This window comes from Gossypium raimondii, chromosome 12 (genome assembly GCF_025698545.1).
Source record: "Gossypium raimondii isolate GPD5lz chromosome 12, ASM2569854v1, whole genome shotgun sequence".
Classification (NCBI taxonomy): domain Eukaryota; kingdom Viridiplantae; phylum Streptophyta; class Magnoliopsida; order Malvales; family Malvaceae; genus Gossypium; species Gossypium raimondii.
The window spans coordinates 31,344,308-31,416,396 of NC_068576.1; the positions used below are offsets into that span (position 1 = coordinate 31,344,308).

General features: G+C 33.1%; 3 protein-coding genes across 3 annotated transcripts; 2 read left to right on the forward strand and 1 right to left on the reverse strand.

Moving 5' to 3' along the window:
• Positions 1–32,013: 32,013 nt before the first annotated feature.
• On the reverse strand, positions 32,014–32,568 carry LOC105762117 (probable inorganic phosphate transporter 1-4). The gene is made up of 2 exons (XM_012580025.1): positions 32,171–32,568; positions 32,014–32,017 (listed from the first exon to the last, which is right to left on the reverse strand). Exons 1-2 carry the CDS (start codon positions 32,566–32,568, stop codon positions 32,014–32,016), a joined length of 402 nt encoding a protein of 133 aa, XP_012435479.1.
• A 671-nt stretch (positions 32,569–33,239) lies between these two features.
• Positions 33,240–41,540, forward strand: LOC105763683 (MICOS complex subunit MIC60). The gene is made up of 11 exons (XM_012582000.2): positions 33,240–33,635; positions 33,731–34,384; positions 35,929–36,057; positions 36,147–36,299; positions 36,422–36,499; positions 37,686–37,778; positions 37,865–37,984; positions 38,975–39,052; positions 39,211–39,390; positions 40,779–40,880; positions 40,968–41,540. The coding sequence occupies exons 1-11, from the start codon at positions 33,558–33,560 to the stop codon at positions 41,199–41,201; spliced, it is 1,899 nt and encodes a 632-aa protein (XP_012437454.1). The 5' UTR covers positions 33,240–33,557; the 3' UTR covers positions 41,202–41,540.
• A 5,198-nt stretch (positions 41,541–46,738) lies between these two features.
• Positions 46,739–56,682, forward strand: LOC105763684 (protein CELLULOSE SYNTHASE INTERACTIVE 1). The gene is made up of 8 exons (XM_012582001.2): positions 46,739–46,885; positions 47,196–47,356; positions 48,197–48,270; positions 48,779–51,836; positions 52,017–54,561; positions 55,233–55,687; positions 56,137–56,253; positions 56,346–56,682. The coding sequence occupies exons 2-8, from the start codon at positions 47,354–47,356 to the stop codon at positions 56,496–56,498; spliced, it is 6,405 nt and encodes a 2,134-aa protein (XP_012437455.1). The 5' UTR covers positions 46,739–46,885; positions 47,196–47,353; the 3' UTR covers positions 56,499–56,682.
• Positions 56,683–72,089: the final 15,407 nt, after the last annotated feature.

A 72,089-nucleotide genomic window follows, 5' to 3' on the forward strand; every position in this document is an offset into this window, starting at 1 on the left:
ATCAGAAAAGAGACCCAAGTATCCTTATTATTCCAATGTGGCTCAACGGGCTAGTAAACAAATTATGTTCCATGAAAGTTCAAGTAAAAGCATAAATAGCAAATTCAGGTGAGGTATAAGAGTTAAGAACATATTCTGTTATCAATTGAGAACCAACATTTCAGCAAGAGAAGAGTAAGTTATAATCATGAGTTATCTAAGTAAACAAGTAAGTGAACGAGTAAGAGAGTAAGTAAAGAGAAAATTAAAGATCATGACATTTGAGTATAATTATTTGTGTTAAATGTTGTTATTTATTTGCTTGTAAACTTACTAAGTTTATGCTTACTTATTTTATTTTCCTTCTTTTATAGTATTGCAAAGCTAATTCGGGGATCTTAAAGACGTAGAAGAGCGCTCACACTATCAACAACAACAACAACTCGGTATTTTATGATGATCAATGTTTGAGCTATGGCATGTATAGGGACTTAGTCATTTTGAATGTATGTCCTTATGACATTGCTAAAGGATGATGTGTAAATATGTGATAATGTTTAGCTATTAAAATGGCTAAGTAAGAATATCTTCGGTATTATGAATGCCTAGGTGATAGTTTATACCTAGAAATTACGAAAGAGTAAAAATTTGCAATGAAATAGTTTTGGGATAGCAGCAATGACGTGACTTTGAAAAATACCAAGGATAGTATAAAATGAATTAGAAAGTGAATAATATATAGAATTAAATCTTATCGAGTGTATTTTCATATAAAAATAACGGTGTGGGAAAAGGAATTTTATATTCTAAGATATTTGAATTTTGGTTAGATAGGGTCAGAATGGTTTTTGGAGTCCCCTTTTTTAACTTTATAAAATCATTAAAATTGTGAACAAATAATTATGAGTTATAATTTATATTTCTAGATTCCTTAGTGAGTCTATTTTATGTAGAAACAAGTGAGAACACCATATGAAAATCATACGATGAGAAAATTGATTTTTAGTGAATAAAGGTTAGAACCGTCAGGCAGTGAAACAGGGGAGACTTTAATGAATAAAATGTACTAATTGGCTAAACCAAAAATTATGAAAATTTAATGGTAAGATAATATATGAGTCTAGTTTCAGGGAAAATTTACGGATCTAAATTTCGAGTTTGGTAACTCAAGTTATAGTTAAATTAGTGATTACTGTGCAGGTGCACAACATTATGGTGAACAGTGAAATAAATTTTAAAAGCAAATTTTTATGCCCCGAACTAATAAGTTAAGTCAAGTAACGCCCCATGATCAACTCCAGAAACGGTCTTGGGTAAGGGATGTTACATGGCCGACCACAATATGTGGAAATGGTGGTGATTTGGTTGCTTATTTTGAGCACAAAATCATGCTATAATTTGGCATAGAATGGACGATTTCAAAGGCAATCTTCCAAGGCTCTTTTCTAATTAAATTGCAACTACAAAGACCTCCAATAAAATATCCCAAAGCTGATTTTTGGGCAGCCATATGCTTGTTCCGAAATTGAGCTTGACTCCCCCTTGTTGGATGGTTTCATGATCCAAATAAATAACCAGACATGTCCACTTCGTAACAACATTTTTGCTGGGTAAAATTAACATTCTTATGACCTAATTTTGCATGTTTTCCCCATCCTAGTAATGTGGATGTGTTCATGTCCATGCAACATCATGATAATCTCATCTTCCATGGACTCACTGCATAATAAAAATTAACATATTAATAATTATCATGAAAATAATATAATTTATGCACAAAAATCTTGTAATAAAGCATAATTTCCAATAATTTATAAATTCATGTCCAATTTTAACATTTAAACAAAATCCACTTAATTTATTAACAATTAATCAATATTAATATAATTATTAAGTCAAAATGTGGTAAAAAGTGCTAAGAAAATCCTATATAATTTCGAGTTTACAGGTATACGCCATATTTGAATAGTATCATACATGTTTTTGGAATCTTATGGAAACTGAGTCATCGTATTTTCTGAGTATTTGAGGTTCTGTAATAAGGTTGATTGAAATTCATCTGGACGATTTGTATAGTACATTATCAGTGTGAGTTTGTATGATATCGAGCCAGTGTATGATTTGATTAGTAAATTGATGGTATGCAAATCAAAGTGAGTACCTGCCAAATGTGTATGAATCCGCTAGCAATTAGCATCTGTGAACAATTGTTTTGGAATGAATGTATGTGTAAATAGTTGGTCTATATAAAATAGGCTCTGAAGGTATATTCTTTTGAATGGTATATTGATAAGTTAAGAGTATGAAAGTTGGCATGTAAGTGTATGCCGAAACTGTAAAATATCCATCCGCAATGGAAGTAATTGGTTCAGAAGTGTAGTTAGCGCACAAATGTTCTTCAAATAAAATAAAGTATCCACCAAGGAATTTTTTTTTTTGTAATAAAACTCACTAAGTTCTCTTGAACTTACAAGATTTGTTCTTGTTTTCAGGTGTGACAGTTGTTTGAAAGTGCCAGGAGGGATAGGGTAAGACCGCGCCAAGGTAGCAGCGAAGTGGGTTATTATGCATACAGTGGGCTAATGGCTTAGTTTAGGGTTACGCTCTAAGAGTCTATCTTAGCAAACTTTTGTACTGTAATGAGTTGTAACAAGCCTATTGTAATATTTTATTTTATTTTAAATATTTTCCTTTGTTATTAGACATTCAGTCTTTCAATTAAAATAATAAGTAAAATGTTTTTCATTAAAGAGTTTATGTAAACTATTTCGATATTTTGTTAAGTATTTTGTGTTGTAACACCTGAGATCTGAACTCGGTGAATCAGGTCAAGTTGAGGGCGTTACAAATAAAGTATATTTTCTTATAGATTCTTTTACGATAAATTTATCATGATTTTAACAGAACTAGAATAGGGTTGAGAAAATTAATTAATTTAAATTAATTGAGAAAATTATATTTAATTTGAGAAATAAAAAAAAACTATGTACTAAGCTGGAATAAATTATAAAGTGTCGGGTTAAAGTCTAAGAAAAATCTAGGGTTGCTGCCCCTCTCCCTAAATAATAGCGAGTTGGAGATTTTTCTATCAAAATAATATTATTTGTATTCTACCAATTCAACCAGGACTTTACCAACTCTCCCTATAAATAGATAGAACTAGTAGGCTTCAAATCATACCAACTGAATGAGAAAAACACAAGTTTCTTTGAAGTTTTTAATATTGCTATTTTGGCAGAAAATAGTGGAAAATAATTTTTTTAGGAATAAATTTTATTTTATGGGAATTGCAATTCTACTGATTTCTATTTAGAGAGATTTACTTTTCTACTGAAAGTAAAGAAAATATTTTTGGTTCTATATTTGATTCAATTTGTTTGAATCCACACTCGTAGGAGTTCGTGGTACGAGAATAGCGGAGATGATTGTTTGGTTGAAAGCTGGGAATGACAATGATCTGCCTATCTGAAAGCACGTGTACGAATTTGGTCTAGGGTTTTGTGACGCTCGGGTTTGTGTAAGTGTACATAGTCGTTATCAAGTAATAAGTAAGTAAAAAAGTTATCGTCTCCAAAGGGACTGTATATGTTAATCAATGTTTTGAAAAATTAATGTTTTACAATTTGGAGTGAAAACACAATAATTTTGAGTATTGGATGTAAAAATAAATAACTAGATGCAAAATTAACCTAAATGCAAATTAACCTAAGTGTATGAATAATTAAAATGGATGAGATGGATTTAGCAGCAAATTTGCAAGCTTTAACAACAATAACATGAATAGGCTGGAGTAATTACAACAATTGACTTGGTTCATTTTCATCATGTTCACAATGTTCCAGAAAATATTCCATGGCAACTCGATCTTTCATGAACTTTTTCAAACCAGTATTATGTCCTTTCGAAATCTTTTACTTAGAAAAACATGCATACTACCATGATCATATTTAACTAAGGGTTTCCTAGAGTTTATGTGAAGTAACAAGGACGGATTAGGTTTGAAACAATTTAATCACATGAATCTAAAAGTTATGCAAGGTAATAGAGCTCTTTCTCATTATTAAGAACCTTTAATTTAATCGGGCTAGGACCTAAATTAACCATGCGCCTTTCAATTATTGTGTCCACTAATCATCATCTGGCTAGGATTGATCATCTAATTTTTAATGCATTCAATCACATTTTAATGAATGAAATACATGTATGATTTTAATTGAAAGCTTGATTGATTAAGGCACAGAGCATCATGAATACAAATCAAATGAACTTAATCAACTTAATGTAACCATTCTAGCTAAAAAAATTAAGTTATCATTGTTAATGAAAAAATAACAAAGCAAATTGCAAACATGTTGAACAACGATAAAGATTAAGGAAGAAGAACGTCTGAAATAATCTCGACAATCCTCCAGAAATTGATGGCAAGGCTTCATTCAATCTTTGTAATTGCTCCTTCACAAGATGCTCCTCAAGGTGGCTAGCCAAGAGAGAATTTTCTCAAGGAATTTCTAGTTAAATAGGGGGAAATGAATGGTTTATGCGTGAGAGAGAAAGGAAAGATGTGAAGTGAGGGATCATTGAATGATGAGGGATGAATGAATGGGAAGTAAATGTTGGTATTTATATTAGAGGGATGGCTAAGAAGTTCTCTAAAAATAACTTGAATATCCCTTAGGTTTCTCCTTTGCTTGGCCGGCCATGAATTATGGAGAGGGGAGGTTGTTGGTTTCTTGATTCACGATTGATTTCTTGAGTGATTGTTTGAGTTGATTTTTAATTGTTTTACAAGTGTAAGGACCTTTGAATAAATCTTCTAAAAGCTAATTTTGGGCTGCTCGTATGCCCTTACTGAATTGGGCTTCTTTCTCCCTTGCTTGGACTGTTTTGTGACCCAATTTGCTTGCCTTTGTCGTCCAATTAAGGTAGAATAAAACTCATGTACATGTATAATTAAAATAAGCTTCATAAATTATTAACTCCATGGTCCCACTACAACAATTATATAGAAGAAATTATTATGAAACATGGAATAATTAAATTATGCACAAATTTAATATATAAAAGCATAAAATTGCATACTTTACTAAATCATGCTTGTTATCTCAATATAAACAAAATCCACCCAATTAACAATCAAATATTCAGGATTAACATAATTTTTTAAGTAAAAAGGTTTCATAAACAACTATAAAAACTCTATATAATTTAGAGTTTACACACCCCTAAACTTAATCCATTACTCGTCCCGAGAAATGGAAAGTACAAATTTAGATAAGGCAATCTTGAAATAAGTTTAAATAGAATCAACTTTTGCACATAAACATAAATCAATAAAGTCATGCTCACAAACTCTTTTTGTTGATAAGTTGCTAATACGCAAACATTATTTCAACATTTTATACTAAGTGCGGAAAAATGCTACCATAAGTCAGAGTGCATACTTTTCAAGGTCATATATAAAATTCACCATTTAATCAAATTTTCCTTATCAATTAGACAAAACAATCATAAAACTTAATTGGTGGTCCTCATATGTTGAACTTAGCAATTCCTCTCCACTAATGTAGTTGGCATAATTATCAAAATCAGTAGGTCTTTTATATGATTATAATGGGGCTAGGCTCAAGGTAGGGATAAAGAGAAGTGAATTTTTAGGTTCAGTAATCTTAACCCTAACTTTGCCTTGGATCTTTTTGAGGTACATCCTTCCTAATAACGTGTTTTACCACCCCCAAACTTAATTTGAAGCTTATGCCCAACAACACTTCTTAATATTTGAGTATTTATTTTACTTTTTACTTGACATTTGAATAGAGATTTCTCAGTCTCTATTTTTTTTGAACATACGGAGAACATATACATCTTTTTGAATTTTTCCTCGAACTTTGATCACCAAGACAAGTATAGTTAAGATTAGGGCAAGAATAGGATAAAACTTAAAAAGATGACAATATGGCTTATGATGTAGGTGAATGGAAATAAAATAAGCTTGAAGGCTCAAACTAAGGTTTTAAGGGTTAAATTCATATGGTAGCTTGAAAAGCTCAAACGATCCAAAGAAAATGTGCCTATATCATGTTTATATTCTTATGCCTCCTAGGATTTGCCGTAAGAAAGTTATAAGGTCAATTCTAAAGACTTTAACCTTCATGCATGTCTATTTCTAAGGAAATTAAATTTTCATGGCAATGACTACATAAGACCTAAGAACATACAAGCATTCCATAACTTAAGATAACATAAAAAAACTCAGATAAAATCAGAAATCATGCTTGCATTTGAGCTAACTTATGAACAAAAGTTTTCTCTAAACATCATTTTATTTCAACATACTAATGTGTAAACATTGAATCATACTTAAGAAAAATTAAAATTCATGCAAATATTTCCCTACCCCCTCCTTAAAAAGAAGTAATGTCCTTATTGTGTAAAGAAAGTAATGAATGAAAACTGAACACTAGGTAGGATTGAAAGAAAAGAGAGGTGAGTCATGAAGACTGTTTAAGTACCAAGTCTTTCTTAACAATTTAATCCTATACATGCTCATTCACATTTCCACACTACTTTGCTTTTTTATTAGAGAATAGGCATTGACATTAATTTATTCATGTTTGCAATTTCTTACTTATTGTGCGAAAGCAAAATACTAACTACAAAAAAAATATAAATGCTTAAAAATAAATACTAAAGAAAAGAAATTCCCCCTTTTAATTCGTATCATCTTCCATGTCTTTCTCATTTACCTTCTTGGTCTCACTTGATTCCACAAGCTCTTCTTACCATGTTTCAAATATATAATCTGGAAACTCAGGAACAAAACAGTTAGAGATATTCTTAAAAGTACTTCGTTTGTAATCATTTCTAACTTTTACATATCTCCAATAAGCCTATTGTTGGTTATGCATGAATTTCCACATATCCATCATAATTGAAAATTTTGATTTCTTTATAGTGTTTGAAGAAGTGGGCATCGGAATGGTTAACTCAGGATTAACACTTGGCTCCATTGGTTCAACAATATTTGGTTCCACCCTTAGTTTAGGACTGTTTGGTTTTTCTTTAGATTTTGCTTCTTTTGTTTCATTTACCGAGTTAGCTTTTGATTCAGATTTGGTTGATGACTCATCAGATTTTGGTTCATTTGACTCAATCTAGTTCAAAAGTTCAACATTCTCCACTAACCTCTCAAGATCATGTCTTGTTATGCAACCTTAAACATACTGACCCTTCAGGTTTGCTTTTGATTTAACTTGGGCCCTCAAGCAAAGTGAAGTAATCATTGATGGAAAATAAGCACTTCTTGCCTTTTTTTCTAGCGCAATCTTGAATTTCGTTGAGAATAATTTTCTCAACATTTATAGACTTCTCTATTATAATTGTATACAACAAAAGCATTTGTTCCATTGAGGTGGTGGAACCATGTGAGGTAGGCATAAAACTATATCGAACAAAGTAGAATCATACCTTAGCCACTAGGTTTAAATACTCTCTTTGGCAAGAATGACTGCCGTACTTCCTTATAATCCATTGGGATCCCGGATTTGTAACAACATTAAGTACTTGTTGAAGAAAATCCCAATTGATATTTGTCATCATGGTAGAGTACTCATCTTCTTCTACATTAGGTATGTTAAACAAATCATTAATGGACTTAGAAGTAAGGGGTACCATTTTTTTACCAACAAGAACCTCATTAGCATTTGGCGTCGTCAAATTGGCATAGAGCTCTCACACTAATTCCTCTTTAGGAATCGATCGTGCATCACAAAATTGATTCCAATTTAAAGCGTCAATTATTTTTCGAATTGACAAAGGCATAATCATCTTGTCATTGCTTTCCAAATTAAAACCTTTTTCTGGCATCATGGGTTGATTTTTGAAGATAGAATCAAATCTTTCCTTAGCTTCCTCATCTTGAATCACAATTGAATTTTTGGCAGAAGTTTTAGAAGATCTAGTTCTTTTGAGAGACATGATGACTTTTCCCGAAAAAATAAGGAAAATTTTGGTAAGGTGGTTTTATGGTGACTAGGGGTTGCGATGGCAAAACGATGCGGCTGCAAAAGGTTTTCAGCGACAAAAAAAAGGCGAGTTGCGATGGTTGTTGCGGCGGTGGGATTGCTCCGGCGAAAAGTTTGCAGTGGCGAAAGGAGGGTTTTGTGACAAAAAAGGGAAAACTGAGGAGAATCTTTTGGGATTTGAGGCAAACGGCAAAGAGAAAGAAATTAGGTGGCTAGGGTTAAAGCTAATTGCTTGAGTAGTGTGAAAAATATGATTGTAAAGAGGGGTTTATATAGTAGTAGATTACGGTAAATTTGTAGCAAAAAATTTAGCTACAAGGGGATACTTGGGCGGTAATGCATGGAGGGAAATAAAAGTGGCGGAAAATTTAGGGTTTTGGGGGGACCTATGGATGACAATAAGTGGGTAATTTCCTCCTCTTAACTGTTCTGGTCCTCAAGCCCAAATTGTAATTATTTCCTGTTCTTGAAAAATTAAATTGAACTAAAAAATAAACTTACTAGTACTTGGGCCAACTTGACCCTCTTATTGAACACAAAATAATAACATTGAAGTTGAAAATAAAATTAAAAATTAAAAATTTCTTTTAGGCTACTTAAAAAATTTCTTCTTGAGAAATTGCATTAAATTAAATTCCCAAGAAAAGTTGGAGGGGTCACAAATGGTCCCGCTTAAGTACCAACCTCCTTAGACAAAATTAATTTAATATATTAATTCAAGAAAAATAATTTCTAAGCATGTCGTTTATTCAAATGAGAGAAAAAACTGAAAATAAAATAACGACAGAGAAAGTGAAGAGAACTCTCTCAATGTTATTTGTAATTGTCACTAACTAAGGCGATGTCAAACGACCATTTATCATACCAATTATACCCATCTAGAAAGAAAAAATAATCTTGCCCAGCAATTATGTTCAACATTTGCTCATGGAATAGCAACAGGAAATGGTCTTTCTGCTTTGTTTTGCTCGACTTTCTGTCATTCATACAAATATGTCTACTCGTGATTGTTCTTACTGGAGTCAACTCATTATCTGTGATATATTCTTTCTTTGATACATGTCTCACCCACTGAATTTCATAGATGGGATACATGATCCTTACATTTAACTATTGAGACTCGAGTTTCCCAAGATCAAATACTCGAGATTGAATCGAACTCTTTTGTCCCTTGATAGATCCCTTTTCAGTATTTGCAATGGTCCACTTGAAACCTTTCTCGTGCCTTTTCAAAATAGTTAAGTTTAACTCGGGTGGCTCTTCTCTTGACACTTTGGGTTACTTATACTCATATGATGATAGCTTTACTAATTCAAACTGAACTTTTGAATTGAATCCTTTTAAGATAGATTCCAACAAGGCCAAACATGTATCATCCTCATCTTGATGTGGAGAATCAGATGAAATACCTTCTAACAGATCATTTGAAAAATTAAATTCTAATATTGTATGTACCAACAGATTTGCCTTAGAGATAGTGAAACAATCTTTAACCTCATTAGGAGATCTTAGGGCCTTGAGTACATTAAAGGTCACCTTTCATCTTGAACTCGCATGGTGAGTTCACCTTTCTGTACATCGATCATCATCCTGTCGGTTTCTAGGAAAGTCCTTCTTAGGATGATTGATACTTCTTTATTTGCTTCAAGATCTAAGATAATAAAGTCAGTAGGAAATATGAATTTGTCAACATGTACCAATACATCCTCAATTTTTCCTTCCGGATATGCTAAGGATCTATTTGCTAGCTGGAGTGTAACAATAGTCTGTCTGGCCTTACCAATACCTAATCGTCTAAACACAGACGTAGGCATCAAGTTGATACCCGATCCCAAATCGCATAAACCCTTACCATAATAGGATTCTCCAATATTGCAATGTATGGTGAAACTTCCTGAATTCTTCAATTTAGGAGGCAACCTTTCAGAAAAAAAACAAGCTACTTTCTATAGTTAGGGCTACAGTTTCAAATTCCCCAATCCTTTCCTTCTTAGATAGAAAATCCTTTATAGCTTTCGCATAGTTCGGCATTTGCTCCAAAGCTTCCACTAACGGAATGTTAATACGTAGTTGTTCCAACACATCCAACATTCTCTTAAATGAAGTATCCTGTTGTTGCTTATGTTGTTCGAGTCTTTGAAGATATAGAGGTTGTGGAACTTTGGCTTGGACTGGACAACTCTTCCGAGGTAATATATCTACATCTAATGAAGGGGTTAGCTTATCAAAATTCACTAGTTTAAATTTTACCTCATTAGAATTTGCAAAATCTAGCTTCTCTGGTGCAGGAATTGCAATTGTTGGTTGATTTTCCTCTTTCTTGCGAGGTTCATCTTCAACCTCAACTTCCTTGGGTTCAAATTCCTTCCACTTCATAAAGTAACTACTCTGCAATTCTCCTTGCCCGATTTTATTAGATTCTCCATGTCATTAGGCAAAGCTCTTTGTGGTCCATTTCAAATTTCATTGGCTAACTGCCCCATTTGGTTCTCCAAATTTCTCAAATTTGCATCATTCTTCGCCATGTATGCTTTTAAAAAGTTCTCAAGATTATTAGAAGACTCAGCTGGTAGAGGATTGTCTATGTTGCTTGGTACAAGACTGTAACACCCTAAAATAGAGCATAGGAGTTTTAGGGTTATATTAGGAATTTTAGTCTTAGAGTGTTCAAAATTTTGTGACATGGCATACCGATAATGTTTTCAACTATGATTTTAAGAAAATTAAATTAATTTCCGAAAATGAGTTTTAAATACCTTTAATTTTGAAAATAGGACTTATTTGTAAAAGAGTCAAAATTGAGAGTTTTTATGAAGAAATTTGTAACATCCCGAAATAGGGCCTAAATGGAACAGTGGTTGTGAAACCATGAATTTGAGATAGAAAATTTTATTGTGATTAATTTTTATGATTTACTCATTGATTGGATGCATGTGTTAGAATACCGATAAGAAATTTCAGCGATTGCATGTCTGAATTGCATATTAGGGTTTAATTGCAAAAGTGGGTAAATATGAGCTTTAGATGATAAAGGATTTAATAGAAGTGCATAATTGAAGTAGAGGCCCTTAAATGGTAATTAGACCATTACATTTTCATGGAAAAAAATGGGTATGTATAGATAAAAATAACTAAAGTTTTAATGAAGGGCATTTTAGTCATTTGGTAATAAAAAGAATTAAAAGGGAAAAAGATGGCAAAATGTCCTCATCTTCTTCCATAAGGGCTTAAACTTCAAGGGACTCCATAACTAAGTTTTCTTCACTTTCTCAAGCTCATAGTAAGTGCATCCAAGCCCCGTTTTTAATATTTTTTTTTATGTTTTTGGAGTCCTCGTAGCTCGGTTTAGCTTATTCTACCATTAATTCATGTTAGGGTTCATATTTGGAAAAATACCCATAGGTGAAATATGTTTATTTTGATGTTTTATGGTAGAATATGAAGATTGAAATTATGTTAAATAACTTTTCCTAGGCGATTTTAAGTGAAAACGAGTAAAACGACATAATTGGTAAAAATACCTAATGTTCATAAGTAAATGTTAGAGTGGGAATTTGATGTTGCCATAGAAGGGAAAGATGTTCAGCATGTCATAAAACATAAGAATAAGGGATGAAGTTTAATTTCTGAGCTTTGGGAAAAAGTGTAAACATGCAAAAGTTTAGGGGCAAAATAATAATTTTGCCAAAGTTCGAGTCAAGGACTGTTTTGATGAATGTGAGTATTAAATAAGCTAAATTTTCTATTATAGATCAAGAGAAATGAAATTCGGAGTTAGACCGGGAAAGACAAAGGTTGAGGACTAAGTTGCTAGATTTGATCGTATTTTGTACCGAGGTAAGTTTACGATAAATAAATGCAATATTTAAATAATTATTATTAATGTTGTTATTTTCTAGTAATTATGTACTTGTTTTATGAAATTATTTAATGTTGACTCAAGTATGAGATGATAGAGAATTAGTGTTAAAAAGTCCCATTGAAACATTTGGAAAGTATCGGATACAAATGTCATGACATTAGGGCGATGAGATCCTATGTAAGAGCATGACATTAGGGGGATGAGATCCCATGTAAGACCATGTCTGGAACATGGCATGGCCACCGATATGAGAACTCTCATGTAAGACCATATCTAGGATATGACATTTTTAGTACAGGAAACATCCCATGTAAGACCATGTTTGGGACATGGCTTTGGCATGTTATTATCAGATAGGAGACCCGAGTATCCTTAGTATTTCAAGTGATTCAACGGGCTAGTAAATAGACTATGTTACATGAAAGTTCAGGTAAAAGCATAATAAATAGATTCAGGTGAGTTATATGGGTTAAGAATATCTCAGTTACCAGTTGAGAAAAAAAATTTTAGCAAGGGAGGAGTAAGTTATAATCATGAGTTGTTTAAGTAAACAAGTAAGAGAGTAAGTAAAGAAGAAAGTAAAGATCATGATACTTGATGATAATTTATGAGTATAATTATTTATGATAAATGTTGTTATTTATTTGCTTGTAAACTTACTAAGCTAGATTTGAGATCTGTTTTCCAGCCTAGAATTGATGATCTGTTTGACCAATTGAAGGGAGCCACTGTGGTCTCCAAGATAGATTCGAGATCCGGTTACTATCAGTTGAGGGTTAAAAAGTCAGATGTTTCGAAGACTGCTTTCCGGACTAGGTACGGTCACTATGAGTTTCTTGTGATGCCATTTGGCTTGACTAATGCTCTTGCCATATTCATGGATTTAATGAACCGAATCTTTCGACCGTACTTTGACAAGTTTGTAGTTGTGTTTATTGATGATATTCTGATTTATTCTCCTGATGAAATTGAACATGCCGAACATTTGAGAACAATTTTACAGATTTTAAGAGATAATCAGTTGTATGCCAAGTTTAGAAAAAGTGATTTCTGGCTTAGAGAAGTCAGATTCCTTGGACACATTGTCTCAAGTGATGGTATTAAAGTTGATCCGAGTAAAATTTCAGCAATTGTTGAGTGGAAACCACCTAGAAATGTGTCAGAAGTTAGAAGTTTTCTTGGATTAGCTGGTTATTACAGACGATTTGTAGAGGTATTTTCCATGATAGCTACCCCATTGACAAGGTTGTTGCAGAAAGATGTCAAGTTTGAATGGACTGAGATGTGTCAGCAGAGATTTGAAAGTTAAAGGCGTTGTTGACTGAAGCTCCTATTTTAGTATAGCCAGAACCGGGTAAAGAATTTGTGATTTACAGTGATGCATCCTTGAATGGATTGGGTTGTGTACTTATTCAGAAAGGTAAAGTAATAGCTTATGCTTCCAGATAGTTAAAGCCACATGAGAAAAACTACCCGACACACGATTTAGAGCTAGCTGCCATTGTATTTGTGTTGAAGATCTGAAAACATCACTTGTACAGTGAGAAGTGTCAAATATTCACTAACCATAAAAGTTTGAAATACTTGATGACTCAGAAAGATTTTAACTTGTGGCAAAGAAGATGGCTAGAGTTGATTAAAGATTATGAGCTAGTGATCGATTATCACCCAGGTAAGGCAAACGTTATTGCTGATGCCTTAAGTAGAAAGTCTTTATTTACATTGAGAGCTTTGAATACTAGTTTGGCTTTATCATATGACGATTCTATTTTAGCTGAGTTAAGAGCTAAACCGATGTTTCTTGAAGAAATCTGTAAAGCTCAGAAAGATGACAGTAAGTTGCAAGCTAAAAGAGCTCAGTGCGAGTCAGGTGTAGAGTCTGATTTTTAGATCGGTTCTAATGGTTGTTTGATGTTCAGAAATCGGATATGTGTACCGAAGAATGATCATTTGAAAGATCTTATAGGAAGCACATAGCAGTTCTTTGTCTATTCACCCAGGTAGTACAAAGATGTATAATGATTTGAAGAAAACGTATTGGTGGGCAGGAACGAAAAGAGATATTTTAGAATTTGTTTCTAGATGCTTGATTTTTCAGCAAGTAAAGGCCAAACATCAAGTACCTTCAGGTTTATTACAGCCTGTGTTAGTTCCTGAGTGGAAATGGGACCGAGTTACCATGGATTTCGTGACAGGGTTGTCGTTGACACCGAGAAAGAAATATGCAGTATGGGTTGTGATTGATTAGCAAACGAAGTCGGCTCATTTTATCCCAGTTCGCATGGATTATTCACTTGACAAATTGGTTGAGTTGTATATTTCAGAGATAGTCAGACTACATGGAGTACCGTTATCGGTTATCTCAAATAGAGATCCGAGATTTACTTCGCGGTTTTGGAAGAAATTGCAGGAAGCTTTGGGCACAAAGTTGAGTTTTAGTACAACTTTTTATCATCAGACCGATAGTCAGACAGAGAGAGTTATTCAGATACTTGAGGATATGCTCAGATGTTGTGTTTTAGAATTTCAAGGTAGTTGGGAGAAATATTTTTCGTTGGTAGAGTTTGCCTATAATAATAGTTATCAGTCGAGTTTTAAGATGGCACCTTATGAAGCTTTGTATGGACGTAAATTTCGTACGTCTTTGTATTGGACAGAGCTTAAAGAAAATCAAATTTATGGGGTTGATCTAGTCAAAGAAACAGAAGAGAAAGTAAAAGTCATTAGAGATTGCTTAAAAGCAGCTTCAGATAGACAGAAATCCTATGCAAATTTGAAAAGAAAAGAGATTGAGTTTCAGGTTGGTGACAGGGTATTTTTGAAAGTATCCCCATGGAAAAAAGTTCTCAGATTTGGCAAGAAAGGCAAACTAAGTCCACGTTTTATTGGATAGTTCGAGGTGACTGAAAGAATTGGGCACTTAGCATATCGGTTAGCTTTGCCAACTTAGTTAGAGAAGATTCATGATTTGTTCCATGTGTCTATGTTACGCTATTATCGTTCAGATCCGTCACATGTGATTTCTAAGATAGAGGTTGAGATTCAACTAGACATGACCTATGGTGAAGAACCGGTAAAGATTCTAGCTCGAGAGGCCAAGCAACAAAGGAGCAAAAGTATTGCACTTGTGAAAGTATTATGGAATAGGCATGGGGTAGACGAGGCTACATGGGAGTCCAAAGAGGCTACGCGAAAACAATACCCAAATCTCTTCACAGGTAAGATTTTCGGGGAGGAAAATCCCTAAAGGGGGAGAAATGTAACATCCTGAAATAGGGCCTAAACGGAGCAGTGGTTGCGAAACCACAAATTTGAGATAGAAAAGTTTATTGTGATTAATTTTTATGATTTACCGATTGATTGGATGCATGTGGTAGAATACCGATAAGAAATTTCAACGATTGCATGTCTGAATTGCATATTAGGGTTTAATTGCAAAAGTGGGTAAATATGAGCTTTAGATGATAAAGGATTTAATAGAAGTGCATAATTGAAGTAGAGGTCCTTAAATGACAATTAGACCATTAGATTTTCATGGAAAAAAATGGGCATGCATAGATAAAAATAACTAAAGTTTTAATGAAGGGCATTTTAGTCATTTGGAAATAAAAAGAATTAAAAGGGAAAAAGATGGCAAAATGTGCTCATCTTCTTCCATAAGGGCTGAAACTTCAAGGGACTCCGTACCTAGGGTTTCTTCACTTTCTCAAGCTCATAGTAAGTGCATCCAAGCCCCGTTTTTAATGTTTTTTTTACATTTTTGGAGTCCTCGTAGCTCGGTTTAGCTTATTCTACCATTAATTCATGTTAGGGTTCATATTTGGAAATATACCCATAGGTGAAATGTGTTTATTTTGATGTTTTATGGTAGAATATGATGCTTGAAATTATGTTAAACAACTTTTGTTAGGCGATTTTATGTGAAAACGACTAAAACGACATAATCGGTAAAAATACTTAATGTTCATAAGTAAATGTTAGAGTGGTAATTCGATGTTGCCATAGAAGGGAAAGATGTTCAGGGTGTCATAAAACATAAGAATAAAGGATGAAGTTTAATTTCTGAGCTTTGGGGCAAAAGTGTAAATATGCAAAAGTTTAAGAGCAAAATCATAATTTTGCAAAGTTTGAGTCAAGGACTGTTTTGATGAATGTGAGTATTAAATAAGCTAAATTTTCTATTTTAGATCAAGAGGAATGAAATCCAGAGTTAGACCGGGGAAAGAAAAAGGTTGAGGACTAAGTTGCTAGATTTAATCGTATTTTGTACCGAGGTAAGTTTACGGTAAATAAATGAAATATTTCAATAATTATTATTAATGTTGTTATTTTCTAGTAATTATGTACTTGTTTCATGAAATTATTTAATATTGACTCAAGTATGAGATGATAGAGATTTAGTGTTAAAAAGTCCCGTTGAAACATTAGGAATGTATCAGATACAAATGTCATGACATTAGGGGGATGAGATCCCATGTAAGACCATGTCTGGAACATGGCATGGCCACTGATATGAAAACTCTCATGTAAGACCATATCTGGGGTATGACATTTGTAGTACAGGAAACATCCCATGTAAGACCATGTTTGGGACATGGCTTTGGCATGTTATTATCAGATAGGAGACTCAAGTATCCTTAGTATTCCAAGTGATTCAACGAGCTAGTAAATAGACTATGTTATATGAAAGTTCAAGTAAAAGCATAATAAATAGATTCAGGTGAGTTATAAGGGTTAAGAATATCTCAGTTACCAGTTGAGAAAAAATTTTAGCGAGGGAGGAGTAAGTTATAATCATGAGTTGTTTAAACAAGTAAGAGAGTAAGTAAAGAAGAAAGTAAAGATTATGATACTTGATGATAATTTATGAGTATAATTATTTATGATAAATGTTGTTATTTATTTGCTTGTAAACTTACTAAGCTTTATGCTTACCCCCTTTATTTTCCTTCTTTTTATAGTATCGCCAAGCCAATTCGGGGATCGTAAGGATGTCGGAGATCATTTCACACTATCAACAGACCATTTCGGTATTTTGTGATTCGAAACATTTTAACTTATGGCATGTAAAGGGGCTTAGTCATTTTGTGTATGTGTCCTTAGGATATGGCTAATGAATAGCATGTAAATATGCGACAATGATTACCTCTTAAAATGGCTATTTAAGAACATGTTTTGATGTCATGTATGCCTAAATGATAGTTAATACAAAGAAATTATAAAAGAGTAAAAATTTGCAATGGAGTAGTTTTTGGACAGCAGGATTGATGTGATTTTGAAAAATCACCAAGGATAGTAGAAATGGAATTAGAGGGTGAATGAGATATAGAATTAAAGATTATCGAGTCTATTTTCACATGAAAGAAATGGTGTAGGCAAAGAAATTTTATATTTTGTAATATTTTAATTTTAGTGAGACAGGGTCAAAATGGTTTTTGAAGTCCCCTGTTCTTAATTTAGGAAATTATTAAAAATTGTAAAAAAATAATTATGAGTCATAATTTATATGTCTAGATTCCTTAGTGGGTCTTTTTTCAATAGAAATAAGCAGGAGCACCATATGAAGCCCGTACAATGAGATAATTGATTTCTAGTGAATAGGGGTCAGAACCGTCAGACAGTGCAATAGGGGAGAATTTAACGAATAAATTTTACTATTTGGCTAACCCAAAAACTCTTGAAATTTTATGATAAGAAGATATGTGAGTCTAGTTTTAGAGAAAATTTACGGATCTAAATTTTGAGTTTCGTAACTCGAGTTATAATTAAATTAGTGACTGTTACGCGAGTGGATAGTTTTATTGTGAATAGTGAAATAAATTATTTTGATTTGTTTAAGTATTTGGAAAAAATTTTAATGTTCCAGGTTTGGACCTGAACCATTTTTGTTGCATGTTTTAGGGTCTCGAGGGCCCTTTTTAGGGACATATTGATTGAACGTGAGCGAATTAATTTTAAAAGTAAATTTTTATGCTCCGAACTAGTAAGTTAAGTTAGGTAACGCCTCATGCTCGACTCCGGCAACGGTCTCGGGTAAGGGTTGTTACAAAATTAAACCAAATTTTAAATTCCAAGCTAAATGACCTCTCTTCACCAAGTTATTTCACGTAAAAACTACCCAAAATTTGTGTTATAAACCTCTATAAAAACCAAGAAATCACCCAAAAACTTCATCATTTACATCATCTTCTTTACATGTTGGTTTTTCTAGATTTGCATCAAAGCTCATTTTTCTTCCATCGAAGGTAAATATTTGTCTTTCTATGAGTTTTAAATGATATCTAGTCCCTTAAACTGAATTCTTAGCCATTGAAACGCATGTTTTAAATAAAGTAAAAAAATTGGGTCTTTAATGGTGAATTTTGGGTTTGTGGATAAAAGCGTGGTTTCAAAGTGTTTTTTAATTAGTTTTAACATGATTAGAATGTTTACATTCTAATCTTACTTTGAAGTTACGTTAAAGATTTCTTGAGTTTTAATGAATTTTCATAAAATAACTACAAAACATGTAAAAAAAAGTTGATACCATGAATTGAGTATTTTATTGTAGTTTAAAGGTTGAGAATTAGTCGTAGTTGAATTATAAGATGAACGGAATTGGTTTTAGGTGAAAAGATTAAGTATAGGTGGAGATAATCGAATTTAAAGTTTGTTATGTTATAAGTTTCGGTTACATGGGAACATAGCTTAGGCTTATTTTTTGATTGCTTGTGGTGAATTCTTAGCTAATCATTGAATGCATTGTTGTGTAAATTGTTGTGTTTAAGTTCTGGATTCGATAGAACCTTCTACAAGTAGGGATAAAGGTAAGGAAAAGCCAGTTTGAACTTTTGGCTTTTCGGCGAAAGTGTAATTGGTGAGTGTTTGTAATAATTACTTGTGGACATGATTCAATACATTATTTTGGAATTTAGTAGTAGCCTAAACCCCTACTCTAAATTTTGAGTGTAAGCTTTCACATACCTATGCTAGCTTGTGAACAATGTGCTTATGTGAATGTGAATATGTGAATTGAGTTGAGATGCTATAACATGTGATCTGTAGTTATGATAACTGTTATGAAAGTACAAATGTGTACATGTTATGTATATGTTAAATGTTAGTGATAGTGTTTTGTTAAAAATGCAAATATGCAATGATAGTACACGGATAATCGGTAAGTGATATGTGTTTGTTTCAGATATTTTGGCCTTGTGATCTTGAAACCGTTGGATATAGTTGGCATGCCATAGGGTTGTGAGTACTCACCTATATGTACAGTGATTTTGGGCGTTGAAGCCCTGGGGCATGTTGGCAAGATAAGGGAATGGGAGCTAAGCTCCATTCAACGAGACATGTGATGGGAAATAAGGAAAGTGTTAGCTTTATGCTTCACTTTTGGGACATGTTTGACTTTATGAGTCTATGTTTGGTATGTTTGAGATCCACGTATCTGATGAGTGATGATAGAGCTCACTTTTATGTTTCATAGCTCAAGTGCCAAATTTTCTTAAAATGTATATATGTGTAATATGATGTATGCCTAAATGAGTATGTGACCATTGTATAACTAATCTATAAAGATGTTTTGAATATTGTGATATATGCTTGAACGTTAGGTGATTATATGTGTAATAGGATATATTCTTTTAAGTGAATATGTTACCATGTAAAAGAACTAGTAATAAGGCATGAGTAAGTATAATATGACACTAGATTTGGAATTGTTGAGGTTATGCTATATGGTTGTTTCGTTGATACTTGATGAATTGTTTGCATTGTAGTTATTTTGAGCATTCATTGAGCTTGTTAAGCTCACTCACTCCTTTTTAACCATTGCAGATAAGTAGTACCGGTGTGAGAGGTGTGGCCTTCTAGGGAGTGATCCAAGCCAGGAACTTAGTTACTATTAGTAGGTGTTATCTGTTTAATTGGGATTTGGGAATAAAAGTCAATGTGGTAGATGTTATGTGATTTTACTATGAATCCTTAGTTGATTGCATGCCTATTATGATTGGTATTTTGTAGACTCAAAAATATGATGTTTGGGACTACCATTTGAGGTATTGTTATGCGTATTTTATAAGGTATTTGAAGCATGATGTTTAGGGACTAAGTTTGAATGATTTAAATGCTCTTATATGCTGAATTTTTGTAACCTGAAGCAGAGGTATCGATATTAAGGCTTTTAAAACAATACCTCTGTATTTTCAAAAGTACAGGGAGTCAGAATATCAATTTGGTATTGATACCTTGGCCCAAGTATCAATACTCGTGGTGTAATTATTGATACCTTGAAAAAGGAAATACTAAGTGGTCCCAATGCTCGAGATATGAACATTCTATGTTTGTTTGTTGTATGTTAGTATGATTAAAAGCTAAACTAAGCTTGCATAACTTGATATTTTCATAAATGCTAGAATAATTAAAGAAAAATGAAACCGCATGTATTTCAACTCTGATAATTACAATGAAATTGACGTGAGACAGTAGTGTGGCATCTTGATATTCGGCCTGGCGTCCAGGCCGAGTATGGGGTGTTACAAAGACCTTAGGGTTTGCTTCTAAGCTTATTAGCTAGTTGTCCCACTTGATTTTCCAGATTATCCAATGTTGTTGTTTGGCCTTAAATCAAGGCATCATTTTTAGCAATGTATGCCTTCAACAAATTCTCCAAATTATTGGAAGGTTCAACTTGCAGTGGTTTTTTAACTTGTTGATTGAAACCAAGAGGTTGATTTGATCTATTCTTTTTAACACTAATTTTCTATCATCTCGTACTTGAGTCAACATTAAATAATTTCATAAAACAAATACATAATTGCTGGAAAATAGCAGCATTAATAATAATTATTGAAATATTGTATTTATTTACCGTAAACTTACATCAGTACAAAATATGGCCAAATCTATCAACTTAGTCTTCAACATTTTTCTTTCCTCGGTCTAACCCCGGGTTTTGTTCTTTTTGATCAATAATATAAAATTTAGTTTATTTAATACTCAAATTTATCAAAACAGCCCCTGACTCTAACTTTGAAAAAATTACAATTTTGTCCCTAAACTTTTACATATTTATACTTTTGCCCCAAAGCTCGAAAATTAAAATCCATCCCATATTCTTATGTTTTATAACATGATGAACATTTTTTCCTTCTATGGTAACATCAAATTCCCATTCTAACACTTACTTATGAGCATTAGGTATTTTTACCGATTATGTCGTTTTACTCGTTTTCACTTAAAATCGCTTAGCACAAATCGTTTAACATAATTTAAGACTTCATATTCTACCATAAAACATAAAAATAAACACATTTCACCTATGGGTATTTTTCCAAATATGAACCTTAGGTTAAATTATTGCTAGAATAAGCTAAATCAAGTTATCGGGGCTTCAAAAATGTAAAGAACATTAAAAACGGGGCTTGGAATCACTTACTATGGAGCTTGGAAGCTTGAAAACCCTAACTATGGCTCCCCCCCTTGTGAAATTCGGCCAAGGCTTGAAGATGAGCACAATTTGCCATCTTTTTTCCCTTTTAATTCATTTTAATTACCAAATTACCAAAATGCCCCTAACTTAAAAATTTCCTATTTCACTTATCTCATGCCCATTTTTGTCCATAACTTAACCAATGGTCTAATTAACATATAAAGACCTCCAATTTAAAATTTCATAACAATTGGACAGCTCTAACATGTAGAACTCAACTTTTGTACTTTTTACAATTTAGTCCTTTTGACTAAATTGAGTGTCCAAACGTCGAAATTTTTGAACGAAATTTTCAAAAATTCAGTCCGTGAAATTGTAGGCCATAAAAATATAGTAAAAATAAATTTTTCCTCATTGGATTTGTGGTCTCAACACCACTGTTTTGACTAGGCCCAAAATCGGGATGTTACAGGCCAAACAATAGAGAAGATAGAGGGATTTCAATCCCTATTTTTAGTAAACTTCACCCTTAACCTCACCTATAAATACCACACTACTGTCACCTCTCAAATCATCCCTCATCCTTCATTTTCACAAACATCATTCATTCTCTAATTCCCTCTCTTGCTCTCTTCTCCCCGCGCATAGCCGTTCTATTTTCTGTTCCATTTAAGCAAAAAAAAAAGCCTTTAAAATATCACCTCTTGGTCTGCCACCTTGAGGAACCATTATCAAAAGAGTAACAAGCGGATCGGTGGAACACTTTCAATCCAAATTCAAAATGCTGCTGCATTGAAATAGAGTTTACTCTTTCCTTACTAGTTGTTTAATTTAATCATGTTTGCGATGTGTTTTATGGTTTTTTTCATCAACAATGATAGCTTAATTATGTTTAGCTAGGATGATTACGTTAATTCAATAATACTTGTTTGAATCATGCTTAAAGTGTTTGTGTCTCAGTCGATCATGTTTTCAATTAAAATCAAGATGTATTTCATTCATACGTGATTGGATGCATTCAGATTAGCTGAGCGATCCTAACCAGATGACAGCTAGTAGATGCAATAATTGAAAAGTGCATGCTTAATTTAGATCATTAAACCCTACTTTATTGAAAGTTCATAATAACTTTAATTAGCTCTATATCTTGCATAGTTTTTAGGTTTATGTGATTAAACTATTTCAAACTTAATCTGTCCCTTTTACCTCACATAAATAGTAAGAAACCCTTAGTTTAATATGATTAGTAAAATGCATATTTCACTAAGTAAAAGATTCCGAAAGGACTTAATTTGGTTTCCAAACTCATGAAAGATCGAGTTACCATGAAATGTTTTTCGAACACTGTTAAGTATGATGGAAATGAATTGATTTGATTAATGTAATTATCATAGCCTATACATGTTATTGATTGTTGAAGTTGTGTTTTTGTTACTAAAATCCATTCATACATTTATATAATTTTTCATACTTAGTTTAAAATTGTATTAGGGATCAATCTTGCATTTAGTTAAATTAATCCAATTTAATCATCATCACTCAAATTATTGTGTTTTTATCACTAAATTGTTAACTTATAATTTTTCAGATAATTGATTAACATACACAGTCCTTGTAGAGATAATAACTCATTTTACTTGCTTATTACTTGAACGATTGTGTACACTTGCACAAAAATCCCGTTACAATGCCAAATACTCAGATTTCAGCACTATACAACACAGACGAATTCAAATAAATAATTTCTTATGTCTCTCAACTGCGAATACACCTATATTCAACTCTAACAGATTATCATGACGAATACCCTTTTTAGCATACAAGATACACACTTCCCTTCAAGAATTTCATTAAAAACTTATCCAATTACTTTACAGATCTAATTCCATCAAAATAACCTCAGACGTATCATATCCTTATCTGAGCGATACTTATTACAGAACATTCAGGATTTACCCAGACTTACCGTAAAGGCGGATAAGTACATTTTACCAGACATATTTATCAGAATACGCCACAAGGGCCAAATAGAATACGCCATAAGGGCATCATATAGAATCACATGTTTATTGTCCCAACGGACTTTCACACAAGGTGCCATGGATTTCTCTCTCATGGACTTATACATAAGTTCATGTATCATGACTTGCCCATTCGGTTTACACATTATCGAAGGTTACACCATAACATTCATACAAACATATCTTGCCATAGGTCTTAACCACATGGTCTTACACACATTCATGTATCATGACCTGCTAGTCCAGTTTTCATCTTACTGGAGCCTTCACCATGAGTATTTCCAAATCATATTAAGATGCCATGGGTCTCAACCTCATGGTCTTACAATTGTTTTCATATCATGATCTGCCAATCTGGTTAGCAATATAACTACCCCACCAAAGGCTTTACAAAGGGACATTTCTCATCATTTGCTTTCCCAGATTTATTTGCATTCCGGACTGACTCATACTTTTCATATCTTAAACTTTACCTGCATACTTATCAATCAACATTCCTTTCAACAAATATTATTAAATATCACCATAGCACTTACTCTTCTTTAAAATACTCGTACATTTATCGATTATTATATGTAACACCCCTTACCCGAGACCGTTGCCGGAGTCGAGCATGAGGCATTACTTGACTTAACTTAAAAGTTCCGGGCATAAAAATTTACTTTTAAAAGTTATTTCACTATTCATAATAAGGCTGTCCACCTGCGCAGTAGTCACTAAATCAATTATAAATCGAGCTACAAAACTAGAAATTAGATCCGTAAATTTTCCCTGAAACTAGACTCATATATATTTTTACCATAAATTTTTTAGAATTTTTGGTTCAGCCAATTAGTACAGTTTATTAGTTAGAGTCTCCCCTATTTCACTGATTGACTGTCCTGACCTCTCGTCACTAAAATTCAATTATCTCATTGTACAGACTTCATATGGTGTTCTCACTTGTTTCTACAGAAAATAGACTCAATAAGGAATCTATACATATAAATTACAGCCCATAACTCTTTTTGTACAATTTTTAATGATTTTAAAATTTCAAAATAGGAGATCCCGAAAACCACTTTGACCTTGTCTAATTAAAATGTAAATATCTCAAAATACTTAATTCCTTTGTCTACACCGTTATTTTTCTATGAAAATAGACTCAATAATATTTAATTCTATATCTCACCCACCCTCTAATTCATTTTCTACTATCCTTGGTGATTTTTCAAAATCACATCACTACTGCTGTCTCAAAACTGATTCACTACCAATTTGTACTTTTTCATGATTTCTATGCATAATTTATCACCTAGACATTTATAACAACAAACACCTTCATACTTGGCCATTTTAATAACTATTCATCATCAAATATTTACATATCATCTTTTGGTCATATCTTAAGAATATACAATCGAAATGACCAAGTCCCTATACATGCCATAGCTCAAAACATTTATCATCTTAAAATACCGAGTTGTGGTGGTTGATAGTGTGAACGCTCTCCGACGTCTTTAAGATCCCGACTATGCTTGATAATACTATAAGAAAGAAAAATAAATAAAAGAAGTAAGCATAAAGCTTACTAAGTTTACAAGTAAATAAATAACAACATTTATCATAAACAATTATATTCATAAATTTTTATTATGCATTAAGATCTTTACTTTCTTCTTTACTTACTCTCTTACTCGTTTACTTACTTGCTTGCTTAACTTACTCCTTCATTGCTAAAATTTCTTTTCTCAATTGATAACTGAGATACTCTTAATCTTATTAACTCACCTGAACTTGTCTATTAGGCTTTTAACTGAACTTTCATGTAACATCGTCTATTATTAGCCCGTTGAATCACTTGGAATACTAAGGATACTCAGGTCTCCTGTCTGAATATAACATGCCAAAGCTATGTCCTAGACATAGTCTTACATGGGATGTTTCTTGTACTGCCAATGTCATATCCCAGATATGGTCTTACATGGGAGTTCTCATATAGGTTCCCATGCCATTCCCAAACATGGTCTTACAGGGGACCTCTCATCTTAGTGCCAACGCCATGTCCCAGACATGGTCTTACATGGGATCTCTTTACCTAAATGTCATGACATTTGTATCCAATACATCCCTCATGTTTCAACGGGGCCTTTTAACAATGATTCTTTGTCATCTCATACTTGAGTTAACATTAGATATTTTCATGAAATAAATACATAATTGCTGAAAAATAACAGCATTAATAATAATTATTAAAATATTACATTTATTTACCGTAAACTTACCTCGGTACAAAATATGATCAAATCTAGCACTTTAGTCCTCAACCTTTTTCTTTCCCTAGTCTAACTCTGGATTTTGTTCTTCTTGATCTTTAATAGAAAATTTAGCTTATTTAATACTCACATTCATCAAAACAGTCCTTGACTCGAACTTTTACAAAATTACATTTTTGCCCCTAAACTTTTGCATATTTACACTTTTGTCTCAAAGCTCGGAAATTAAACTTCATCCCTTATTCTTATGTTTTATGACACGCTGAACATTTTTCCCTTGTATGGCAACATCAAATTCCCACTCTAACACTTACTTAAGAACATTAGATATTTTTACCGATTATGTCGTTTTACTCGTTTTCACTTAAAATCACTTAGCAAAAGTTGTTTAACATAATTTCAATCATATTCTACCATAAAAAATCAAAATAAACACATTTCACCTATGGGTATTTTTCCAAATATGAATCCTAGGTTAAATTATCGCTAGAATAAGCTAAATCAAGTTACCGGGATTCCAAAAACGTAAAGAACATTAAAAACGGGGCTAGAACAGACTTACAATCGAGCTTGGAAGCTTGAAAAACCCTAGCCATGGTTTCCCTTATGAAATTTGGCCATGGGGTTGAAGATGGACACAAATTGGCTTTTAATTTTGTTTTTAATTCATTTTAATAAATAAATGACCAAAATGCCCTTAATAAAAAACTTTGGAAACATGCCTAACCATGTCCATTTTTTCATACCAACTAAATCAATGGTCTAATTACCATATAAGGACCTCCAATTTAAAATTTCATAACAATTGGACACCTCTAACATGTAGAACTCAACTTTTGCACTTTTTACAATTTAGTCCTTTTGACTAAATTGAGTGCCTAAATGTCAAAATTTTCGAATGAAATTTTCACGAAATCATTTTGTGAAATCATAGACCATAAATATATAATAAAATAAATTTTTTTTCCTCATCGGATTTGTGGTCCCGAAACCACTGTTCTGACTAGGCCCAAAATCAGGATGTTACATTATAGATATCATCATCTTCTATAAATAATTTCTTCTACTTGAAAATTTTACATAAGAGAGAGAGTCAGGGTAAAGACTCACCTTAAACTCATCTAGTACAGTTTTAAGCTCCAAACTCAGACATCCTTCTTGAACCAGCAGCAACAATTTCTTACAGAACATAGGATCACCATTAAAACTCATTTACATACAATTTACTATCATCTCAAACTCTAGTAACCTTCATGCAAAGCCTTACACTTACAACTTACTATTCATATACCACATACAAACTCACTCTTTCAAAACATCTAACATGCATAGTTGTAATACTTACCTAGAGATGGAATGATCACTGTTTAAACTAAGAATCCTTAACTTCTAGCTTAATGAGGAAAAGATACCATTGGACTAAAGAAGAAATATTAGAAAGTAGAATTGAAGGAAGAAGAAGAACCTTCTTCAAAACCTTTCTCACACATATATATGTCCATTCTACTTAATGGAACTTAACAAGTGTCACAACTTTAGAATTTGTCCTTCTTAATGGCCTAAATTTTTTGAAAGAAACATAAATGAGAATCTTGCATTATAAATATCAAACTAGTCTATCCAGTTGGCTCCTAACCATGTTCTTTACAACCTAACTAGCACAGTACTTTAGACAAACAAGGCGTACTATACCTTTGGTGTTAACTCATACCATAATTACCTTTTCACTTAACTAATTATTTTCTTTAACTAGTAGAATAATCTGAAATCTTCATTTACTTACACAGTGGATACTATACGCCCATACATATGCGCCAAAAGAAACATATAGGCAGATTACATTTCGCCAAACAAATTATTTTGCCACTAAATGCCAAAATCTTAGATCCGCCTAACTTGGGGTGTGACATGATTTGCTTATACATTGTTTCAAATTATGTTAGCACCACTAAACTGATTTGCAGGTGCGGATTTGTTTATTTCTACGTATAGGTGACAATTAGGTCTCGTAGAATCGAGTAGATTGGAATCATTCGAGTCTAACTTCTTAGCTCAACATGTTTGTATTGTTCTTTCAATGCTAAGTTTGAGTTGGCATGTACCTAGTATAAATAATATTAGTTAAGGTCCAATTTGATGATTTTGAACTTATAATGCAATGAATTGCAATTGGATTGAATGTATGCATATGCTTTAAATTTCATATTGTTTTGGCTTGAATCATTGAAATACCACTGAGCGTATTTTCTTAGTGTACGATTTGTTTTCTCCGTAAGCAGGTATGACAGATTCCCAGTAGAACGAGAAGTTGAATTGGCATCTTTGAAGTAATCTCTGACTCAATAGAGTTTGTATAGGTTTTATTTTGATGTCAAGTATGGCATGTACCTAGGTTGAAGCAAATTTTGGTATAATACTATAACTATATACAACCTTGAATTATACCTTGATGTATGGAATTGGTCAATTGGAAGAAATTGTGTAAATAGATTCCAAATATGTTTTGAAGTGGTATGAAAAGCTGCAATGGCTTGGTGAATAGGCATGTATGTTTAATGTTTGAATGAAATATAATAGTTAGTTAACCTAAAGATGAAATGGCATTGGTACATAGTTGAAACAAGTGTTTTGGTTATGTTTGTGACATAGATATTACATGTTTTGGCTAGGAATGTGGTTTGAATATGCATATTCATTTGATTGTAAGGTATAGGATGGAAACTCATTTGGAAATTGCAGAAACAGGTTGTCACATCGCGACGTCGAGTGTATGTTGTTGCGACGAGATTAGGCCACCGTGTCACGATGCGATGAGATGAGGAACCCCCTAATGTCGCAACGTCAAATTAAAATTTTGAAATATTACTGTTTAGTCCTAATTTGACCTCTAGTTAGCATCAGAGCTTCTATAAGCTCGTATAAGATCCGAAAATGAATAAGAATCATTTTATATACTCGTTTAACTTACATTGGGATGTTGATGTTATAAATTGAATGGTGAATAGATTGTAGTTGCTCCGACAACAAATGTGACACCTTGTAACTCGGACTCAGCGATTGGGTCGAGTATGGGGTGTTACAGAGTTAGTAAGAGAAAACTTTAGTATGGTAAGAAATGGTGATTTACACCTCTCCTAGCTTAATATTTGATCTTAGATATTACAAGAAAGCTTGGCAAGCTTGTAAGCTAATAAACGATCATATTTTTGTTTATGAAAAAATGAGGAAATGTGGAGAAATAAAATCTTTAGCTAGGATGAAGATAAATTCGAGTAAGAGAAGGCTTGATTTTGAGTTAATGCGCATCCAAAAGGTAAGTACCGTTGGATATCCTTACTTCTCCTAAACTAATATGTTTAGGTAAATGGTGGAAATTGTGTAATAATTATGAAAATGATTATGAAATAAGAATGTGTATATTTCATGGTTTTGATGTGTTGGTAATATGTGGTTTGTAATATTTTCTCCAAATATGAATTGGTTATAAAGTTAAAGTATTAACTACAAATGTGTTATTAAATTGTGATTGCTATGGAATGGTTAACATAAATATCATTTACTACGTAAAACTAGAATAGTGTTAACAACACTAAAAACGGCATAAAAACACAACTAAAGCTAAATGCAACATATCTAACTACTAATAAACTAGAAGACTCAATTTCACTAAAACAAACTAAAATAAGCATGAAATGTACCTAATTGCATATTTCAAATTTTAGCACATCAATATACTATTACATGATATAATAATATATTATATAACTATGACTAAAACTACTAACACATATATAACTATTATTATATTATATATTATAATAAAAGATATAATATTACATAATATTGTAACGTTTAATCATTAATGCATATATATAAACTATTAATATATTATATATTATATGATATGAGATAACATTACATAATATAGTAAGAGGGCAAGCTTTCAAATGTAAGAATAGTATAAGGACTTAAAGCATATTTCAACCAATATAATAGTAAACAATAATATTTAATATTTAATATTTAATATAGTATGTATTACTATCACTGTATGTGATATAGTATTACATAATATAATAATATATTTTTGAAACTATTAATACATATATAAAATTATTAATTGGTCCAAAGTAAAACTGAATTTACCAACCGATTTGCTTGAATTAACTCAATTTTGTCAATTAAGTTGATTTAATAGCTAACTATAATAAATGATATATTATTACATAATATAATAATATAGTATATAACTATGACTAAAACTATTAATACATATTGTTAATTTGGTGTACAACAAGATGTGGTGGTGCTAAGAAGGTCAGTTTTCCTTAAGAGGCAAAGAGCCAGAAAAGACAAGAGGATAAAGAGAAAGTTGAGGAGGATAAATGCTCAAAGATTGCTTAAGGACTCCAAAAGATCCTTTTTCTTATTGTTTAAAATGATATTTTATAAGGGAAGTCTTCTTGTTTGTTAGTGTAATGTGGTAGGTCGTTGTAGAGGAGTTGCCATCGGGGAGTATATGTAGGACATACACCGTGAGACTGATTTTGTTATGCTAGTACAAGGTTGTTATGCTCAACTAGGGTTCCATGATCTTCAGGGGTGTGTTCACACTTAAGGAGTGTTCACACTTAAAAAGTGGTAAGGATTCTTGTCAAAATGGGTGGATTATTCCTAGAAGCGGGTGGTCCAGATCCCTGTTGATACTGAGGGCCAAACGGAGAGTAGGGATCCAGGAGGGCTAGTCATTGAGGCATTCGAGTAGAGTCAAAGAACTAGCTATGGGCGTTTCTTAGGTAGCCTATTATGCTGACACGTGCTCAAGTTTAAAGGAGGTATAACACACATATATATAACTTTTATTTTATTATAGATTATTATAAATGATATAGTATCAATAGTTATGTGTAATTTAGTATATTTCACTACATGTTTACAAAAAAGTATTATTAAAAACTTAATGTTTTAATAAAATAATATTTTATTAAATTAGATTTTGAATTAGCTTTTAACTTTTACAAATTGTATTTAGGTTTAATTTATTTTTATTTTAGACTTGAAATTTGAGCTATAATTAATTTATTTTGAGTTTGGGTAATCATGGGTGTATTATTTGAGTTTAAGTTTAATGTAATATATTTTGGTTTTGAGATTAATATTTTAGAATACTGAGTATTATGTTTTAAATTTAGTAATAAAGATAAAAGTTATAATATTGTGAATATAATATAAGGGTAAACTACCAAAATAGTCACTTTTGTTTGGCACAGGTTACATTTTAGTCACTTATGTTTGAAATGTTACGTTTTAGTCACGTATGTTATCACGTTGTAACATTTTAGTCACTGAGCCATTAGTTTCTATTAACGATTGTGTGATGGCGATGTGTACGTTAAATCATCATTTCAAACAAAATTCCAAGTTAATTTATACAATCGGTCCCCATATTTTTCGTTTGGAGCAATTTAATTTTTCTTTTATGTTTTTTTAACTTTCTTTCTTTTCCATTCTCTTATGTTTCTCCCTTTGTTTTCCTCCCTTCTCCATTTCTTTCAACGTAGTTATTCTATGTTTTATTTTTTTTGAACAATTTAATTTTTTCGAGTGAGGCAAGCTTGTGGACTAGTTACAAATGGAAAGCATAGAAAAACTATGTTAAAAGAAATGAAGAAGGGAGGAAAATAGAGGAAGAAGTATAAGAGAATGGAAAAAAAAGTTAGAAGAACATAAAAGAAAATTTTTAAATTGTTGAAAATGAAAAAATATAGGGATCAATTGTAGAATTTAACCTAAAAATTTCATTTGAAATGATGATTTAACGTGCCACATCAACTTACCATTACACCATTGTTGACAATTAACGACTCAGTGACTAAAATGTTACAACACGATAACGTAAGTGACTAAAACGTAACATTTCAAACATAAGTGACTAAAATGTAACCTAAGGCAAACAAAAGTGACTATTTTGGTAGTTTACCCAATAATTTTTGAATTATAGTAACACAGTAAAATTTGAACAAGTACGACTAGCATCAACTTAAACTTAGACTATACTTAGGATGGTGAACAATTTTGACCATTATAATTGAACTAAAATAATTTTAAATTTTTTAAAGGGTAACTATAAAAATAGTCACTTTTGTTTGTCTCAGGTTAAATTTTAGTCACTTATGTTTGAAATGTTACATTTTAGTCACTTATGTTATTATTTTGTTTGAAGTGATCACTCTTCGTTAAGTTAGTTATCTCCTAATGGTAATCCTCGTGGCGGTCCAACTAGATTTTAAGTGCCAACTTGGATTTCCTAATGGGATGAGAATAGATTTTTCATTAAATAAATTTAATTAATTAAAAATTTTAAACCCTAAATCTTAGTTAAAAAACTATTCATCTTCCCCCTTTTTTTAGTTATCTTTTTCAGTTGACTAAAAAAGCTATTATCATCAGAATTTTTCATTCACCTACAAAAACAAAAGAAGATTCAATGGAGGGTCCAGGTATGTCTTCTTCACCGACAAATTTATGTTCTAAGACTTAAAATCAAGTGGTTGTCAACAAATTTATGTAATAAGATGAACGACAATGATTGCAGCATGTGAAAACCAAGCCAAAACCTGAAGAAGCAAAGGGTTGCCATTACACCATCTGGAGACTTTCCGAAGGAAAGTCCAGAGGCAATGGAAAAGATCACCATTAGCATCAAGGTGAGTCCATAAACTCGTTTTCGGCCTAATTTATCACCAAGCCAACCAAAGAAAAGCTGTCCAGCTAAAGTTCGGCAAAAGGCCACTCCATTAACAGCAGTTACAATATAAGGAGGCAAAGTTCCAGGCTTTTCAGTAAGTGCATCGGAGTAGTAAATACGACTGAGCAATTTTGTGATAAGAGAGATGCTAAAAAGGTCATAAGCATCAGTGAAGAAACCCATTCCAGCAATCACAATTGTAGTGAAATGATACCATTGTGTCTTTGCTGCAGCCAACGCATTAAGAACTCCAAGTTGGTTTGCCATTTCTGTCTTTTTTTACTTGAAACCAGATCAAATAGGAAACTAACAAAACATAGGAATTTTGGGTTTTCTCTGAATAAACAATCCCATGTCAAATAAAAATGGAAAAAGCCCCAAGTTGAACAAAAGCTGGTACAGTCATTGTAGTTCATCTTATTACATAAATTTATCGACAACCACTTGATTTTAAGTCTTAGAATATTAATTTGTCGGTGAAGAAGACGTACCTAGACCCTCCATTGAATCCTCTTTTGTTTTTGTAGGTGAATAAAAAATTCTTATGATAATAGCTTTCTTAGTCAACTGAAAAAGAAAATTAAAAAAAAGGGGAGATGAAAGGTTTTTTAACTAAGATTTAGGGTTTAAAATTTTTAATTAATTAAATTTATTTAATTAAAAATCTATTCTCATCCCATTAAGAAATCCAAGTTGGCACTTAAAATCTAGTTGGATTGCCACGTAGGATTACCGTTAAGGAGATAACGGAACTTAACGGAAGAGTGATCACTTCGTAACAAAATAATAACATAAGTGACTAAAACGTAACATTTCAAACATAAGTGACTAAAATGTAACCTGAGGCAAACAAAAGTGGCTATTTTTGTAGTTTACCCAAAATTATTTTAGCTTGATTCAAATCCGAATTCAAAAACATGGAGCTCCAAAATATTCAAACCCGAAAATGTGAGCTGAAAAAATCCGAAAAAAACAGATGCTGTCAGTTGTACGCTGATACAACTTTCAATTTCATCTCCAACGGCGATTCCTATCTAGCGCTCGCCTGGGCTCCCCGGGAAAGCGATCGTGGTTCCTCGCTGGCTCGCTCAACCCTGTAAAAGACTTAAACGAAAGACAATTGATTTGAATGCTAAAAGCGTAACCCGAAAGCGACTCCTTCCTTAAGAATCCTCACTTCCTCTGCCAATCATTTTCACAAACACCTTTGCTGCAATATAATTTCAAAATCCCTGAAGTAGTGAAAATCCGACAGTATGCTTGGAAGGTCAATTTTGGAATTACCACGTTGCCGAGGGGCTCCTTGGAGAATACCCAGGCAGATTATGCCCCAGGTAAATTCAACTGTTTTCACTTTCAGTATCAATTTTGGAGTTCCTATGTTCTGTTTTTATAATTGATCCTCTTACGATGCATGGTGAAAATGTAGTGTTCATCACCTTTTATTTATTCAAGAAAGCAATTTTCGACTTCTTCTGGAGAAAATGGTACTCCGAAACCTGAATCGAAGAGTGGGCTTTCAAAATTTGTCCTTGGAACTTCTCTTATTGGTGGTGCTATTTTGGTTGCTTACCAAACTGGATATTTAGAGCAATATGGCGCACGCCCCAAGGTTTCTATTGATTCAACGAAAACTGGTTTTGATGAGAAAGATGAAAAGGATATCCAAGTTGTTTCTTCTCGTGATGAAGAAATAAACAAATTGACTCCTCATGTGGACTTGCCTGAGCAAAAAGCTGCAACTAATATCGATCTTCCTCCTGAGCCTGAAATTTCAAGTGAAACCCAAGGTGAGAACCATTCGAATGTTGAAGATAAGTTGAACGAGATAATTGAAGAAAGCACAACATCTGTACCAGAAAAGGCATTACCTGAATATTCTCAGAACAACTTGTCATCTGCTGATCACAGTGCAGATACCGATGCATCAGCTGAGGGGAATCTTAGAAAGGTTGAGTCTGAAACTGTAACGGCACCGGAGAAGGAAATTCAAGATATTCCATTGGATACCCGATCAAGTGCATCCCTTGGAGAAGAGGAGACAAAAACTGTACCATCTCCTACTACCGGAGTTAAGCTGCAGGTACTCTTTTTTATGCACCCTGTATTGGTACTGATACTGATCGATTCGAGTTATAGATTTTATGAAATTTATGAAATTTTGAAGAATGACTTAAGCATCTATATGCGGATTCCATCTTTATGGTGTAATGCCTATGCTAGTCAATATTATAATATTAAAGAGTGATCAGATGCACTTCAATATGAACTAAACAATATAGGTTACTTTGTTATTCTTATTAAAGTTGTGCTAATCTATTTCTATTGCTCCGCAACTCAATTATGGCAGAAATGCACCTTAGCCAATTGTCATTTGTTTGCCAACAAACACCATTGGCACTTTACGTGTATCTATGCACATTCATATTTCTTTCAATATAATTTACCTGCCATGGAATCTGGCAATATTTTATAATTTTGTGAATGGGTGCATAAAGAAATGTCCCTGGATGCCAAAGAAGCATGGTGCCTTTTCTTGTTTCCTGGGTAGGGCACTGGTTTATATGGAAGTTTCAGTAACAAAGGGACTGAGGCTTAACTGTTGTAACTTGCTAAGCATTGAATCTCTTTGTATAACTTTGCATTTTTTAAACCACAAGTATCAAGTTAAGTGGCAACAATGCTACCAGACTGTTTCTAGGCTTACTGTACATTCCAAAAATTTAATACTGGAAAAATATCATCTTTTTCGCATATACATATACTGCACAGGCTCAATATAACTTGTGGTGTTCCACCGTTGCAGGATGAACCAAGTAAAGGTGCAGAAGTGCTTAGTTTAGGCCCTGAAGAAAGTCAAATAAATTCTGTTTCATCTCTGCATCCCACTATAGAAATATCCTTTGTTCCCCTCATCAGTTTCTCTTCTTAACACCCTACATTTCATGTTGTTTCTGGTTTGTAACTTTTTGGAATAACATCACGTACCATTGTTATTCTTTGTAGGTTGGTCCATGAAACTTCTTAAAAAATTTTCATGTTTTCATTGTCTGAATATTATATACTTTGGAATATACCTTTTATTTATTATGTTCTTCAGCACATTGTTCGTTTAAGGGGGGATAAAAAGTCTGGTTGGAAGGCTTTCTCCACTTTCTGTGGGAATAAATATGCTTATGATTCAGAGGCTGTCCACTGCTTGTGGATACCTAGCTAATGCTTTAGGATGACAAAGAATCACCGCATTTCTTTGTTTAGTTCCTTGGCAAGGGAAGGCTTTATACCAAGGTTTGATCCCCAAAAGCGTAGCTTAGGATTGCAACATTTGAGCAATAAAAAGATTCTTTTATGTGTGTGTTTAAATGGGGAAAAGACTGTCATTTGATGTGGCAAAGAACTTGCATTTCCCTTTTTATGTTCTGGGAAAGAAAAAGCTTAGGGAGGTTTGATCCCCTAAAAAGCGGGCTTAGGATTGCAACATCTGAGGGATTAAAGTTTCTTTTATGCCTGAGCAGCTCCTGTATTCACTTCAAATATAGATATTCATATAGGTATATATGTACATGTACTTATCCATTATTCTATCAGAGTTGATACAAAACAACATTTGGTTTTACTTTGCTGCAGGATAAACCCAGTAAAGATATAGAAGCTCCGAGTTCTCTTCTTGATGCCTATCACCTTGGGGAAAAGGCAGCTGAAGGCTACTTGGCTTCTCTAAACAGCAAATATGAGCAGCTTTCTAAAGAAAAAGAGGTTACTTACATCTCCTACTTTTTGTTTAATACATATGATAAGCAAGAGTGTCAACTAACACTAGGTTTTCATTATTTTTAACACGCTAGGCTTTTGGTACAGCAGTTGAGGAACTTAATGAGGGATATTTATCAAAGGATGGAAAATTAGTTCTTGATTTCCTGCAAGCCATTCATGCTGCTGAAAAGCAGCAAGCTGAGCTGGATGCACGTGCTTTTGCTGAGGAAAAACGAGAATTGAAGGTCTGAAGTTTGAGCACTAGGCTCTGCTACACATCATCTGCCTTCTTAATTTCTGCAGCTTCATTTTGGCCATCGCATACTGTTTGCTAATGTTTTTTTTTTTCTTTCCACTCTCTCTTCAGGAGAAATATGAAAAGGAATTAAGGGATTCAGGAGCCAGGGAACTAATGCGTACAGAAGAGGCAGCTATGTTGGATAAGGTTACAGCTCTTTTCATATTTTCATTGTTTTTACTATGTTATATTTCGTGTGATTGATAGCGAAGCTTTTTGTCATTGCTTTCAGCTCTATGCTTATTGGGTAATTCTAATTTTCTTACATCGCATTGACTAATGCATTCATACTCTGACTTCCTCTTTTCTCTTGCTCTTGCTGTGCAAATCATACAGTAATTTCTTTCATGTTTCATGGTGAAAGAGGGAAAAAATATAAATTTTTCCATCTCTTTTGTGGTACTTGTGTCTTCTGTTTATATAGATATATATTTATATATACTTTGTAAGGGTTTGAAAACATTGATTTTTTTTCTTCATTTTTGAACTATACACATATAATGAATTATTGTCTGTCAAATGAAATCAGCCAGAAGAGGACTTATTTTTCTTGCTGTCCACTTTATGAGTGACACATTTTTGATAACCTGCTTTCTTCTTACCCGCGTGTATCTTTTTCTTTAACCTTGCAACAAAGCCACAATGACTCCCATCTGCACTTTATGCTTAATTCTCCCGGTGAATCCACTTTCTTTTTGTATCCCTAGGACCTGTATGTCAGGACTGAACATGAGGCAGAATGGGTGGGTTGGCACCCTAACACAAACAATTTGATTAAAAGTTGATGGTTCTGTAGTGCTTTATCGCCCATCACATGACAGAAATGGATATGCTAGGTAGTGATTGATAGTTAAAGCTCTATCATTTCACCACTGTAAAGAAAATTTTATCCCATGATATGGAGTTTTATGCAATTTTATCAACCTTATATACTTTGGTTTTCCTGTTTTGTGTGTGACAATGACAAAACGCAATCGTTATTTTATCAGTTTGGAACAACTTGATCTGTTTGTAAGGAATAACAGAAGCCGAAAACTTTGAATTATAGGAAGACCAGTCCCAATCAGTTTCTCTAATTTTTATGCTAGTTAGCAAAATTACATTAGTATTTTTATTAATCAACTTAAGCTATTCTATGATTTTGCAATATGGATTTTGATGAGCATGCTTATTTTGCTGTATTTACCTTGGAAAGTCAATTTCGCTTCGAGATAGAGTATACTCTGGCATCCATATGCCCTTCTGAAGGGTTAAAAGATTAAGTAAAAGAAAAGAGGTAATTATATTATTTTGTGAATTCAATCTTCTATGAATTCGACTTTACCACTTTCAGGAATTGAAGAGAGAAAGAACAAAAGCAGCAGTTGCTATAAAATCCCTACAAGAGAGAATGGAAGAGAAACTCAGGATGGAACTTGAAGAAAAGGTACATAGTTTTATGCTAACAAAGAAGTTCTATAGCATTTTTCCATAACTAATGAACTCAAGCTGTTAAATCTTTGGTTATTGCAGGAAAGAGAAGCTGGAATGAATTTGAAAAATGCACAGGAGCAAGGAAAAGTAGAACTGGTATCTGCAATTGCAAATGAGAAAGCAGCACAGATTGAAAAAATGGCAGAAGCAAATTTTCATGTAAGCTATCTCCTGGTGGAATTCTTTTAATGAAAATATGAACAAAATTAACTTTTCTAGTTTTGAGGAAGAAAACATGAATTGGAAAGTTCCTTTCAGTGTTTTTTGATAGAATATGGAATAAATAAATTTAAAAGTTATGATGCAAGATTTTTCTCATATGATATGTTGGAATATAGAATGTCATGGCTCTACTTTGAGGCATATAGCTTTCAGGGGAAAAAGACAAGCTAAATGTCATGTCATGCATCAATATTTTAGCTTTCAGTTTAACGCAGTATCAACTTTCATGCTTTCTGTTTTCTGCATGGTGATGCTCCATTTGTTTGATAGACATTGTGCATCAGTATATATTATATTTATGTGTGAAAAATGAAACTGTATTTTGTTGAAGATCAAACTCATTAAGTGATCAATGATCACAAGCAAATTAGCTAACCTCTTGTGCAACTTCTTGCTAAAATCAAAGGTTTTGCCATTAAATTTTTCTGAATATTAGCATTTGCTGGAATGTATTGATTTACAATCTAAACAGTTAATAGATTTCCAACGTCACAGAAACCTCAATAAAGTTTAACTAGTACCACCTATTTTGTAGAAGGAAATGAAAGCAAGAATAGTTTCTGATATATGCTTCAAATATTAAAGTACTGTATTAATATATATATATATATTAAAGTACTAAATCAAACATGAAAATTATTTCAGGATCAATGTGCATGTCTAAAGTTAAAAAGAGTAGCCTTCTGAATTGGAAGCTTCTAGTTTATCAGTTACAAACATTAATTTTAAATGTGTTTCTCATTTTCTCATTTTTGTATTTTATTGTTTACTGTTCAGATGAATCTGAATTTGAGAAATACACATGTTATTAACTTCATGCTCAAGTATTCTTTCATACATAGTCTAAAATATTGGTTTATTATTAGCCATTCAACACCATGGATGTGATTAGAGGATCTAAACATGGCCTGAACTATTCTGTTGTAGATAAATGCCTTATGTATGGCATTTTATGCACAATCTGAAGAGGCGCACAAGATTCATTCTATTCACAAGCTTGCTTTGGTACCTTCTCCACCTTAATTCGTTGTTCTTAGTCTCTTTTTTTTTTTTTTTTCTTTTGGAATCTGAGTTATGTTGTATAATGATTGATAGATCTAGTAATAATTCATCTGAACTTGTAAATCATTGTCACATAACTTGAATGTTCTTGGGTCCTACAGGGAGCGCTTGCTCTAGAAGATGCACTTTCCAAAGGATTACCAATCCAAAAAGAAATAGATACTCTATACACCTATCTTGAAGGCTTTGAGAAGGATTCAGTATTAGGTTTGGTCCTTTCATCCCTTCCAGAAGAAACTCGGTACTGTGGAACAGACACTCTACTAGAGTTGAATCAAAAGGCAAGTTGTTTTGTACTTTAAGAAATATATGCCTACTTATTTCTGAATCATTTCAAATGATAAGATCCTTTGGTTACATGGTTGATAGTTTGCCCTTCATAGAATTCTATGCAAGAATTGTATGCGTTACATAGAATCTTAGTTTGTCATGATATTTTTCAAAGAATGGAACAATTTTAAATGCTTTATGGTGACCGGCTAAGAGTATATAGAATCTTAGTTTTTTCCAAAGCCTAAAAGCCGGGAGGATGGCATCATTCACTTGATCCCTTTTAGCTATTTATAAATTTGTGCACTCTTTTCTTCCTCTTATAGCAGCAGCCACAAAGCCCTTGTGTGCGCTGAAAATGGACTGCTTTTATGATTGTTTCATTGTCAATAGCATTTTTCTTTGGCTATGCTAAATAAATTGAACTAAACATGCCCTCACCCTCCTCTTTGTTGTTATCGAATATGCTTCCTATTTGATTAGGATTGGCTTTGCAGTCATTTTTCGATGAGAAGCAAAGAATATGTAGGTTCTTTAGCAGTCAAATTTCCCAAGGTCTGGCTTTTTCAATAATAAATTTCTTCAATATTGAAGGGCGCTTAAGCACTTAGATTCTGGATTGTCAAGGTGAGAGGTTTCTAGCTGAAGCCCCTTCATTGGGAATCTTTACGCTGTAACTGCATTAACAATCGTTGGTTTGCTGAAGTTGGTAAGCTCGGTGCTGTGAAGGGAAGCTGCTAGGAACTGGATTAGTTATCCAGTGGATAAAATATTAAACGAGAAAAAGGGAGAGCAACAATGCTATATGCATCATTTAAAATCAACCCAAAGGAGGTTTGCTTCTCTGTTTCAGAGTTAAGGGTCCATTTGTATTCTAACCCTTATCAACCTGATACCAAAATCCATTAAGGATTTTATGATGGATAGGAATGGAGACTAATCGTCTAAAGATGGACTATAGAGTGGTTTGGTTCAATGGGTCGAACCTGATGAGGATAAGATTGTTAAGAGAAAGAAATGCTTTTGTTTTTGTTTCTTCTTTTACATGCTTGGTCTAATTTTGTGCAAGGAAAGAAAGTATTACTCCTTTTATGTACCACTGCCCACTGGTGCATCTAAGAGGCATTCGCAAATCAGTTACTGGCAGAAATTCCTAAATTGTATTCTGTTTAGCACCTTAGCTATTCCCATGGATACAGGGCCAAATTACAAGCTACGTCTAAGCAGTTTTATGAGTTCATTTCAAAGGTGGACAGGAATACTGCTAGAGCTGCTGAGATTTAGCAATAGATTGATGGTTAATAGTTGTTTTGATCCTTAAGCAATTCTAACAGATGCTGATTCATGACATTCGAAGTAAATTCCGTAGATTACTGTTTGACATATGTTCTTCTTGCAGTTTAATGGCTTGAAAGGAAACCTAAGGCATTTCAGCCTGATTCCACCAGGTGGTGGTGGTATCCTGACGCATTCTTTGGCACATATTGCATCCTGGTTAAAGGTGACAAAAAATGGGATTGACTTTTCACATAATAATAGATCCAAGTCCCTGAAAGAATCTCATGCTTGCCTTTTGACTATCTAATAGGTAAAAGAAGTTGACGAATCTAGTGAAGGGATCGAGAGTATAATCAGTAGAGTTGAAAATTACTTGGCTGAAGGAAAGCTTGTTGAAGCAGCTTCCACTCTTGAGCAAGGTGTCAAAGGTAGCCAAGCGGAGGAGATTATTGGTGATTGGGTGAAACGAGCGAGGAATAGGGCCATCACGGAGCAAGCATTAACAGTACTTCAATCTTATGCTACTTGCATCAGTCTTACCTAATCTCCCAGTCCTGAATATTTGGTTCCCCTCTGGTATGGAACTTTAAAACCTCATTGAATTAGCGGTTAAAGGTAAAGAAATTTTCTGGCTTTCCTTGTCAACATAACGGCAACCATATTGGTCTTTTTGCTTTTGGGAAACCTATATCACGATTTTTTTTTCTTTAAACTGTGTAGATCGTCCCCACGATCCTCCAAATAAAATTTTGGTTTCCATATTTTTTAGAGGCCTTCATTTTGCAAGTAAACTTATGATTATTGTAAACAACAGGCGTTCTATAGAGCCAATTTCTTGTTCTCTTATGAAGATTGTAATAACGATGCATCATTTTCTTGAACATATGTTAGGTGAGAGTTCAGTTTAGTTGATTCATGCAGCTACACTAGGACCAATCCTAGGGATGTGTTGTCTTGGGCAAGGAGGTTTTTCAAATTCGGACCAACTTGGCTCGAATTATTGTTTAATAATAACTATTTTTAGTTTAATCTAAAATATGAATTTCAGAGTTATTAGTTGGATATATACATATACTGATGAGAGAGGGTATTGTAAGCAAACAGATTAGCTAAACAAGACACATGGCATGTTGGTTGCGTTGTTGTATGGTTCTGTGTTTTTAAATGAACGGGTTGGTATATATATATATCGTCTCCTCCACTGTCATTAATTTTGATTTAAGGTGAAATTGTTGAACATGTCCTAATTTTAATTTTAATTTTAATTTTAATAACTACAATATTTTTCGTTGAAACAAAATTTTAAGTTTAATTTATAGCTGGATAACCTTTTCTTTTCTAGAAGTTGACACCACTCTCCGTAAATTGCTTCTTTCTTTTCTCTTAATTTCTGTCAAAAGAAATATTGCTTTAAAAAGTAAGAAAATATATTTTTTTAAAAGTGTAAATGCCAAAAACCTCGTAAAATAATTAAAAATTGACTAAATCTTTCATTAAAAACCACACCTAATTGAACCTTTAAAATAATGAAATACATTAACTTCAAAATAAAATTATGAAACACTTAATCAAGTCTTTGAAATATTGTTTATCATCAAAGCTTTTTGATGGATTGATATGAAAAAATGATAATATGGTAGTAAGTTAGAAATTAAAAGAGAATATTGAAATATTATAAAATTATTAAAGATTACAAAATAATTTATAAAATTTATAAAAAAATATTAAAGAGTTACTAAAATTATTGAAATATTATAGAACTTCTAGAAAATCATATAAAATATAGAAAATTATTAAAAATAGTTATAAAATTATAGAAAAATTATAAAATGAGAAATTATAGAAATTATGAAAATTCTACAAAAAAATTACTACTTTTTGTTTTCCTTATACTATGCTTAGGTCACAAATATATTTTCTTGACGGTTTGCTAAACGAATGAAAAATAAAATTAAAAAAATTAAAAAAAAAAATTCTTTTGGCTAGTCTAAGATGCTGAACAACAAAGTTTGATTTTTGAAAAACACCATCATTTTGGGAATATACACGCGGTAGAAAATTTACGCCAATCAATTGAGATATGGTATGCTACAAGTGAATATTTACGACAATAAATGAATTCTAATTTTAGAATGACTGACCCGTTTAACCTAGTCCATATAATATCTTTTGCAAGAGCTAGAGGAAATGCATTTAAGTAAACGTTTAATGGTATTAATTTATTCAAGGCTTTAATTAATTTCTTTAACTGAGTAATGGTGTACTTAAAAATAAAAAATTATATTTAGTGGGAATAAACAAACATGGCATCACATTGAAGTCCCCAGCCAATGATTGAAAATTGATATATGAAAATGATGGGATTAGTGTGTTAATCAAATGTCACAGCATGGGCCTTTGCCTGGGTTCATTTATGAGTTGAGTCTCAATCATAAATCAAGTTCCATGAAAGAATCTATACCAATAAACAACATTAGGGAGATCATAATATATATTTTGTACCACATCAATGATTTATTGATAATTTCGACATTTGTAACATGCTATTTTTAGCTTAGGAATCTTAATTTACGTGATTTTGAGTTGGAATCAATTTTGATTTTAAAAATGGAGTCCTTTAGTTTGAGTTTAAATTAGGTTAGTTATTTAAGCTTTCAATTGAGCTTTTAAATTATATAATCTCAAATTGATATAATTTAGATTCAACTCATTTATATTTAGATCATTTTAGATTAAAATCATTTTGGTTTTATTTTAAATTTAAATTACTTTGAATTAAAATTATTTTAAACTTACATGGGTTTCAAGTTTGAATTGTTAGTTTTATGATTTAATTAAATTTGACCAGATTCAGTTTTAAGTTGATTAAGTCATATTTTCAAATTCAAGTTAAATTTGATAGCTTAATTGTATCATATTTTAAGTTCTCCTTTAATATTATTGTTTAGGCAACCAAAAATTAAGATGTCTACTGATTTTTTTTAATTTTAAAATTTTAGATTAATAAATTTAATAAATAATTTTCTCTATGTTAATAATCAGATTTAAATTTTATTATTTAAAAATAAAGGAGTAAATTATTAAAATAAAATTAAATTACAAATTTATAAAGAATACATATACTTGTATTATATTTTAATCAAGTAAAAATGTTAATCGAGGACATTTTTATTTTTAGGGTTAAATATAAAATTGGTACAAAAATTGTCCACTTCTCTCAAATTGATACTTATAATTTTTATGTCCCAGATTGGTACCCGAACTTTTTTTCCATCCATGAAATTAGATTGACATCAACAAAAACATGTTTGCTTAGGATTGTAGAGTCAACAACATAAAGTGGACGGAAAAAAGTTGAACAACCAATATGAGAGAAGTGAATGAGTTTAAGTCTCAATTTTATATTTAACCCTATTTTTATGTTTTTAATAAAATATGTAAAGTTTTTAAACTTTTATTTAAACAGTTCAACTAACACTCATTTAATTTTAATATAAATTTTTATAAAAATATTTTTACATAAAATTTTGACAATAATCTCGGAAGTTTTAAAAATTCTTACAATATGACAGCATATGAATGGTGAGTGAAATTAAATTAGGCAAGGGCAACTTGGTCCGTGAAATAAGTTTAGAGACAAAAAGTAATGCATTATTAGAAGGAACTAATTAATGATTAAATTAAAAGAATTGTACTTATTAGGTGTATCTTACTGTCTAGGAGAAGCCTAATTTTGCCTTGACACAATCACAGTATCTATTATTGTTACCACAAAAACAGAATATCCAGTCAATTAAGAGAGAGGACCATTACCCAGGGTTTCTTTTTTGGCTTGCCTAATTTTAAACCTCTTTTCTTTTTTTTGCTTAATCAATATTTATATTTTTATTAATTTGATTAACTTAAATTTCACCAAGAAGAGTTAAATAATTATTTTTTAAACAAGAATATTTATTAAAATATTAATTTTTAATAATATTACTGTAGCAACTCACGAGACAGTCCATGTATATTTCATGCTAACATAAAACTATTTATAAAATATTAAAACAGCAAAAATTCAGAATTTAAATAAAAATTTATAAAAATTCATAATTTTTTAAAAAAAATGGAGTATCGTAGATTGTCATGCTGTAATGTTTAAAAACTAACATTTTACTTCTAAAAAACTAACATTTTAATAAATATTTACGTACAAAAAAATTTGGCTCTTTTGAATGGTTAATGATCAATTCGACTATTTTTAAAAGATTGAAAGTAAAATTTAACTAAAAACCTAATTAGCAAAAATTAAATTTACCATTATATATTTTTAATTACTTTCTTTTCTTTTTCATATTTATTGGTTAGTGGATCATGGTACACAATATTGTAAGATTGGAATGGAATTGTTAAAAATAAAATTAGAAAATTTAAATTTAAATTATTTTCATCGAATGAACCTAAAATTCTCAATTTAACCAAATAATTTTAATGACCGAAATTCAATTTAATTTACACGCAATTTATCATTAATTAAAGTTGTTTGCATTTACATTACACATTCTAAATATTAGAGGGCAAATTATACAAATGATCATTTAATTATATTCATCATCTAATTTTAAAAATTTTAATTTTAACACCAATGTATGAATTCGTTCTGTTTTGATCACCGCCATTAAATTGATTACGTAACATCTTTTTCTAACTAATATAATAACACATTTAGTCATCAATACTTTCATATTCTATCGATTTGATCTTAACTCTAAATAATTCAATAAATTTAATCCTTCACATTTACAAATTTTATCAATTTGATTCTCAAACTTCCTAACCAAAGTTTTCAACTTTTAAAATAGAGGTATTCCACATCTATTAATTGTTTTATTTATGGTTGAAATTATCTAATTCGATACATAACCCTTTTATTTTATATTTTAAGAAGTTAGTGTTAGAAATTAACTAAACACCATTAAAAATAATAGAAAATATAAATTTTAGAATTATAATATATAATAATAATATATAAATAATTTAATATTTTTAAAAGTAATTCTTCACCCGACTAGCATAATTTTAGTTTTTAATTAATTTGGTAAATAATTTGACACTAAATTAGATTAATAGTTATACACATTGCTTATTGTGGATTTAAAATTAAAAGCAAATAATTAACAATAAATAGAACAAATAGTAATCTCTTAATTAGTTTATAAAATAAAAAATCATTATCAATGTAACAAACGGACATTCAATTAATTCTTTTACATTTTTTCTTGTGAAAATTAAATGTTCATAATTTTTCTTATATAATTATTGATTGAACAACTGGATTTTTCCATGACATATTTTTAAGCCTCAATTTCCAATTTGAAGAACCAACTTGAGGGCTATTTCTAAGTATCTTGATGGGAATATCATATTGTTATCAATAGTAAATCTAAATTATTTTTAAAAGGTTTTCCATTTGCTTTTGTCAAAATTTTGTGAATCAAAGTGTTATAAAATATTATATTTAGAAGAAGACTAATGAGAAAAAGAAAAGCCAATAAAGTTTCAAGATAAACTCATTGGTATCAAGAATTGACTTGGCAAATGGCTCGTTAGTTTCTTTTCTTTTTTTGCGTTTTATAAATTTACAGATGTGAAATGTCTCTATTTTAAAACCTGAAAGCTTTGAGTAGAAAGTCTGAGGATTAAATTATAGAATTTGTAAATGTGAAGGGTTAAATTTATTGAATTATTTGGAAGTAGTATCTAATTGATAGAATATGTAAGTATTGAAAACTAAATGTGTTATTCTACTAGTTAGAAAAAAGCTTTCAATTAACTGCGAGCGACTAAAACAGAAATAAATTCAAATATTAGTATCTAAATTGAAAAGATTTAAGATTAGATGGGGACACAAACATAATTGGGATGCGTGGATAATTTTAATTCATGTTAGAAAATTATTCGAATTATGAACGTTACAAAAGCCGAGCTCAGAATACAAGAAGCCAAGCTGAGCCGAGCCGAGCCGAAAAGTAGACCCTTCAAGTTGTCGGTGGTTCACTGAAAGCGTCGGCTGTAACTGTAAGTGAGCTGATTTAAAAAGGAAAAGGAAAAATTAGAACAGAGAGAAAAAGTAGAAGAACAAATATAAAATATGTATATATAGGAGTATTTATCTTTTCATCATTTCTCTAGTTATTGTTTTTCTCATATCAAATCAAGAATTGATTAATTGTTCTCTCTTTAAAGGTTTGCTTCTCTACATTTCTTTTTTTAATTCTTTGCATCGAGTTTTGATTCTTTAATTCTTTCTTTAATTCTTTAATTTAGTGGAAAACGATTCATTTCAGTTTTCTGTTTTCTCTCCTAATGAAAAGAAAAAAAATCAGAGTCTTGGAAATGTGATTCATTTCTCGATTCGTTTTCTTTCGTTTTAGTTTACTAGTATTAGCTGCATTGGATTTTTGCTCTTTCGAGATACACTTATTGTTGAATTATGATGATTTATGCTTGATCTGGATTTGATTGATAAATTTCTATTTCGGTTACTGTTTGGCAGGAGATTTTAATGTTTTGACGACGCGTAGTGGCTGAATCTGGAGAGGGGCTAAGTTTTTTCTTAGATTCAGCGAATCTTGCACTAAAGAAGCAAAGCTGGCAGCGACACTCGCTTGGCGGTTTGCTGCTAACAATAGCAGCGGCCTTCCTGTTAATGATATGGTATGTTTCTAGTTTTTAGACTTCAGTCTTTGGATAATTTAGCATTAAGGGTATGGATTGTGAATTTATGATATTTTCCAATTATGAAGTTTAGGTGGTCTTTTTTCTACTGTATTTAGATCTCATTTTGCAGTCATTGGTAATAAATAAATGCATCCTTTTAGTAGATAATTTGTTTCTTTAAGCTGGGAAAACAGTGTATCTGGCGGCGATCATTTGGAAATGCAATTCAATAGTGATAAAATCTGAAAAAAATTTGAATGATGAGACCCCAAAATTTTATTGTAATGTGTTGGTTGAATGCCTTTTTCTCTTTTTGGAAATATATTTATACTGATATTTAAGATCTGATGTTCTAACATGCTAGCTTGGATTAATGCTGTCAGTTGGCTCCATTTCTTTTAAAGTTTCCCTTTTCCATAGAGATCAGTCTAGAGATATATGCTTAGTGATGCTTCTGTCGCTGTATTCTCTGATTTTCTCCAACTACCATATGGTAGGTAATTGGTATTATTGGAGTCTCCAAGACCACAAACTCCCCCCTCCCCCTTCTCTTTGACCCACTCATCTCTGAAAAAGAAAAAAAATGGGGAAATGAAATACTAAATGTATATGTCAACTTCATCTAACCCCTGAAATTATCATCAGGGATGTGAGTTACCTAAATACCCTTGGATCTGATTTCTCTAATGCTTGTCTTGTATATGTTCTCTATATCTTGTTGTAGCTTCTTATGGTCATCGTATATTATGTTTTTTTCTTTCACATGGCTAGTTCAATGTGGAGAATGTCTAGTTGTAAGCATTTTACATCATTACATTCCTATGTCTATGGTTGCAGGAAAAAAATGGGGATGGCAAACTTCAAGATTCGGAGCTCCCAACTCCACATTCAGTTATGAAAATGGGTTTGAGGTTGGTTTATGCTTTATTATTTGTAAATATTGTGCAAGGATAGGAGGAACATTGCAGCATGAAGAACCGAGCATATGTGATTAAGTAATTCTTTGCTTGGAGTCGTTTACTAAATTTGGAACAGACTAAATTTTCTGTACAAAAACAGCATAAAGTTTCTCCTTTTTGGCAATGATAGCATACTGTTTAGCTAACTACTTATGTTGTCATTCTAGCTTCCGCACAGAATATATATGTTGCCTTCCTTTGGTATTTTCAGTGAATTTGACTAGGGTTTTATGGTCATAGCCTCATAGGTCTCATTATTCCACTATTTGGCTGCTTTCATTGTGCTTCCATAAGCCTCTTTTTTTTTTTGCTGCTCCTCATGGGTTGTAACTGATAGTATCTGCTTTGGTATCAATCCCCTGGTGTCCATGATAATATCTATATTCTCCCATTCTCTGGTGATCTCTATGATTATTAGCTGTTATAATTCTATCTTGACCATCTCATGGCCTAAAACTAGGGATCGTACAAGTAGCATGGAGGATCCAGATGGGACATTGGCAAGTGTTGCAAAATGCATCGAACAGTTGCGGCAGAGTTCCTCATCTTTACAAGAGAAAGAGCATTCCTTAAGGCAATTGCTAGAACTCATTGACACACGTGAAAATGCCTTCAGTGCTGTTGGTTCTCACTCTCAGGCAGTTCCAGTTCTTGTCTCTCTTCTCCGATCAGGATCACTTGGAGTGAAGATTCAAGCTGCAACTGTTTTAGACTCACTCTGTAAGGAGAATGAACTAAGGGTTAAAGTCTTGCTTGGGGGCTGCATACCACCATTGCTCGGTCTCCTCAAGTCCAGCTCTGCAGAAGGACAAATTGCAGCAGCTAAGACCATCTATGCTGTTTCACAAGGGGGTACAAAGGATCATGTTGGATCAAAGATTTTTTCAACTGAAGGAGTTGTGACAGTGCTTTGGAAGCAGCTACAGAATGGGCTCAAGACAGGAGACTTGGTTGATAACTTATTGACTGGAGCCTTAAAAAACCTTGCAAGCAGCACAGAGGGATTTTGGTCGGCGACAGTACAGGCTGGAGGAATTGATATACTTGTAAAGTTGCTCACAACCAGACGGTCAAGCACTCAAGCTAATGTCTGCTTTCTTCTTGGGTATATGATAATGGAGGATGCATCTGTTTGTTCTAAGGTATTGGCTGCTGAAGCTACAAAAGAATTGCTTAAAATATTAGGACCTGATAATGAAGCCTCCGTTAGAGCTGAGGCTGCAGGCGCCGTTAAGTCTCTCTCTGCTCAGTGCAAAGAAGCTAGACGGGAAATAGCTAGTCTCAATGGTATTCCTGCTTTAATAAACGCTACTATAGCTCCTTCAAAAGAATTCATGCAAGGTGAGTATGCCCAAGCATTACAGGAGAATGCTATGTGTGCTTTGGCCAACATTTCTGGTGGTTTATCATATGTCATCTCTAGCCTCGGTCAAAGCCTTGAGTCATGTTCTTCACCTGCTCAGACTGCTGACACACTTGGGGCTTTAGCTTCAGCTTTAATGATTTATGACAGGAAAGCAGAATCCACTAGAGCATCAGATCCTCTGGGTATTGAGCAGACTTTAGTTAATCAGTTCCAACCTGGCTTACCATACCTTGTGCCAGAACGTACAATAGAAGCCCTAGCCAGTTTGTATGGGAATACCATCCTCTCAATTAAACTTGTGAATTCTGATGCAAAAAGGTTACTTGTTGGATTGATCACCATGGCAACCAACGAAGTCCAGGAAGAGCTTATAAGAGCTCTCCTTGCTCTTTGCAACAATGAAGTCAGTCTATGGCGTGCACTTCAAGGCCGTGAAGGTGTTCAGCTGTTGATATCACTTCTTGGCCTTTCATCAGAACAACAGCAAGAATGTTCAGTTGCACTGCTTTGCCTTCTATCTGATGAAAATGATGAAAGTAAGTGGGCCATTACTGCTGCTGGTGGCATTCCTCCACTCGTTCAAATTCTGGAAACTGGTTCTATGAAGGCTAAGGAAGACTCGGCATTGATCCTGAAGAATCTTTGCAATCACAGTGAAGATATACGTGCATGTGTTGAAAGTGCTGATGCTGTTCCTGCACTATTATGGCTGCTCAAGAATGGAAGCCCAAATGGGAAAGAAATTGCAGCAAAGACTTTGAACCATTTAATTCATAAATCTGATACAGCTACTATCAGCCAGCTGAGTGCATTATTAACCAGTGACCTACCGGAATCTAAAGTATATGTTTTGGATGCTTTGAGAAGTATGCTTTCAGTTGTCCCCTTCCATGATATGTTGCGTGAAGGTAGTGCTGCAAGTGATGCCATGGAGACCATGATTAAAATATTGAGCTCAACTAAGGAAGAAACTCAGGCGAAGTCTGCATCAGCTTTAGCTGGGATATTTGAATCCAGGAAGGACTTTCGTGAAAGTAAAATTGCTGTAAAAACTCTTTGGTCAGTGATGAAGCTGCTAAATGTTGAATCTGGAAACATCTTAGTAGAGTCCTGTCACTGCCTTGCTACAATATTTCTTTCAATTAAGGAGAACCGGGGTGTTGCTGCCGTTGCTCGAGATGCAATGGCTCCCTTAGTTGCACTTGCTGACTCTTCAGTTCTTGAAGTTGCGGAGCAGGCTGTTTGTGCCCTATCAAATCTTATGTTGGATACAGAAATATCAGATACGGCAATTGCTGAACAAATTATTCTGCCTTCTACTCGGATTTTACGTGAAGGAACTCTTTCTGGGAAGACTCATGCAGCAGCAGCAATAGCACGCCTGCTCCATTCAAGACGAGTTGATTATGCCATAACTGATTGTGTGAACCGTGTTGGATCTGTTCTTGCTCTAGTTTATTTTCTAGAATCTGCCAGAGTTGGATCTGTTGCCATAGGAGAGGCACTAGATGCACTTGCTATTCTGTCTAGATCAGAAGTGGTTGGTAGTCAAATAAAACCCACATGGGCAGTTTTAGCTGACTTTCCAAAAAGCATAACTCCAATAGTTTTGACTATTTCTGATGCAACACCCTTGTTACAGGATAAAGCTATTGAGATACTGTCACGACTTTGCTGTGATCAACCAGTTGTTCTAGGAGATGCTGTTGCTAGTGCTTCTGATTGCATATCATCAATTGCTAGAAGGGTGATTAGTTCCCCTAACTTAAAGGTCAAAATCGGGGGCACTGCACTTCTGATATGTGCAGTAAAAGTTAATCACCAAAGAGTGGTGGAAGATCTCAATCAATCAAATTCTTCTAACTATCTAATTCAATCACTTGTTGCAATGCTGGTATCTGGAGAGTCGTCCTTGGCAAATTTGCATAGTGGTGATCAGGATGCCATTAGCATCTGTAGGCATGCTAAAGAAGAAGCCAGGAATGGGGAATCAGATGCAGGCACAGCAGTTATTTCTGGTACCAATTTGGCTATATGGCTACTTTCTGTTATTGCTTGTCATAATGAAAAGAGTAAAACTGCAATAATGGAGGCTGGAGCAGTTGAAGTTGTCACCGAGAGAATCTCTAAACGATCTTCCCAATATGCTCAGGTATTTAGTCTTTTTGTTTTTAATTATTCATTTAAAATAGTGTTGATAAGAATAAAATATATGGTGCATATAGTGATATATAAAATTTATTGATATTTTTCCTTGTCCGTCTGTCCAATTGTGGTTATGCTCCTTCTGTCCTCATTTTAGTAAAACTGTTTCCATCATCTGGCATTGCAGATTGATTTTAAGGAAGATAACAGCATATGGATTTGTGCATTATTGCTAGCAATCTTATTTCAAGATAGAGATATCATTCGCGCGCATCCAACAATGAAATCTATACCAGTTCTGGCAAATTTAGTGAAGTCAGAGCTATCGGCGAACAGATATTTTGCTGCACAAGCATTATCCAGTTTAGTCTGTAATGGTAGCAGAGGGACTCTTCTATCTGTTGCAAATTCAGGGGCTGCTGGTGGGCTTATCTCCTTGCTTGGCTGTGATGATGTTGATATACAAGAACTTCTGGACTTGTCTGAAGAGTTTGCTTTGGTACGCTACCCAGATCAAGTTGGTCTTGAGAGGTTATTTAGAGTTGAAGACATTAGGGTTGGTGCTGCTTCTCGAAAAGCAATACCTGCCCTTGTTGATCTCCTTAAGCCAATTCCTGATCGTCCTGGTGCACCTTTTCTGGCACTCGGGCTTCTGACTCAGCTTGGAAAAGACTGTCCATCAAATAAGATTGTCATGGTGGAGTCAGGGGCTTTAGAAGCACTGACTAAGTATCTTTCTTTGGGTCCTCAAGATGCAACCGAGGAAGCTGCTACAGATCTATTAGGTATTTTATTTACCAGTGCTGAAATTCGAAGACATGAGGCTGCATTTGGAGCTGTTAGCCAACTTTTAGCAGTTTTACGTCTTGGAGGAAGAGCTGCTAGATATAGTGCTGCTAAAGCCCTTGAAAGCCTATTCTCTGCGAACCATATCAGAAATGCTGAGAGTGCCCGACAAGCTGTTCAACCCTTGGTCGAGATTCTTAATACTGGAATGGAGAGAGAGCAGCATGCTGCTATTGCAGCATTAGTTAGGTTGTTGAGTGAAAATCCTTCTAAAGCCCTTGCGGTTGGAGATGTTGAAATGAATGCAGTGGATGTTCTTTGCAGAATCCTTTCATCAAATTGTTCAATGGAACTGAAGGGAGATGCTGCTGAGCTATGTTGTGTTCTTTTTGGAAATATAAGAATCAGGTCCACTATGGCTGCAGCTCGTTGTGTTGAGCCTCTAGTGTCTCTCCTTGTATCTGAGTTCAGTCCTGCTCAGCATTCAGTTGTCCGTGCATTAGATAAACTTGTAGATGATGAGCAACTGGCAGAACTAGTTGCCGCACATGGTGCTGTAGTACCACTTGTTGGCCTTTTATATGGTAACAACTACATGCTTCATGAAGCTATCTCAAGAACTCTTGTAAAGTTAGGGAAAGACAGGCCTGCTTGTAAGATGGAAATGGTCAAACTTGGAGTAATTGACAGCATACTTGATATCTTTCATGAAGCACCAGATTTCCTGTGTGCTGCTTTTGCAGAATTGCTACGAATACTGACAAATAATGCTACCATCACTAAAGGACCATCTGCTGCGAAGCTAGTTGAACCCCTTTTTCAATTGCTGTCTGTACCCGAATTTGGACCTGATGGACAGCATAGCGCTTTACAAGTCCTTGTAAATGTTCTGGAGCATCCACAGTGTCGTGCTGGTTATACACTGACCTCTCACCAAGCTATAGAGCCACTTATCCCACTTCTTGATTCTCCAGCTCCAGCAGTTCAGCAGTTGGCAGCGGAGCTTCTATCACATCTGCTCTTGGAAGAACATCTTCAGAAGGATGCAGTGACACAGCAAGTAATCGGTCCCCTTATAAGAATTCTTGGTTCTGGTATACATACCTTGCAACAGAGAGCTGTGAAGGCACTTGTTAGCATTGCACTAATATGGCCAAATGAAATTGCAAAAGAGGGTGGTGTCTGCGAGCTGTCGAAGGTGATATTGCAAGCTGATCCTCTGCTCCCACATGCTTTATGGGAATCAGCTGCTTCTGTTTTAGCTAGCATCCTTCAATTCAGTTCTGAATTTTATTTGGAAGTTCCTGTTGCTGTTTTGGTAAGGTTGCTCCGTTCTGGCTCCGAGGGCACTGTGATTGGTGCACTGAATGCTCTTCTGGTATTAGAAAGTGATGACGGAACCAGTGCTGAAGCAATGGCTGAAAGTGGTGCCATAGAGGCTCTCTTAGAGCTTCTCAGATCTCATCAGTGTGAGGAAACAGCTGCAAGACTGTTGGAAGTATTACTCAATAATGTAAAGATTAGAGAAACAACGGCAATTAAAACTGCAATTGTACCATTATCCCAGTATCTCTTGGATCCACAAACCCAAGCTCAGCAGGCAAGGTTACTGGCAACATTGGCTCTTGGTGACCTTTTCCAGAAAGAGACACTCGCTCGAAGTGCTGATGCAGTTTCAGCTTGCCGTGCTCTTGTTAATGTGCTTGAAGACCAACCAACAGAAGAAATGAAAGTGGTAGCTCTATGTGCTTTGCAAAATCTTGTAATGCACAGCCGATCAAATAAGAGAGCAGTGGCTGAGGCTGGTGGCGTTCAGGTTGTATTGGATCTAATAGGTTCAAGTGATCCAGAGACATCCGTTCAAGCTGCAATGTTTGTGAAACTTCTATTTTCTAACCATACCATTCAAGAGTATGCTTCTAGTGAAACGGTCAGGGCCATAACTGGTAAGCTCCACAACTCTGTTGGACTTTAGTTTATGTGGATGGCTAATATGAGAAATCACTTAAAAGCATGTCTGGTTTACGAAAGTTTCTGTTCTCATGCCTACTGTAACATTTTAAAAGAACCTCTTTCATAATGGTTACCCTTGTTAATGTCAGTGTCTTGGCTCATTTTATGCTTCCATTTTGCTGGTAATTCTGAGGGCTCCATCATTGATTGAGGGTACTTCTGGTTGTGGACATACCTCCTTAAAGGGTTTCTGTTATCCCCATTCCATATCGCTTATATTGAACAGAGTTGCAGAACACAAAAGTGATTTACTGATGAAATACTTGCAACTCAATTCTTTCTGTTCTTTCATAGTCCATGAATGTTGCCCTGCAGCTGAACTGAATTAGCTGGATGGTAAATTGTCTGCTTTTAGACCCATTTATTGCCTGTGTGAACAATATTGACTGTGCTTGTGTGTTTATATGCACCTAGTTTTCAAAATCATGTGCTAGGAAGAAGTGACAAACAACATACATTGTTCAAAGACCCACTTATTGAATTAATTTGTTTTTCTTTTCTCAATTTGGTTTATGATGGTATTGCTAATCCATTTTTCTTTATATAACCTTTCCATGCAAGCTTTTGATTCTCTCCTTCAGTAACATCTATCAATATCTTGCAGCTGCTATTGAGAAGGACTTATGGGCCACTGGAGCTGTGAATGAGGAGTATCTAAAAGCTCTGAACTCTTTATTTAGCAACTTTCCACGTTTGAGAGCAACTGAGCCTGCTACACTCAGCATTCCCCATTTGGTTACATCACTCAAAACAGGTTCTGAGGCAACTCAAGAAGCTGCTTTGGATGCTCTGTTTCTACTCAGGCAAGCTTGGTCGGCTTGCCCAGCTGAAGTTTCTAGAGCTCAGTCAGTTGCTGCTGCAGATGCAATCCCATTGCTGCAGTACTTGATCCAATCTGGCCCACCTAGATTTCAGGAGAAGGCAGAATTTCTGTTGCAATGCTTGCCCGGGACATTGGTGGTGATAATCAAGCGTGGCAACAATATGAAGCAATCAGTAGGGAACCCTAGTGTTTTCTGCAAACTTACACTTGGCAACACTTCTCCTCGGCAAACCAAAGTAAGATGCTTTATCCTTCTCCATCCTGTGTGTCCAACTGTGATTTGATATGAGGAACTTTTCTTTCTGAATTTTTGGTTATCACCTAATTATTTGGTAGAACTAAAAGATTAGTCATGTATGGTAACATGAGATTTTGGTAGCCTGTATATTCCCACACTTTTTCAGCTGCGCAGCTCCTTTAGTCCTCATAACTAGTTTCCTCAAAAGGATACACAAATTTGCTGATGTTTGGTTTCGAATCTCTTAACCAACTCGTGAAGAGTTATGATCAAAATGAAAGGGGATGTTTCTAGTTATAATATCTTCAAGCTTTCTTGGTTGTGAATCACTCGAACAAATTTTAGTCTATTTGTGCTGGTCTGAAAATTACTTGAAAACATTCTCCGCTTTGATCTCTCTCCACCTTCTGTTATTTGTGGCATCCTATCTTATCTTTTGGTTGTTAGGTTGTATCGACTGGCCCTAATCCTGAGTGGGACGAAAGTTTTGCATGGACTTTTGAGAGTCCTCCAAAAGGCCAGAAGTTGCACATATCTTGCAAGAATAAGAGCAAAATGGGGAAGGTAAGCATATCACTTGTTTGTTTGTGTTTTTTTTTTCAAGAGAATGTTGTATTCATTTTAGTTTCCCTCATTTTCTTTTTTCACGTCAACAGAGTTCCTTCGGAAAAGTTACTATCCAGATTGATCGGGTTGTAATGCTCGGAGCTGTTTCAGGTGAGTATACCTTATTGCCGGAAAGTAAAACTGGGCCCTCACGGAATTTGGAAATAGAATTCCAGTGGTCTAACAAAGAATGTCAAAGTTGATTATTTTTTTATGCAAATAGAAAATTTTGAGGGTGGGGGAGATGATTATAATGATCAATTTGGACACCTCCTTTTTCTTTCTGTCTTTTCTTTTTCCCCTTTTCAGTGTAAATATTCTACAGAGATTTTAAGTCTTTAAAATAGTCATCTGTGAAATGTATTCTTTTTTAATCTGATTTTCTTACATATGGATGCAAAGCTGTTTTGCTTTGTACTTCTTTGTATTCAATTTGGTGTGCTTGTCAATTTGAAAGAAGATAAAAAAGTTTTGTTTGTCCTTTTGGAACTGAACGTCTTTTGATTGTATCGAACTCTTTTCTTGCATGAAAGTTGATCAAGTCGACGCTGAAATGGTTAATAATTTTTGTGCTTTTTCACCCTTTACATCATGCATGGTTTATTATCAATTTATTTTTACAAATTTTTTTCTTAGTACAATAAAGTATGTATTTAATTGTTTTCTTAAGAAAATATATAACAGAAACTCTACATTTTAAACTTTAAACCTTAATAAAATAAAATAAAAATGTAAATCCGGTTTTCCGTGATTTTTATTGGAATCTTTGAACTCTGCTTCTCTTTGCCAATATTTGAATTGGACTGGACCAGTTCTGAAATGTTTCGGATTAGTTGAGTTAAGAACCATTATATATCGATTCAATTAGGTTAAAAAACCGACGAACTAGTGGCTTGATTGGTTCTAGCACTAGTTCGATTTTGAAAAACTTGCTCTTTGCTCAAACTTTAATGGTATGATTGAACATTTAACTTTTGAATTAATATGTAGTTTGTCCCCTAAACTTGTCCAAAAATACTTGGTACTTGGAACTTTTTTTTTTTTGTACTTGGTTGGTACTTTCGCACTAACACCATTAGTTTGTATTAACATAGCACTGATGACCAATATAGTGATACATGACAATCTCTCAGTATGTCAAGTAGCGACATGTGACAATCTCTTAGTATGTTACGTGGTGAATATAAATTAAAAAATATTAAAAATCTTCTAAAGAATATAGATTAAGTTAAAAAAAATGATATTTCATTAGATAAATTCAGGTACCAACTAAGTACTTTTGGACAAATTGAAGGGGCAAATTATATGTTAATCGTTAAAAAACTAACGATGTTAACAAATTGGGGGCAATGTGTGTGAGAAAATACTAGTAAAGGTACCAACTAGGTACACAAAAGAGTTCAAGTACCAACTAGATACTTTTCGACAAGTTCAATGGGTAAATGCATATAAACCCTTAAGTTTTTATTTGTTTATACTTGTTTCTCAAGTTAAATAAAACAAATATGAATAAGATTTTAAAACTCATTTATTAAATGAATTGAATATAAACAAAACTTGTTCGATCTATATATGTTATTGTTTATATTTGTTTAAAACTCGTTTAATAAATCAGTTACAACTAGATTTTTGTTCGATAAATATATAAATAATAATATTATTAAGACTTAAATGACCAATTGGTCTTAATTGATTGAGTCCTAACTCGGTTTGTATTGTTATCTCAACAACCTTGAAGATATGGGTTTGAACACATTAAGTGCCTAATATCCTCTACTTCAAGGATTGGTAGGTTAGGGTATTTTAGGTATTGTATCAACAACGACAAAATGGTACCTAAATTAAATCGTTTTCTCATCTTGATACCTAGTTTTTTTTTCCAGAAGTGGTACTTAAATTATATCTTCGTTACCTAAATCATCCCAACCATTACCTCTACTAAAAACAAAACAACCAATTAAAAGTTGTCTCGTGGCACAAAAATCACACCAAAATCACATAAGATGACCATGTATTTATTTGGTAAAAACTCCTTTTCGATCCCTCTTAATTTTAATATCAAGCAAATTGGTCACTTTCAAAAAATTGAAACAATTTAATCCCTATCAATTTTGAAAGTGAGCAAGTAAGGAGAATTAATTATGACATTATATTTTATGTTAATTGTACACTATTTTTATTGGTATAATAACAAATTTATCTCTCAATGTTTATATATTCTATGTAAATGTTGATGAATGTATAAATGTTGTGGGTTAAATTTGGACCAAATTGGAATAATGTGTAAATGTTACGAGCTAAATTTGTTAAATCAAGACCAAATTGATAGGATATACAAACTTTGAGGACCAAATTATATTATTATACTAATAAAAAATATGTAAAGTTGACAAAACAAATTAATATTGTGATAAATTGTACTTAGTGCTCACTTTGAAATTGATAAAAATTAAATTGTTCTGAACTTTTTAGAGGGATCAATTTGCTCTATTGAAATTGAGAGGACCAGAGCAGATCTTTTTATCTATTTATTTATATCAAATGGTTCTAATAAAAGTATAAAGAAAAACTTGCAAAATTTAAAACAATTTTTAAATATATAAAATAAAAATATATATTTATTAAAAAATATTTTTATAATATATTAATTATATAAAATTAAGAAAATATATCAAAAGTTAAAAGATATATTTAAAATTTTAAAAATAAAATAAAAAATATTGAAAATAAAAGTTTAAAAATTATATAAAATTCATTTTTTAAATATATGAAATTTCATTTTACATTATATAAATTATATAAAATCATATAAAATATAAATAATTAACAATATGTACAAATTAAAAAAAAAATCCAAATTTAAAGTTGAGGTTGGCTAGTCAATGTTGGTCACGCCTGGTCAACAATACCCAATCAGTGTGTAATGCTTATGTGGCTTTTTATGCAACATGCCACTATGTGTTTAAGTTGTGCCATTGTTAACTAATGACCGTTGAAGATACCAAAGTGGGAAAAGCGTATTTTAGGTACGAAGATGAAAAAAAAAGGTACAGTTTAAGTGCCAATTTGCAACATTCCTTGGCTCGAGGGCTGACACGGATAAGTGATGTCACATAACCCTTCCTTTACTTTTGCAAAATTTTTAAACAAAAACATCATTTACACAAATTAGTAGCATCCTTTAAAACAATTTACAAGATTTAGAAAGCTTTAGATACATTTTGAAATTATTTTGATTAGTTTCGAAAGTGTTTGGACAAGTCTAATACATAAATGAGGTACTAAGGGCTTATAAAGACCAAAATACATATTGCACAAGTGTTTTGGAGTAAGTCTCATGACTTGAATGTCAAGTCTTGAAACTTGACCTATAAGTTTTAATACTTAACCTATAAGTCTTGAGACTTGGCTTGTTTATTGTAACATTTTAGCTATTGGCTTGAAAGTCTTGATACCAAAAGGGTCTAGTCTCAAGACTTGATGTAGAGGACCTCAAAACACCACGATACTTGCCATTAAGTTTCAAAATCATTTTAAGGCCTCGTCAAAGCTTAATTAAACACAAATTCAATTCATACTCATGTTTAAATCAAAGTTTAAATCAATTGAGGAACCAAAGGCCAATTTAAAGTATCAATATAATATCAAATAACACATGGCAATACAAGCCTACGTAATTATAAACACTTAAGCTAGCCTAAGTCTTTATGTACATGCCATTATACTATCACAAACTAATACAACATCAACTACTTTACACTTTTCAAACCTCGTATAGTGATGCGATCCACCTAAGAAACGATCTCAAGCTTATCACAAAGTCTCCCACCTACACGTTAAGCTTGAAGAGATTAGTAAGTACATTAAGATTTTCTACTTTACCTTTTCTCATATTAGTGTCGAGTATTTTATAAGTATAGAGTCTAAATTCAATTATAACGCTTACTAATAAAGATTTATTTTCATTCCGAAATAACTCTCATCTGTCCTAACGTACAGTATGAATTAGAGGTGCCTTCAGAGCACATATTTATTAGAAATAAAAAAAATTATTATAAATTACAAACCTTAAATAATCTTTATAAAATCATAAAGTTAAGTTTGAGATTATTTTGGGACTTAATATTAATCGATTTAAAATCATTTAGAAAAGGTTCAAAAGCGATCAGGGTTATCTAAAACCCAAAATAAACCCCCAAGAGCCAAAATTGTGTGGTGGCCCAAGTTTATGGTAGTTGTATTAGTAGCTCTAGGGAGATGTATCGATTCAACTCGCACAGAATACCCATTTCAAACCTTTGCCTCAGTTTTTCCAAAAAAATTAAGCAAGGTATTGATACTTAGATCCCTAGAGGTGAAAACCAATTCGAAAACACTTTATAACATCCCCTTTCCAAATGTTTTCCACTTCTCCATTTCCACCATTTTTATTCATTTATGTTTATTTGATTCAACATTCAATTCATTTATGGTTTCAACGAGCTAGTGGAAGGGCTGATTGGACATATGCGATTGAGGCTCAAATGATTTATAATTAAGTTCTAGCTTTTCGCCTATTAATTATAAACTCATTAGTCATGAACTCGTTCCACTATAGTATCGTGACTAAGCTCTCCCCAATGGCATATCATTACGAAAGCAACTCGATCAATGCTCGTCCAATGACATTGTCATACGTGTTGCTACTCTCATAGGATATCCTTAATCTCTCTAGGATAATATTCGTTCTCCCAATGTGATCTAATTTTATCTCATGGTAACCATTACATCTTCATGAAAATTCAATTTCAATCAAATAGTAATCAAGTCATTCATCAAAAAGATGAACGACCTATGGCCATGTTTACTTTTCATCAACCATGTAATGCCAATGAAAGAATATCATTTATCCATGTCTCGGGTTATGAATTCCACTATTGTGAATGACACTACATACTGCAGAAGTCGTATACCTAACACACCAACTTTCGGGTCCTTTTCTATTTGAATTCAGGCTTTTATTTACATCAAAGTATACGAGTCGGAAATACATAGTCCGTCATCCATTCAGGATTTAGGTATGTCACACTATGAACGTCACAAGTGAATAAATCCATAAATGGATTCAGGATCTACTCTTCTTGGGTCCAGTCTGATGTACTATTAGTCTAGTCAGTCACATCTATGCCTCTATCTTCTGGGAGTCATCTGCTCTGATGCCCAAGACAAGACATATCCCCAATTGGACTTGATAGATGTCATATTAGTGTAACAACCCGTTTTTAATGGTGTTAGGAATAGTGGTTTCAAGACCATGATTCTGACAAACGAGTCAGTATTTTATTATTTATTTAGTGTTTCTAGAGTTGATATAGGGTCCTATTAAAATTTTTTTAAGAAATTTAAATGTTTAATAAGTTAATTTAGTAAAAGGACTAAATTGTAAAAATTGCAAAAGTTAGCTTTTATTAGTTGAATTTGTTAAATGGCTATGGCTAGATAAATAGGTGGACTTAAATGATAATTATACCATATGAATTGTTAGTGGATGGTTAAGTGATATGATTCATGTAATTAAAGTTAATTTTAAAGGTTAAAAAGGTAATTTAATAATTTAAAACATAAACAAAAGATGAATGGCTATCATCTTCTTCTTCATTTGGTCAAAACCAGTTCTACCATGGATGCTTAAGCTAGGTTTCAGTCAAGCTTCATTTCAATTTGCATGATCAAGAAACAAACCAAACGAACTTGAATAGTGGGAAAGTTAAAGTAACATAATAGTTGTCGGTCTTGTTCCTGCAATCGTTTTTGTTTACGTAAATTTGTAATTTAATTAAAGTAATTTATTTGGTTGCTAGTTATAATTTGATATACATTTAGAAATTTGGTGATCGAATTCGTTGACTTGAGAAAACGAGAAATACAATGGTTGAAAGATATCATGGCATTATACTGAAATGAGAAAGACCATAGTTGAAAGATACTATGGCATTAAACCGAAATGGGTAAGACCTTAGTTAAAAGATACTACGACACTATACCGAAAAATGAACAAGACCATAGTTGAAAAGATACTATGACATTAAATATGATTGAATCAAAACCATAGATGAAAGATACTATGACACCACTTCGGGATTGTGTAAGACCTTAGTTGAAAGATACCATGACATCCTCTGAACAATGAAATAATTGAAAAGGATCACAAATTGAATGGTTGTTATATTAATGATCTAAGGTTTTCCATGTGAATAGGAATTAATGAGTACGTAAGTGATATTTTTGATAATGTATGTTTTATGTAAAGTAATTTTACTCGGAAAGTTATGTTTACATTTGTTCGAACTTACTAAGCATTATGTGCTTATGTTGTTTGTGTTTTTCCTTGTAGATCACGAAAAGCCTAGTTGATCAAGAGTTCAAGTTGAAGCGTACACACTATCCATCTCTCATCTTGGTAGATGTTTTGGGTCATTTTAATGTTGGTTATAAATGACATGTATTAGGATCTTTTGGTTAACTTGTTTATGTTGTTGTTGGAACTTGACTTGGTGATACCTTGTAGTTATGTACTTATGTTTTATACTTTGGTTAATGTTGTGATTGTAAATGTTTTTGATCTTTTGGTTGATTCCTTATGATAATAAATATAAATGTTGTTTAAAGGATTTGATGAAATGAAATATTTGAATAGTGTTAATTACATATTTTAGGTGTTGCCCTGAGATGAAATTGTGTGATTGTTGGAAGTAGACATGGATGGTATGAATGAATGGTAAGTTAGGTATATGACTATATTTGTACAATGTGATTTTAAATGCAAGTTAGCTTGGTGTGTGATAGGTGTTTGATTTGGCTTAATTTAGTAAATGAATTGTGGTGTGAATGAGGACACATTGGTTAGACACTTAGGTTGAATGTTTTGGCAGGTGTATGACTTGTTTGAATGGGTTTTGAAGGCTTGAAAATGGGTGATTTTGATTTGGCTTGGCGTCTAAGAAAAGGGCTTTGTTTTAGCTTGTTTTAAAAGGCATTTTTGATGCACGGCCTGAGACATGAGCTATCACATGGTCGTGTGCCACACATGGTCACACTACATGACTGCGTGTCATTTTAAATTTTAGGTGTAGATTGGTACACACGATCACAGGGAGTTACACGGTCTGTCAGCACGGCCGTGTAACCTTACTTCGAACATACACACGGTCTGGCACATGGGCTGGGACACGGTCGTGTGTCCCATGCTTCAATTTGTACAAGGTTAGCCACACGACCATGTTTTTGAGTCACATGACCTAGGCTTATTCACACGGCCTGACTATACGGCCGTGTGACCCTTGTTTTCAAAATTTACAAATTTTCTTAAAATTTCCTATTTTGTTTCAAATTAGTCATTGATTGTTCCCAAACTATTTTTAAGGCCCCCTAGGATCGATTTAAGGCCGATAAATGTAATTGTGCTATGAATGAATATTGGAAATGAATTTTAATATTTTAAATTGATTAATTATTCTATAAGATGTTAAGTGTTCCAAATTGTACTGTAATACTCTGTAACTCTAATTCGGTGACTGAGATGGGTTAGGGGTGTTACATTTAGTGGTACCAGAGCTATGGTTTAGTCGATTCTCGGACTGAGCGTTGCATGCATGGAGTCTAGGAATACATGTCATTTTATAACCTATGATAGTGTGATGCCTGCTGACTTAAATTGATTTTGTTATTTATATAGATAATAGATGACATCTGAATGAACCTGAGAGTAATATTCTAGCCTCGATACAGGGGACAGTTCATAGTGAGCCCATTTATGGAGGCCATGGAAGTGAGGCACGTGAAGCTTTCTTCCATATAATGTCAGAGTGGTTTACTGACTTTATGCAAACCAATCTGACGGCTCAACGACCTCTGTCCACTCTTGTACCACAGTCGAATGCTTCTATTCCTCAAGGTTGGAACAGGTACGTGTAAAAATGCCTCTTATTGATAGAATTCACAAGTTAGGGGCTGAAGAATTCCACAATAAAGTCGAGGATGATATGGAAAAAGCTAAATTCTGGTTAGAAAACACTGTGAGAGTGTTTGATGAATTGTCATATTATTCCAATGAATGTTTAAAGTGTGAAATTTCATTATTGAAAGGCGAAGCATACCAATGGTGGAATAAATTGACAGCGGTTGTACCGAAAGATCGTTTGAGTTTGGAATTTTTCCAAACTGAGTTCAGAAAAAAAATATTTTAGTCAGCGATATCTCGATAAAAAGCGAAAAGATTTCCTTAAACTGAAGCAAGGTCATAGAACTGTAGCTGAATATGAGAGAGAGAGAGTTCAGCTTAGCAAGTATTTAGGGAATGCATCCCATCAGAAGTGGTTATGTGTACTCGATTCAAAGAGGCCTTGAATGAAAAATCTAAAACCTTGTCAAGATATTGGAGTTGAAAGAATTTATTGTGTTAATGGATACATCACAGAAAGGGGAAGATCTTAGCAAATCAAAGAAAAACGAAGATTTGGAAGTTCAGGGTTTGAGCAAAAGAAAACAGGGAAAATCGTTCTGCTCTCTTTCAAAGAAGATAAAAGAATTTTACAGTCGTACATTTGTTTCATCTGAAATTTTCGGGAGAGATCGAGGGAAGCAAGCTAGCTCGAGACCTCAGGCTACCCTAACAACTAGTGTTGCAGTGCCTGTAATGTGAAAAAAGCCAGATTGCCAACATTTGGGTAAGAAACATTTCAAAGAGTGCCGGGTGAAGGAAGGATTATGCTTTAAATGTGGTTCATTTGATTAGTTTCTCTAACACTGCCTCAATAGATCTGATAGTGATAAAGCTTAAACTGTTCGATCAGGGAATGCACCTTCTAAAGGCAGGCCACCGAAGAATAGTGGAAATGTAGGAGTTTGTCAAAGTGGTACGAAGGACACCGCAGTTCGTTCTGAGGCACAAGCCCCAACTAGGGCTTATGCGGTTCGAGCTTAGGAAGATTCTTTAGCACCTGATGTGATTGCTGATACATTTTCTCTTTTTGATGTTACTATTTATACTTTGATTGACCCAGGTTCAACACACTTGTATATATGCACTGCATTAGTAACGGGTAAGAAAAATACCTATAGAGTCAACTAAATTGTCGATCAAAGTATCTAATTCGATAGGTTAGTTTGTGTTAGTTGATAAAGTTTGTAAAAGTTGTCCACTCAAAATTCAGGATTGCAAATTTTTGATTGATTTGATTCTATTGTCGTTCGATGAATTTGATGTATTTCTTGGCATGGATTGGTTGACTATGCATGATGCAATTGTGACTTGTAGACAAAAGCAGAATATTTGAGTAGTGTTAAGTACATATTTTAGGTGTTGCCTTGAGATGAAATTGTGTGATTGTTGGAAGTACACATGGATGGTATGAATGAATGGTAAGTTAGGTATATGACTATATTTGTACAATGTGAGTTTAAATGCAAGTTAGCTTGGTGTTTGATAGGTGTTTGATTTGGCTTAATTTGGTAAATGAATTGTGGTGTCAATGAGGACACATTGGTTAGGCACTTAGGTTGAATGTTTTGGCAAGTGTATGACTTGTTTGAATGGGTTTTGAAGGCTTTAAAATGGGTGATTTTGATTTGGCTTGGAGTCTAAGAAAAGGGCTTTGTTTTAGCTTGTTTCAAAAGGCATTTTTGATGCACGGCCTGAGACATGAGCTGTCACACATAGGGGTGTGCATTCGGTTAACCGACCCGAAATAGCTATAACCGAATTAATCGACCTTCTAAAATTTTGAACCGTTAACCGAACCGAAATTCTTTCGGTTAATTAGGTTGGTTAACCAAATTAACCGAAAATTGTATGGTTTTTATTTTTGGTTAAAAATTAATTGAATTAACCGAATTACCCGAATTGAATCACTACATATTTAAAAATATTACATAAGTCTTTGAATTACTACATAATTAAAAACATTACATAATTCTTGAAATTAACACATAGTTGAAATGTTAGTCTTTAATATTCTCCATTTATATCCATTTCTTCTCTCCAAAAAATCTCCATTTGCATTAAACCTAAAAAAAAAAACATGTGTAATTTGGTAGATACTTAAGAGTTAGACTTTAGTTTTATTTTTATTGGGTTGGTAATTGGGTAGACTTTAGTTTTAGTTTTATTGGGTTGGGTAATTAGGTTAGGTTGGTAATTGGGTTGGGTCATTGGGTTGGGTTGGATAATTTTATTTATTAATTTTTTCGGTTAACCGAAAAAATTCGGTTAACAGACCGGTTTCGACCCGAATTAACCGTTAACCGAAAAATCATAAAAAAATTAACCGACCCCTGACCGAAAAAATTCGGTTAATCGATCGATTAACTGAATTTGGTCGGTTAACCGAATTTTTTCAGTTTTACCCGAATTTATGCACACCCCTAGTCACACAATAGTGTGCCACACATGGTCACACCATACAACCATGTGTCATTTTAAATTTTAGGTGTAGGTTGGTACACACAGTCATAGAGAGTTATGTAGGCTGTCATGTGACAGCCCATTTTCAGTGAAATCAGAACAGTGGCTTCGGGACTACAAATTTGAAGTCAGAAAATTTATTTTATGATTATTTTATGGTCTGTAGTATGATAGAAATACCGTATAAAAATTTTTTTAAGAAATTTTACCGTTTACATGCTCAATTTGATAAAAATGACTAAATCGCGTAAAGTGCAAAAGTTGAGTTCTAATAGCTAAATGTATTAAATAGCTATGAAACTTTAAAGTAGAGGTCATTATATGATAAAAAGCCCATTAATGAGTTAGTGGAAGATGTTGGTTTGACATTATTGAAATTTGGTTGAATTTAAAAGGTTAATTTTGGACATTAGTAATTAAATGATATAATAAATAAAACAAACTAAAAGTCATCAGCTTTTAAGTTTCTTCAATCGAATTTAGAAGTTTATAAGCTATTGTTGAAGCTTAAAAATTCGACAACCCTAGTTCCTCCAATTAAGTATGTGTTTTTGTCTCCTTTTTGATAATTTCTATGTTTCCGGGATTGTTGTAGCTTAATCTAGCTAGCCTGAGAACTAATTTGCAAAATTGTACTATTAGGGTTTTCCCATTGATGAGGATTCTTGAGTTTTGATGTTTGATGATAGAAAATGAATGGTTGTTGTTAGATAAACAACTTTTGTAAAGGAAATTTTGATGAAATTATCAATTAGGGATTAAATTGAAAAATAGAAAATTTTACATGGTGAATTAATGAAAAAAATGAAATATAGGGCTTGCTAAGGACTAGATTGATAGTCGACTATGATGGGTTGTGATGGAATTTCGTAAATTTCCATTTGTATGAGATAAGGACTAAATTGTAAAGAATTAAAAGTATAGGGAAAAGTGGTCATTTTGCTAAAATTACATGTTGGACTAAATTGAATGTGAAATTTATTGAATTGGGTTAAATTTATCCATATAGATCCTGTCGGACCTCATACGCAGTTGGATCGAGGCAAAGAGAAAATCTCGAATTAGTTGCCTCTGTATCTACGTACCCTCATCGAGGTAAGTTCGTGTAATTAAATTGTACATTTATATGTTTTAAATTGAATTATATGTTTGTGAATTGTGTAATTGGCATGAATGAATAGCGATCGCATATCCGGCGACGTATGATGACTATTGAGCCCGTTTGAAGCTTAGGAATTCGTAGGATACAAAAGACATGTCATTAGGGTTACTGATTTTAGCTCGTATGAGCTTACCGATACTCAGCTCGCATGAGCTTACCGTTATTCAGCTCAAAGGAGCATACCGATTCAAAGCTCGTGTAAGCATACATGTATAGGAATTGACAGATTACAGTTCAGCACACCTCGTGTGTACTACTCGAGTATCCAACGATATTCTAAATGGTTCAACGGGCACAATTCTGTTATGAGGTTATATGATTTTGATACAAACTATTATAGGTATTTACCTGAGATATATGAAATGATATTTCGTGATTTATTGATATATGAAATGATCGATACATGTATATGAAAATTGAATACTTGTTGAATTCATCCATGTGTATTGGATTTTATATGTGATTTACATGGCTAATATATTGGTGAACATGTGTTTAGGCTTTTGGAAAATTTGGTTGGGATATGCTATGTTTACTTACTTAAATTGTGATGAAATGTCAAGTTAAATTCTGTGTTATACGAACTTACTAAGCTGAAATGCTTACTCTGTGTTATTTTTTTTGTATTTTATAGCGATTCGAAATCTCGTTTGGGTTGGAAGCTTATCGGAGTTATATCACACTATCCATCAGCTCTTTTGGTACTTTTAGTTGTTTAATTTTGGTTATAATGACATGTATAGGTTATTTCGGCTAATGTTGGCCTATGTGTGATATTGTGGTTGTGACCATATGCTTTGGCTTGTGTTTTGGTATATTTTGCTATGTATATGTAAATGGCCTTATCATGTTTGATGTGTGGTTTCGTATGGTTAGTATGTGAATTGATTTATGTTTGATGGATGAAAATTAAATGGTAGTTGAATATCCGTATGGATATGTATTATAATTTGGAGTGATTTAGCGCTTGTTGTGGAAAGCACATATGTATAATGATGTTAGTTTTGAATGGTTTGTATTGGTATTTTTAGTGCACAAGTTACAAGTGACTTATATGACCATTTGATGCTAGAGATCAAGTACATAAATGGTAGTAAATGGTATGTTTTGATTAATGACCTACATTGTAAGTTTTGGTACAAATATGCATATAAGTTAGTTAAACAATTGGATATATTGAATGTTTAGATATTCATGCAGATGGAATCATTGATATAGTGAAAGTCGCATCCGAGGACAACCTTGCAGACTCATTTATCTAGACTCTACTAGCTAAAAGTTTTGAGAAACACATAGAGAAAATGGGACTCCAAAATATGAATCATCTACTTCACTAAGGCTAGTGGGAGACTGCTGGATTTGGTGCCCTTAGTGTAGTATATTAGTTTGTAAAATTGTAATTTTTTCGAACATGTTGGTTAATAAAATAATTCATGGATTACATTAATATACTTTGCATAATGTCCTCATGTGATTTTTGCATGCAAAACAAAATAGAAGAAAATATTAGCTCACTGGTTGTCTAACATTTAAACTAATAATAAGCAGGATTACATGGTCAGATCGCAATACGAAAAGACAACTTATATTAGTAGATAAATATAGACATGTCCTTAGCCTAATTGGAAATGAGCAACCAATTGAAAGAATAATATGTCATTTATCAAATCCAATTGAGGAGATGCCTTTTCTTGGGCATCAGAGCGAATTTCTCCTAGAAGATAAAGATGTAGATGTGACTGATTGAACTGGTAGTACATCAGACTTGACCTAAGAAGAATAGATCTCGAATCCGTTTATAGATTTATTCACTTGCAACGCTCAAAGTATGGCATGCCTTAATCCTGAGTGGATGATGGACTATGTATGTGTGGCTCGTATACTTTGATGTTAGTAAAGGTTGAGCTCAAATAGATATGGAATTGAAAGCTAGTGTGTTGGGTATATGACTTCTGCAATATGTAGCATCATTCACATTAGTGGAATTCGTAGCCTAAGACATGGGTAAATTATATTCTCTCATTGGAATTACATGATATATTAGAAGTAAATGAGACTACGTGTTGTTCATTTTTTTGATGAATGACTTGGTTACTATTTGATAGTAATTGACCTTTCATGAAGGAAGATGTAATGGTTACAATGAAATAGAATAGGATCATAATGGGAGAGCGGTTTTATCCCAAACAGATTAAGGATATTCTATGATGGTAACGCACTTATGATAAGGTTATTGGACGAGCACTAATTGAGTTTTTTCGTAATGGATTGTCATTAGTGAAAGCTCAGTCATGATACCATAGTGGAATGACTTTGTGACTAAATGAGTTTAAAATTAATAGGCGAAAAGCTGGAACTTAACTATAAATCATTTGAGCCCTACTTACGTATGTCGAATTGGTCCATCTGCTAGCTCATTGAAACCGAAAAAGAACTGCATGTTTAATCAAATGAACAGAAATCGTAAACTTAGAGAAATGGAAAACATTCAGAATTGATTGTGGTTTTCTCATTAAATGGAAATGACCTGGATAATTAATTTATAACTTTTTAAATTATTAATTAATTAATTAATTAATTGAAGTTCAAAAATGGGAATTAAATTATTCGGTCATTCTGAACCCGTTGAATGTAGACATATTAAATATGTTTTCTCATATATTATTTTATGGTAAAGTTTCCATGATTTTAATGGAATTAGAATCGGTTTAGGAAAATTATTTAATTGGGGAAATTATTTATTTATATTAACTTATGATGTTTATGTTGGAAAATAGAAAAACATGTATTGTGTTGGATTGAATTGTAAAGTGTTGGGTTAAAAGTTCAGGAAGCACTTATAATTGGATCCAATACGGGAGAGGCCCAACAATCCCTCATGTTAATACATGAGACGACAAACCCTAGTGTATTTAACTAGGGTTGTCGCCCTCTCTCTCTTAGTTGAACTAGGATTTTGTTATTCTATTGAAATAGACGTTTACTAATTCAACAAGGGTTTCACTTCTTCTCCCTATAAATAGATTAGGGGTGAGCATTCGATCGAATCGAATCAAATCGAATCGAAAATTTTCGAGTTAATCGAGTTTTCGAATCTCATTTTATCATCCTAACTTTATTTGAAGTTTTCTCGAATCGAGTCGAGTGAGATGGAATTCGAATCGAATCAAATCGAATATATTTGTTCGAGTTAAATTTTAAAAAATAATTTTGGGTCCTTGTAACCATTGTCACCCATCGTAATAAAATTTGTCCACCTTAATCAATTTTTTTATTAACTTTCATCACTTCATAATTTATTTATTAATTTTTTATATATTGGTTAGCTTCTTTGCTTGCTTAGTTGTTTCAATTATCTCCGATTCTTGTCACTATGTATTTTAGAATTAAAAATATATTAAATGTAAAATATAATTTTTTAATAAAATTTATTTTAAAAATAAAATGTGAAATTGATACCAATATAAAATTTTAACACGAATATTTTATGGCATAATTAATAATTCAATTTTAATATAAATATTCAATATGACTAAACAATTCAATAATATAAATAATATAAAATGTGAAATTTAATTTAATAATATAAATAGTATATATAAATAAAATTATTACTATTTATGTTTAGTGATTTTTGGATAATTTTGATTTTTTATTTGAGAGTAAAGGGTGAGAAGTAAAAGTTTAGGGAAAAATAAAAGTTTTGGGGAATAAAAGTTTGAGGAAAGTAAATAGGGGAGTAAAATTTTGGAGGAAAATATTTAAAAAAATTGGAGGGGGAGGGTTTGGAATAGATGGGAGGTGGGATGGGAAGGAATAAAAGTTTTAGGGAAAAGTGGGAGGAGTAAAATTTTGGGGAAAATAAAAGGTTTTGAGGGTTTTTGGGAGTAAAATTTTGAGAAAAAATAAATGGAAGAGTAAAATTTTGGTGCGAAATGAATTTTGGGTAGATTGGGCGGTTGGGAGGGGAGGGGAGTAAAAGTTTTGGGGGGAAAGTGGGAAGGAGTAAAAGTTTTGAGGGAAAAGTAAAAAGGTTTGGGAGTTTGGGGTAAAAATGTAAAATATTATAGTTTGATATTCGAATTATTCGAGTTATTCGAATTTGAAAACTCAACTCGATTCGAACTCGAAATTCGAAAAAAATATTTGAGTTGATTCGAATAACTCGATTTACTCGAATAACTCGATTCG

Coding starts and splice junctions, on each gene's coding strand:
- LOC105762117 (XM_012580025.1), bottom strand. CDS start 32,568: ATGGCAAACCAACTTGGAGTTCTTAATGCGTTGGCTGCAGCAAAGACA.
- LOC105763683 (XM_012582000.2), top strand. CDS start 33,558: ATGCTTGGAAGGTCAATTTTGGAATTACCACGTTGCCGAGGGGCTCCT. Junction 36,500..37,685: donor AGGCAGCTATGTTGGATAAG/GTTACAGCTCTT, acceptor TACCACTTTCAG/GAATTGAAGAGAGAAAGAAC. Junction 40,881..40,967: donor ATATTGCATCCTGGTTAAAG/GTGACAAAAAAT, acceptor ACTATCTAATAG/GTAAAAGAAGTTGACGAATC.
- LOC105763684 (XM_012582001.2), top strand. Junction 54,562..55,232: donor AACGGTCAGGGCCATAACTG/GTAAGCTCCACA, acceptor AATATCTTGCAG/CTGCTATTGAGAAGGACTTA. Junction 55,688..56,136: donor CTTCTCCTCGGCAAACCAAA/GTAAGATGCTTT, acceptor TTTGGTTGTTAG/GTTGTATCGACTGGCCCTAA.